Source organism: Medicago sativa, chromosome 1 (genome assembly GCF_051527215.1).
Source record: "Medicago sativa cultivar Bolivia chromosome 1, Bolivia_mono, whole genome shotgun sequence".
In the NCBI taxonomy this organism is placed as follows: Eukaryota; Viridiplantae; Streptophyta; class Magnoliopsida; order Fabales; family Fabaceae; genus Medicago; species Medicago sativa.
This window is the reverse complement of record NC_140749.1, coordinates 85,011,005-85,071,952: the sequence shown is the minus strand read 5'-3', so window position 1 is coordinate 85,071,952 and position 60,948 is coordinate 85,011,005. Positions and strand designations below refer to the sequence as shown.

The 60,948-nt window shown below is 32.5% G+C and overlaps 7 protein-coding genes and 1 pseudogene across 15 annotated transcripts; 3 read left to right on the top strand and 5 right to left on the bottom strand.

The window, feature by feature from the left end:
• Positions 1–1,745: 1,745 nt before the first annotated feature.
• LOC146958449 (F-box/LRR-repeat protein At3g48880 pseudogene) lies at positions 1,746–6,719 on the bottom strand (annotated as a pseudogene).
• Positions 6,720–10,923: 4,204 nt separating this feature from the next.
• LOC146958448 (F-box/LRR-repeat protein At3g48880-like) lies at positions 10,924–13,876 on the bottom strand. Of its 7 annotated transcripts, none has more exons than XR_015024639.1 (5): positions 13,805–13,876; positions 12,689–13,097; positions 11,711–12,290; positions 11,334–11,490; positions 10,924–11,240 (listed from the first exon to the last, which is right to left on the bottom strand). XR_015024639.1 is itself a non-coding variant. In XM_085739978.1 (4 exons), exons 2-3 carry the CDS (start codon positions 13,045–13,047, stop codon positions 11,732–11,734), a joined length of 918 nt encoding a protein of 305 aa, XP_085596104.1. In that variant the 5' UTR covers positions 13,048–13,097; positions 13,805–13,876; the 3' UTR covers positions 11,146–11,240; positions 11,711–11,731. The 7 variants fall into 7 exon arrangements, 5 of the variants coding, with proteins under 5 accessions (XP_085596104.1, XP_085596100.1, XP_085596101.1 ...); XR_015024640.1 differs by having other exon boundaries at positions 11,334–11,484; XM_085739978.1 differs by lacking the exon at positions 11,334–11,490 and having other exon boundaries at positions 11,146–11,240.
• A 5,365-nt stretch (positions 13,877–19,241) lies between these two features.
• On the bottom strand, positions 19,242–29,584 carry MSH3 (homolog of DNA mismatch repair protein MSH3). Of its 3 annotated transcripts, none has more exons than XM_085739971.1 (13): positions 28,524–29,584; positions 26,666–26,851; positions 24,632–24,793; positions 23,718–23,816; positions 23,354–23,602; positions 22,830–23,075; positions 22,581–22,712; positions 21,748–22,008; positions 21,605–21,676; positions 21,344–21,493; positions 20,638–21,105; positions 19,807–20,096; positions 19,242–19,566 (listed from the first exon to the last, which is right to left on the bottom strand). In XM_085739971.1, exons 1-13 carry the CDS (start codon positions 29,442–29,444, stop codon positions 19,563–19,565), a joined length of 3,240 nt encoding a protein of 1,079 aa, XP_085596097.1. In that variant the 5' UTR covers positions 29,445–29,584; the 3' UTR covers positions 19,242–19,562. The 3 variants fall into 3 exon arrangements, with proteins under 3 accessions (XP_085596097.1, XP_085596095.1, XP_085596096.1); XM_085739969.1 differs by having other exon boundaries at positions 19,242–19,472; XM_085739970.1 differs by having other exon boundaries at positions 19,242–19,361.
• Positions 29,585–31,353: 1,769 nt separating this feature from the next.
• On the top strand, positions 31,354–35,845 carry LOC146958446 (Cleavage/polyadenylation specificity factor, 25kDa subunit). The gene is made up of 7 exons (XM_085739972.1): positions 31,354–31,608; positions 32,688–32,733; positions 34,544–34,637; positions 34,727–34,800; positions 34,891–34,977; positions 35,071–35,181; positions 35,567–35,845. Exons 1-7 carry the CDS (start codon positions 31,490–31,492, stop codon positions 35,636–35,638), a joined length of 603 nt encoding a protein of 200 aa, XP_085596098.1. The 5' UTR covers positions 31,354–31,489; the 3' UTR covers positions 35,639–35,845.
• A 5,882-nt stretch (positions 35,846–41,727) lies between these two features.
• LOC146958445 (transcription factor LAF1-like) lies at positions 41,728–44,127 on the top strand. Its single transcript, XM_085739968.1, has 3 exons — positions 41,728–41,972; positions 42,347–42,476; positions 43,455–44,127. The coding sequence occupies exons 1-3, from the start codon at positions 41,837–41,839 to the stop codon at positions 43,999–44,001; spliced, it is 813 nt and encodes a 270-aa protein (XP_085596094.1). The 5' UTR covers positions 41,728–41,836; the 3' UTR covers positions 44,002–44,127.
• Positions 44,128–45,669: 1,542 nt separating this feature from the next.
• Positions 45,670–47,808, bottom strand: LOC146958444 (SNARE-like superfamily protein). The gene is made up of 5 exons (XM_085739967.1): positions 47,535–47,808; positions 47,060–47,220; positions 46,413–46,556; positions 46,171–46,241; positions 45,670–46,083 (listed from the first exon to the last, which is right to left on the bottom strand). Exons 1-5 carry the CDS (start codon positions 47,723–47,725, stop codon positions 45,979–45,981), a joined length of 672 nt encoding a protein of 223 aa, XP_085596093.1. The 5' UTR covers positions 47,726–47,808; the 3' UTR covers positions 45,670–45,978.
• Positions 47,809–54,545: 6,737 nt separating this feature from the next.
• Positions 54,546–57,366, top strand: LOC146958443 (transcription factor MYB17-like). Its single transcript, XM_085739965.1, has 3 exons — positions 54,546–54,907; positions 56,004–56,133; positions 56,283–57,366. The coding sequence occupies exons 1-3, from the start codon at positions 54,775–54,777 to the stop codon at positions 56,935–56,937; spliced, it is 918 nt and encodes a 305-aa protein (XP_085596091.1). The 5' UTR covers positions 54,546–54,774; the 3' UTR covers positions 56,938–57,366.
• Positions 57,367–57,445: 79 nt separating this feature from the next.
• On the bottom strand, positions 57,446–59,886 carry LOC146958442 (remorin-like). Its single transcript, XM_085739966.1, has 5 exons — positions 59,535–59,886; positions 58,336–58,389; positions 58,160–58,247; positions 57,939–58,020; positions 57,446–57,852 (listed from the first exon to the last, which is right to left on the bottom strand). Exons 1-5 carry the CDS (start codon positions 59,758–59,760, stop codon positions 57,658–57,660), a joined length of 645 nt encoding a protein of 214 aa, XP_085596092.1. The 5' UTR covers positions 59,761–59,886; the 3' UTR covers positions 57,446–57,657.
• Between the last annotated feature and the right edge of the window lie 1,062 nt (positions 59,887–60,948).

Below are 60,948 nucleotides of genomic sequence, written 5' to 3'. Positions count from 1 at the left end.
GTTGAACTCAACAATATTTCCAACAAGAGCTATGCTAGCGACAGTCGTTTGGACAGACTCTTTTAGACACTTGAGCAGTCATTGGTCCACGTGGCTCTTATTAAAAAATTTGTAGCAGGCAACCGGTTTCCTTTTTTTCCAATTTGAGTAAAATAAAAAGTCTCTTTTTCTTCTGTAAAATAAAACAAAAAATGAATGATGCTTTTTTCTTGTGTGGCAACAATAGCTGCCTTGCACAGGCTGTATGCATCATCAAATTCAAGAAGTGAAGAACTAATGGCATCCTGAGAAGTGAAGAACCGATGGCAGAGGCGATTGGAGCACACAAATTTTGTCCAAAAAAAAAACGGTTACAGTATTGGGATTTGAAAATATGGAGACTGGATTGAAGAAATTAGATTCAACCATATTTTGTTTGGTTGAGTATCTTGTTGCTGCAAATGAGATAACTATGGAGAGAGATCTAGACAGAGACAAAACATTTAAACAGAACAAATTTTTAGAGGAAAATCAAACAACCCAGATTTTTCTTTGTGAAGATGCAACAGTTAATTATAAAAGTAACAAAATAAAAGGGTTTCCCATGAGATTGTGTTTGATTCTAGGTGGTGAGGGAGGACGAAGGGCATGTATGTGTCTTTTTTTTGTTTGTTTTAAAGTAAAAGAAAGAAAGAAAGGGAAAAAAAAAAAAAAAAAAGGTATCCCATAGAAAAACCAGTATAGCCGGTTCCTAGGTAATAGGTTTTTAAAACATGATGACATGGACCAATTATTGAGAGAGTACATATGAGAGAGTGTTAGAGAAGTTGTTCTTAGCCTTTCTCTTCCAACAATTACATTGTAGGGATGTGTTGACGAAACCCCGTCTTCTATGAGAGAGAGAGAGAGAGAGAGAGAGAGAGAGAGAGAGAGAGAGAGAGAGAGAGAGAGAGAGAGAGAGAGCTGTCTGAGAGTCAGATTCACAACTTGTAACAAAGACAACCAATCATGGAACACTAGACCAACAAACAAGCCTTAGAATCGATGGGAAGACACACTAGAAAAGACTTTTTTTAGTAGTATGTAGCCGACCTTATTTAGTACGATAAAGTTTGATGGTTGTTGTTGTTTTTGTATTCCTTAACCAATTCCATTAAGACACTCATTAACATTGTTACAAAACCTGAAAAGTGTGCACAACTATGATTTAAGGAGTGTGTGTCCAATAAATACACCCATCAAACAACTTAAAACTTGTTTTACATATTTATACTGTTTTGTCTATTTCTGTATTATTGTTTTACTTCTAGCTTTGATTATGTTAATCATCAAATTGTATCTCTTTCAAAAAAATTATAAATGATAATTGTTCATGTATTATTTTATCTATATTTATATTTCCTGTAAGTCATACATTTTTTGCATTAGCAATGTCTACATATCAGTGTTTTTAATAAGTCCAGTGACTCTGTCTGTGTCTAAATCTTGTGCTTAGTAGTTCAAAAACGAAAAATCTTTGGCAACAATTGCACAATTTTGAGCCCCTATACAATATAGTGGCAAGAACAACTCATAGAAGCAATGCACAAAATGTAGCAAACTTAATCATATTGTGAATACTTGTTTTATTCATGATAAACAAACCACAAAGATTATTGTAAATGCTAAAACTCAAGAAGGATTGTATGTGAGGTTGCACCTCAAATCAATCAAACTTAAGAACAGTACCGCTAATACAAAGATTATTCTTAAGCACAGTAACAAGATTTAACAAACTCCTTCTAAAGGGCACAACAACAGCAATTTGTAATCATTCAAATTTGTTATTTGAATCTAAAATATTAACAAAAAAAAAATGTTTAACAACCAGATCATACCAAACCACCATTATCGTCTGCTTAAAGTGCAAGAGACTTCACCTCATCTACTTTCCAAAATCCTTCCTCGTACTTACACCACCTTACTATCCCTTCATCAGTTCTTGTACGTTGGCACATGATGCACGAGTCATCCATGCATGTGATAAATTCGCGCAATCGAGAAGCCTTTTGGCGAATAGTAGAATCAATTTCATTGATAATTTTTTTATACCGAGGACGAGGAAGGGGGAGACTTTCTGTTGCGAATTCGATGAAAAACTCACACCAATAACAACTTGATGTGTGGAGCAAGGGATAATTAAGCAACCAAAATCAAAGTGTATGGAACAGTTATAATCACAAGCCAAAAGTAGAAAACAACAGCGAGGGAAAAGGAAGAGAGAACACAAAGAATTTGTTGACCCAGTTCAGTCCAAATTGACCTAGTCTGGGGGAGAGAGCAGCCCTCCGTTCCACTATATGATGAGTAAGGTTACAAAAGAGATTTCAATGGGTTACAAGAATAAGTCTCCCGCCTAATTCTACCCAATCTCAGCCTCTTCCCGTAACCAAGAGACTCAATCCTAATAGTGTTTCCAAGGTGAATCAACCCTCAAAACCTAGTGTTTGTTCCAAAGAGACAAACTCTATACAAACCCTAGTTTTGTTGTTGTCTTTCTAAACCCTTGTTTCAGCCCCCTCTATCTCAAGGTTTACACTGATACAATGCATATATCTATATATAAAAGTTAACCCATGCCAATTTTAAAGCCCTAATTTTTCCTAAACCCTAATGACTAAAATTCCTGTTTTACCCTAACCTATTTAATTAAGAGATAAATTTGAAAATCGTATTACTCCTATTACTACTATTTGTCTCTTCTCGCAATTCCTCACTCTTTCTCTCTCTGCTATTTCCAAAACCCTAATTTTCTCTCCGCCGTAGGGTTTTGAATAGCTTCCGCCGCATCCCCCAATTTCTCATTCTTCCTTTCTGTTCATTATGCCTAAATCAAGCAAGAAATCCGCTAGAAAGCATGCTTTTTTCATCAATCTATTGTTAATTTAAGGTTTTGTTGTTGTTTGTGCTAATTTGTTGATTTTTTGTTTGTTTTTGATTTGTTTGTAGGTTGATGCTGCTCCTGTTGTTGTTTCTCCAGTGAAGTCTGGAAAGAAAGGTACCAGTACCACCTTTACTTTTCTGATATTCCTGCGGTTGATTCCATGAAAGACGACTTCGACTTCGCCGGTGCCGGCGATAATCCAATTCTCAAGGTCGGTGAAAAAAAGGAAATCGGAAAGCAAGGTTTGAAGAAGAAGCTTCTCAAAGAAGGTGAAGGTTGGGATACTCATGATGTTGGCGATACCTGTGTTTTGATTTTTGTTATTTTAATTGGATCCGTTAATTTCTATGTTTGATTTAGGTTATGTTTGGATGTGCAATTGTAATTTAGTTAAGCACTTACTGAAAAGTGCTTATCATATCAGGTTACTATTAGTCCTTATCACCATCCATCTGCCTATCTATTATTATTCTTGAAGAGGTAAATTTTTAAAAGTCAGGCAACATTTGTTTGTCATCAATAACGTATTGTTTGTTCTATTTCTGATCGATTTCAAACAATAAAAAGCAAGAATTGTCTATATGACGAAACTGAAAAAATTGATTCCTTTTGTAGTTATCAGCAAATGAGATAGGATCCCTATTATGAGGAAATTAAAGGTGAGTTATTCTTTACTATTTGAGCATGTAGAAGTGATTTCTAAGCCATTTGTGAAGAAAATAAAAGATTATTTGCTGCTTACTTTTGATATTGAGGATTGATGTAACTGAAAACTTTTGATGATTTGCAGCTAGATTTTGAGAGTCAAATGAAATTAAAAGCATGGCAGGCACAAAACATCCCACTTAAATGTAAAACTAATTTTATAGTGTTTTTTGGTGAAATGGATATCAATTTGTTTGAATTGCATATTGTTGACATAAAGATATTGTGGTAGCATATTTCAGTCATTGGCCATAGCAGGTTCAGCTGGTTGTGTTGCTATCGTTGTAATGTAAATTCTAGAATATGACGTAGGAGTGTGAAGCAACATTTCTCATCTTTGTTGATTTAAGCATGGTCTGTTTGTAAGGCTTGGGAATTGGTTTTGCTAACAGTGGCAATAGCAGGTTTCGCCGGTAGTGTTTTAATTTTTGGATTCATGTAAATATTATAATATATGTATTGATGTGAAACAACTTTTCTCATTTGATTTAAGCATGGTTTCTTTTGATTCATGTCTGCAGCTTGCATTGATTATGTGGAGGGAGGTGGCCTTAGTGTGTCTTCTTGCATAAGAAGGTTGATTTGCTTTAGTATCTTTATGTTTTTTGGTGTCTAAAGTTAGATGGAGAGGTGTGTTGAAGTTGATTTGAAAAGTAATTAAAAGTCATCTTTTATTAAAAGAAATGTGAACATGATGTGAGCTCAACGTAATTGTTTAGAGTTGTAACCAAAAAAAAAAAAAATTGTTTAGAGTAATTAAAAGTCATATACTATTAAGAAGAGAAAATCTGAACATGATGTGTGCTAAATATAATTGTTTAGTGATATGCTAAATACAGGAGGATTGATTGTTGACCACAAATTTTTTTGATGAATGATAATGTTTACCTTTGTAACAAAATTCTTAATTGATCGATCATTTTGATAGAAAACAAAAATCTTAAATCCATGTACAAAAAGCATAATAACGATATATATGGAAATTTATGCTATAATAAACCCCAAGGTTATCCCACAAAGATTGTATACATATATTATTTTTGACACCATATGATATAAGATGATTTTTAGCCGGTGTCTTATGATGAAACAAAACTACAATGTTTGAAACTTCTTGCATAGAGGCTTTGTGTAGCAATTTCAGAGCATTTTTGTTTTTGATTTGAAAACTGAATTAATTGAGTTGGTGACATGAGTTTTTAAAACAAATGATGGTGCTGTGCCATGTTGGCCGATGCTTTTATCCTACTACCTTGGTGTAGCGCAACGAAATGCTTGATATAACAAAAAGATAATGTGCAGTCAAGACTAAAAAAAGGTATATACTTGATCTGAATTTATCATTGCTAATTTTAATGCATCACTACTTTTTATTCCTCTACGACGTTTCAATTCTTCAGAACTCCTATACCTTCTGTTGTCTATAAAACCCATTATTCACTCTTTTGTCCGCTGCCTTCATAAAATCTCACAATGAAAGATACTACTCCACACAACTTAAAAGAACCTTCATTCTATTAGTTTAAAAAAATGACATCTATTGTTGATGTTTGGTTCGTACCAGACAAGCATAAGCCATCGAAAAATTATGCATGAATATGATTATGGTTGATGAGAAGGTACATGGTTATACTGTTTTTTTTTTAAGGATGCTTAAACAGTTGATTACTTTCAATTTTATCATGTTATTTGAATGATCAGTTAAACTGTTGAATCTTATAATATGGACATTTGTTTAATGCTTTAATTTTATAATGAATCCCTTCTTATGTATACTAAATCATAAATCATAACTTTACCCCTCCACATTCGTATCTTTATACACATATATAATATATAATATATTTCACTACTATTTATGCCTAAATCGTTGATCGGTTATTGTCTGTTATACATGTTGTTGATTTTTTAGGGTGGGAAAATTCATGCATACGTTTGAAAGGCTCTGGTACCTCCTAAAATATTTGAAGAAGGCTCAGCTTATGTGGTGTAGGAATTCAAAGTTGCTTTCAATGATGTCAACTACAGGCTCAATTTATGAGGTGTAGGAATCCAATGATGTTGATTTACTTGAGTCAACTAATGAGTTGCGGATGAAACAATTACTTGAATCACATAAGCCAAAAAGAAGCTCAAATTGAGATGACTACAAATGAACACGGATATATTTCTCTGATAGTTCTTTTATGTTTGAGTAACACATATATATTTGGCCTTCTATTCTTCCTCACTATGTCAGCTTCTATCGTAACAAATTTTGTAGCAATGGATTTAAATTGTTAACTATTTTCTTATTAATACAATGCAATTTAAGTTGTTCATGCTTTTTCTTATCATGGTATCAATCTTTTTTCAAGAAAATTTCTTTCTATCACCGTGCTTATGTTTTGTTTGCTATTGGACTCCAATAAAAAGTTGTCAAATAAGAATTAATGATTTGTAATTTAAATGAAAAATTTTAACGGGATATACTAACTAAGTCATGTCGATGAAGGTTGACTAATTTGATAAAAATTTGACATAAGGTTTATGTCAAGATGATAAGACTAATCGAATACTTTTTTATCATATGATCCCTAAAATACGTTGACGGTTTTTTTTAAAAAAGAAAAAAAGAAAAATGCAGTTACACAATTATTTGCTATGTCCGTGGGTTCTAATTTGTTTGTAAGTGTAAAACACTTTTCCACCGACAGTGCATATCCATTAATCTCTATATATACGAATTTTGAAGTTGAAATTTTTCAAATTACCTTTCAGCAGTGTATGTCAACTGATCATCACTTACATACAAGTTGAAATGGAAGATTAACGTCACTATACTCTGCCTGCTGAGATTCAAGGAAATCTTCAATAATCGGGTTAATTTCTTATCAGATTGTTCAGCAACGTAAACAAAAGGCTCCATTGGAATCTTGATGAAGTTACTTCTCAACATTGATAAATCAAGTGTCTTCCAAAGAAATTGATCACAGCAAGCCATGCGCCACGCGCTACAAACATGAGCAATGCCAGACATTAACTCGAATATTGCAAGCAACTGAAAAATCTTCACCAAAATATCTCTGTCCAGATCCTCCCATCTCCTTGTGTTCGAAACAACGCCTTCCATTTTGGCGATTTTCTGAAATTTTTAAGAAGCTCGTCAACCCAAATTTAAAACATAAATAAGTTTAAAGTATGCATATTCGAGTAGTTGATAAAATAAATACAACGGTATAGTGAACATAGATTGGTCTAGTATTTAAGAAATCAACTTAAATTTCATTAGGAGTTGCGTTAGAATCATTCGGTGAAACTTTGTTTTGAAGAATTTCAAAAATGATGTTTTGGTCACACGGTCACGTCATTCTTAACATTTTCTATGCTTATATTGCACAAAATGACTTGCAAATAAAATTAATTTTCTGCTCATTGACATAACTAATGAGTCCAAATAAGTATACACCTTTTCTTTTTTTTTTTTAACTTGTAAATAGCTATACACTTCAATTTATCTTATTTTTACTTCTTAAAAACATGGCAATTTGATTTCCTATGCTTGTATCGATAAACAATGATCTTATTGCTTCAAAATTATACTAATTGAATTAATTCTTAAAAATGTATGCATTGATTTTGTTTGACCATTTTAAACTGCAAACTTACACGAGATTTAACTAAAATAAAATAGTTTTATGGGTTAAATAAGTTTCTGGTCCTTATAAAGATATCGAGTTTTGTTTTTAGTCCCTCTAAAGTTTTGTTTTAAGTCAACTTATGTGTATCTTTTAAAATTTTGAATTTCTTTTTGAAGTATGTATGTGTGTGTGGGGTATTGATACATGTGATATGGTTTGGTTTTGGAAAAAGAATATAAAAGTTGATATGATTTGAGTAGTTTTCAAAAAAAAAAAAATTATATATAAAGCTATCCAATTCAATTTTGTACGATTTTTACTTTTTTGGGTTAATTTACGGTGTTGATCTAGATCATTTTGAATTTGAATCCAAAATTTCAATTTAAATCTCACATGAACAATTGTGGGACAACTGAAACACAAATGTTCCTTATAATTAATTCATAAAAGATGAAATATTAAGACTTTTGTAACACTCAGTCAAGGCCGGAAAGAAAAGAAAAAAAATTTAGAGAGGGACATTCTTTACCGTATAGCAGCGAATGAGTTTAAAGCAATGACCAAATATAAATGTATGAAATCACTAACGAAACTACAAAATAATAGACATAAACATAAATTACTTTAAAAAAATCAAATCAAATTGATCATTCAATGTATCGATATGACAAATCAAAGAGAGAGAGATTTATACCTCAAAAATGTGAATGAGATATCAAGTGAAAATGCTTACTTTGTAGTGAAGAAATAAGGGTCTGGAGTAATGGTTAAATACCAAATCCTTAGAGACTCTATAAGAACGTCAAACTTTTGTTAATATCCTTATAAGCGATATGAATAAATGCGGTCAATAGAAGTAGTTAAAATCCATTATAATAACTTTGACCGAAAAAATGTATTACCATAATTGATTCATATGCACTCTTGACAATGAAAAGCGTAAATAGAATTCCGAAATTAAATATTTTATACACTATATAGTGATTTTTAGTGTGCATATACCTCCGTTCGACCAAACAAGAAATGACGCGTATTATTTTCTTTATTAAAAACGTAAAATGTAATAATAAATCAAAATTACCAAAAAGGGGTGTGTATGAGAAGGGGAGAAGCATCCTAATGCTCCTTAGCAGTGAAGTCTACAATTTTAAAGAGACGAATACATGACACAAGCCTAAGGAATGTCCATGCATCCAGTTTGGCTAACCAGTTTGCACTAGAGTTGCCTTTACGCGGAGTATGAGAATAAGAAAGCTTCCGAGAAAAGGGGTTTGAACTCAACAATATTTTCAACAATTGCAGCATATGGACGTGTTGACGAAACTCCATCTTCAATAAGAGATACAGTAGTCTAAGAGTAAAATTCACACATGATATCTCTATAGCCAAGATCCCAAGCCATTTGTAAACCACACAAGATGGCTTGAAGTTCAGCATTGACATTTCTAGTAATTCCATAGCTTCTAGCAAAGTCAACCAATTCCAACCATATCATGAACGTCCAAGGGTGTCAAGAGAATTACCATCCACGTTCAGTTTTGACAGAGTGACCAGTATAAGGGCACCAAGAAACAAGTCTTGGAATGCGATGGGGTACACAGGAAGCATTAGTATATGTTAACCAATAGTAGGTGCTTTTAGTTGAATCAGGGCCGTCTTAACAAATTTGTTGGCCCTGTTTAAATTTTTAAGGATTCACAAAAAAGTTAAATTGTGGGCCCCAAAAAACCTAAATAAGACACTAAAAAGAAAATTATTAACAAAAATCACCTTAGTGGGAGTTGAACCCACAACCACAAACACAACCCCAAAAGCAAGCGCACCACTAAAGCTCCGTGTCTTGTTTGAAATCTTATTCGCATTAACTATATATAAATACTAATTAAGTGCCTAACATATAAAAAAAATATGTTTCGGGCCCCAAAAAAATCGAGGCCCGGTGGCATAGCCCAGCCTCGACGGGCTATGGGCCGGCCCTGAGTTGAATAATCTCATGTAGCAGAAGGTTCCCAAATGAGAACATCCTACAGTCCAAGACATATTAAAACCTGGTTGAAGAATTGAAGATGTGTTGGTCATAGACTTTCGAGGTATAAGAAACACTTTTGTAGTCAAACCTCATCAAAAGTATGAGAATTAGACAAATACTTACTGGTCAATAGTTTCACCCATAATTTATCGAAGTATTACGGGTATTATTTTTTTAAATTAAACTCTGATATTTATAATTATATTTTAATGAAGAATAAGTGATCCATATTTCTTTCGTTGTACATGCATATAAATTTTATTGTATTTTTTTAAACGTATCTTAGTCATCGTATCGTATCATTAATTTAAAAAATTCTATATATTAGCTTATCCGTATCATATTACACCTCCACTATGTATCCCAACTTCATAGTTTCTCAATGAAAGAAGCTTCTAATTTTTGAAGGATCCAATATCCTCTAATTTTAGGCATGTGTTTCAACACATGCTCCCCTCAAACAACTTAAAACTCGTTCTAGATATTTATAACGTTTTATCTATATCAACCATCAAGTTATATCTCTTAGAAATCGTATAAACGATGTTCATATATTATTTACCATAAAAAAATGGACAAATATTATTTTATCTATTATTTAGGGTTAAATATGTTTTTTGTCTCTATAAGTTTATCAAATTTTTCGTTTTAGTCCCTCTAAAATTTTCTTTCGACTTTTAGTCCCTATAAAATTTTCAATCACCAATTTTGGTCCCTATTTTTAAGTCAACTCATGTATTGTTTAATGAAATTGAGGTTAAATATGTTTTTAGTCCCTATAAAATTGAAAATAAGTTTAGTCCTTACTTAATTTCAATAGTTTTTTTAGTCCATACAAAAAATATTTACATGTAATTATAGTCCCTGCTAAAACAAAGTTTGTATAATTATCCTTAAACTCTTGAATTTTTGAACGATTTTTCTGAGACAAATTTAGAACATTACAAAATGTCATTTACTAAAATTTAGAATTGTTTAACATGAAATGAATTAAATATGAATTTTTTTAAACGACAAAAGTTCAAGATAAAAGCAACGAAAAATTAGATATTTTTAAACGATAAAATGTTCATATACTAAAATTTTGAGATATTTTTTGCGGAGGAACTTTTAGTAATGTTTTTAACATGTATGCAAAAAATTGTTCAAAAACTTAAAAGTTTGAGCATAATTAAACAAATTTGAATTTACTATGCACTGAAACTGAATGCATAAATTTTATATGGGGACTAAAAAAACTATTAAAATTAGGGTCATGTTAACCAGTGCCCCGGGGCACTAGTTAAGAAAACCATAAAGAGAAAGTTTTAAATTAAAAAGGACACTTTATTGACTTTTAAGGGATTGACAACACAAATTTCAATGCAATACATACTATATTTGCTTCTTAACTAGTGTCTCGGGGCACTGGTTAACAATACCCTTAAAATTAAGTAAGGACTGAACTTAAAAAGTTCCAATTTTATAGGAACCAAAAACATATTTAACCCATGAAATTGTTCATAAATGTGTAGAATATTGTAAAAATCTCTCCAAAAAAATTCTAATTTTTTTTTTGGAGAGATTCTTATAATATTATAAACTTTTTTGCAAAATTTTATTAAAAAAATCTGAATTCTACATGAGTTTACTTAAAAGGAGAGTCAAAAAGTGAAAATAGAAAACTATTGAAGAACTAAAAGTCGCAGAAATTTTTTATAATGACTAAAATTAAAAGTTCGTATATTTATAGGACAAAAAACATATTTAACCCTGTTATCATTAGAAGTGTAACATTTGTGTTCATATTATGTCCAATGCCTAGGATCCATGTCCAGTGTTTGTGTCTCTACACGTGCTCCATAGTTCAGAAATGAAAATCTTTGGGATGAATTGTGCAACTTTTGGCCCCTGTTCAAGGCATTCTCCATGCTTGTTTACAAAGAAAAGCATTTCAACGTGTCCACCCCTTCCACCATTTTGGTGACAAACTCCAATTATGCTCCTAAAACACAACCCCCTTCAATAACAATTCTATACAAGACAGTGGCAAACTTAATCATATTGTGAATACTTGTTTTATACATGATCTACTTACCACAGATTATTGTAAATGCTAAAACTCAAGAAGGATTGTATGTGAAGGATGCCCCTCAAATCAATCAAACTTGAGAGCAGTGCCACTAATACAAGTTTCAAGCACAAATATTCGGTCCTCACCTTGCATGTTATGCCTTTGATTTTCAAAACTGTTCCTATAAAGTTTCGGTGAAAGAAAACAAACAGTCTTACAAAATGAAGCCAACTAAATTTAGAGCACAAAATAGAACTTATTCTTATGCACAGTTACAAGATTTAACAAACTCCTTTTAAAGGGCACAACAACACCAATTTGTAATCATTCAAATTTGTTATTTGAATCTACAATTAAAAGAAAAACTTAACAACCGAAAATGTTCAACAACCAGACCATACCAGATCGCCGTTATTCTCTGTTTAAAGTGCAAGGGACTTCACCTCATCTTCTTTCCAAAATCCTTCCTCATACTTGTACCACCTAACTATCCCTTCATCAGTTCTTGTACGTTGGCACATGATACACGAGTCATCCATGCATGTGATAAATTCGCGCAATCGAGAAGCCTTCTGGCGAATAGTAGAATCAATTTCATTGATAATTTTTTTATGTTGAGGAGGGGGGAGACATTCCATTAGAATGCAATGTGATATATTGAGCACTTCTAAATGTTCTAAGCTGTCTAGGATGAGAATGAGAACATCCCTATATAGCGTTGAACACCGAAGGCTCAAGACTCTCAATTTTGGAACAAATGCAGCAAGAGTTGAAGCAAAGAAGATGTCACATGGCCCCATAATCTTGAGTTCACTGAAGTTCTTGCAGTTTGTTGCAATTTCCTCTAGAAAATATGGCGGGTTTGCTATACTAGGCATTGTAAGAGACTCCAGCTCTTTCCAGCAACGGATTGCCTTGCACATTCCTGTTCTTTTAATTCTGTTCCAAGCCGGAAGAACCAGTCGTTTGAGCTGTGGGCACCTGCAACAAGGGGTGAGATTAGTTATTTAGGCAATTCACATTGTACTATCCATTTTGAAGGAGTGCTAATAACTAGCAAGGAGTGCCGCATTATCTTTTCAAAAATAAAAATACAAGCAACTTATCCTACGAAACATCGTACGAAAAGGTGGTTCGATTCAAGTTATGAGATTGACGGAATATGTATTGTAAGTGTAAAGTTATTTTACACTGACATCCGATGAACCGATCACAATTCTTCAATCTAGCGAATCATGTTTGACGGTTTTTAAATAAAAGGCGGTTATGCAGTTATTTGTTATGTTGGTGAGTTCTAATTGGTTGTCAGTGTAAAACAACTTTCCACTGGCAGTGCATATCCATTAATCTCTCTAAATATATTTTAAAGTTGGAATTACCTTTCAGCAGTGTATGTCAACTGATCATCACTCACGTACAAGTTGAAATGGAAGATTAATGTCACTATACTCATTCTGCTCAGATTCAAGGAAATCTTCAATAATCGGGTTAATTTCTTATCAGATCGTTCATCAACGTAAACAAAAGGCTCTAATGGAATCTTGATGAAGTTACTTCTCAACATTGACAAATCAAGCGTCTTCCAAAGAAGTGGATCACAGCAAGCCATGCGCCATGCGCTACAAACATGAGCAATGCCAGAAGTTAACTCGAATATGTCAAGCAACTGAAAAATCTTCACCAATATATCTGTGTCCAGATCCTCCCATCTCCTCGTGTTCGAAACAACGTCTTCCATTACGCCTGTTTTCTGAAATTCTTAAGAAGAATTTCAGCACCAAGGAACGCCTACAAAAACCAAATTTAAGACAAAAAGTAAGTTTAAACATAAACCTAAAAACTGGAGTAGAAGCATAACATAAAAAGAAGAAAACGTTTTCCGAATTTAACAAAGGGTAAAACAATTAAAAAGATCACCAAAGTTAAGAGATTAACAAATGATCAATTTAAACTAAGAAATTATTACATCTAATCTAATATCACTGACGCAACATCTCTACAAAGCAATTCAAGATATCCATAAACTCTCCAAAAAAAACACTGTTAAAGTTCAGATCGATCTTTGATTAGACAATTTCATCATGAGTGAAAAATGAAAATTAACTTCACTATGTAACTTGTGCCAAATTCCATTATCCTTCCTAATACAAAAAATTCTAATTTTCTCGCATCAGATCTTGAAAGTGTCATATCCAAAAAAAAAACAATAAGTGGTTTGTTCAATTACCACCAACTTCCTCTGATCAACCAAATTCAAGAGACCAAGATATGAAAAATCAAACAAAACAACTCTTGGGGACTAAAGAAATCATGGGTTGGTCAATTCAAACGAAGATCTAATACATGTGACATAAATTTACTATCTTTAAGAAATTAGAAATGAAACAAGATATGAAAGTACATGCATGATTGTGTCTTGTGATTGTTCATGTGTGTACAGTACAGAAGAGAGAGAGAGAGAGAGAGAGAGAGAGAGAGAGAGAGAGAGACAACACGAGAAGAGTGCGGGGTGGAGGATGATGGGGTTGTCCTTGTTCAGGAACAGAGTTGTTGGTGAATGAATGAATGAATGAAACACAAAATGCAGAGGTTTTGATTTGTTCGGTACTTTCGTTCATTTCTTATTCAATTAATTAATTAATTTAATATTTCTTCCATCCTAAATTATAAATTGTTTGAGTCATTTTACACAAATTAAAAAAGATAATTAATTTTATATTGAAAAATAAATTATAAATTATTTTACAAAATTATCTTTTTATTAATGATGTGGAAAGGAGAAATTAATAAATTGAAAAAAATTAAATAAATAATTGAAAGTATAATAAGAAAAATAACATTTAATTTTAATTTTTTATAATATAATTGAAAGTATAACATTTAATGTTTTGTTGATACTATAAAACGATTTATATTTTGAAATATATTTTTTCTAAACATTTATAATTTGGTGCAAAGGAAATAGTAGTTAACATTTTTTTTTTGCCGTTGGTGTTTGAACTTCATACCTTATATATATTATTATGCATTGTTCCTAAAATAGTAGTTAACATTTTATCGGTACTTTCTCATAGAAATATCTAACAAAAATCATAAATATTGATAAAAAACATTTTAAAATATTAAATTTGTTTGAAATGTTCTCCATTACTAAATTATTTTTTATTTGTAATGTATTTAATATCAACTATTTTCATTTTAAAGTATGTGTCAAATTTAAAGAGATAATCTGTTTGATTAATTAAAGAAGCAATGTATCTAGTTTATATTATAGGATAGATACGTTAATTTTTCAGTGAATCTAAAAATAAAATACTCCCTCTGTCCCGCAATAGATGATCCATTTGAAAATGTGTAATTTTGACCTAACTTACTTTGACCATATTTTGTACTAATATACAAAGATAAATAATATCATATAAGATGTCGTTAGATTTGTCTCGATGAGTATTTTCAAAATATCAAATTTTCATAATTTTTTCTAATATATTATTCAAGATATTTAAGCTCAAAATTATGCATTGACATGCGTAATAAGATCAACTGTGTCAAATATTATAGGACGGAGGGACTAGTTTTTTATAATAAAAAACAGAAAGAATATATTTGTGGAAAAACAAACTTTTTAAAAGGATTCTATAATTAGAAAAGGATATCTAATAATTAATTATTTGTTATGATTTCATTGATGGAAGTCAAATGAGGTGTGTGGAAAAATGACAAAGACAAAGATGCGCATAACAAGGGGCGTTTCGGATTTTCAAAAGGAGGCTTGGAATTATTTAAGGCTGCAAAGCGACGCCGTTTCGTTTAGGATCCGTTCGTTACGAAACTGTGTTACCGCCTTACCGGTTTGGTTTAGATAGATTTTTTGACAAAAGCGGTTTTTATGTTGGCTGCTCATTTTAAGGGAACGCCAGCCTTGCAAATTCTTAACTTCTTTCACTTCTTTGCTTTGCTTTCCAACTAAAATATTCACATGTAGTACTTTACTTCTTCTTTTTTTTTTTTTTTTAAGGGGAATATACTTTGCTTCTATTTTTAGGGGAATACACTTCTTTTTTTTAGTACTAATATTCACATACTGACCATTACTGCTATTACGTTTATTTTTTTAACGGTTTGCTATACTAATATTCACATACTGACCATTACTGCTATTACGTTTATTTTTTTAACGGTTTGCTATACTAATATTCACATACTGACCATTACTACTATTACGTTTATAATTTTAAATTCTAAAACAAAAGTCTTTTCAAGTTTAAAGTGTATTTACTTTTTTTTTTAATGAAAAGACGGCAAAGCCAAAAAAGAAGGAAAAAATCCACAAAATTAAACCAACATTTCGAAACATGTAAGCATCAGAAATATCATCAAAAAAAAGTCTTTGAAGTTCTCTTGCGAAAATCTCATTTTATGTAAATCAAAAGAGTTCTTTGTTGATTTAAATTAACTAATCAATTAGTTGATCTATTTTCTTCACGCAAGGATGATTGATCTAGACTTGTCAATTCATGGTGTTGAGGTCACAAATAAATCCAATAAAGGTAAGAATATTTCCATTAATATTGTAGTTCTCTGTCTGTTACCATATCGACCAAAATCTTTGAGTCGTATCCACAACGATATACATGTCTCATATATTCAACATAGGGTGTGTCACAAGAATCAATTTTATGAGCATGATTGTTTAAACAAGTATCATTGTTATCTCTGACAATGTTACCACACTCCAAAATATTAGTCAGGCTTTTATATGCATGTCACAGTTGAAAGTATGCTTTTATGATTGTCATTGTTCGTCCTTTTTGGAGGCACTTTCACCCCCATGAAAGTATCAAATCACGAGGGCATTCAATCACATGTATTCACTCACACCTATCAATCTATATTGCCATCTTAAGAATCACTTGAGTTGGATTAAATGGGTGATGGAAGCCCTCTTCAAATATAATTTTCTTCTTCCATGTCCACAAGTGGCAACATGCTACCATAATAGTGGTTTCACACTCATTCTTGTGGGCTCTCATCATCTTTTTGTCTATATTGTCGAAGATCCAATCGTGCAATTCAAAGAAAAATGGTAATGTACTTAGAAGCCATTAACTTGATCCAAATATGGGTTGCTTGCATTCAATCCTTAGAGTATGCATGATTGTTTCTTCTTCATTTCCACAAGTTGGGCAATGAGGGAAATTCCATTATACCATATATGTGCTCTTGTGATAGTTCGTTAGGAGAAGTTCATGAGCTGCAATCCACATGGAAGTTTGCATTCTATGAGACTCATTCCCACTCCACAAACTCTTCCAATCCCCCTCAATATGTTGATTTATCTCCCGTTGAAGATTATAAGTGATGTGAACTGTAAAGTGACGAGTGTTGGTGCCACCCCAACCAATGGAATCAGGGTCACCAGTTTCCTGGGAGCTGGGAACTAATTCACAATGGTATGGGGCAAATGAGTGTTGAGAAAGTTGATGTCTCAATTGTCTGACTTTGTTCGAGCATCCTTCACAATCAGATTCGTGTCAACAAACTATCGAGTAGCAAAATTTATGAGAGAGTGATTGTCATATATCCACTTATCACCAGGTTTATTGATTATGTTCTACAACATTTTCCTCGGAAAGGCTTCATTCATTTTTATATTACTATTATTATAAAATTAAAATGAAATGTGCATTGTTAGTGTATATTACTTTTATACTGACATTCACAGTGTGTTTGGAAGAGGAGAAATAGAAGCGAGAGAGAAGGGAACGAGAGAAATAGCGAAGAAACACGGAACTTCTTTCGTTTGGTTCAGCGCAGAAAATGAAGAGAGTGATTAAAAACGCGTGGGACCTACTCAAATTTGAGTCTCCCCATTTATGCGAAGAAAGTGGAAGAGAAAGCACTACTTTTTTGCTATTCCAACTTTGTCCCTGTCTTCAACAAGTGTATTGCTCTGTTTGAGAACTTTGCTCTACCAAAACACAGATCTCAGTAAGAAATAATAGAGAAGGAAGTGACCCTGGTGAATGATCATGCGGTGGTGGCGATTACTTTGTGAAAAAACAATCGACTCCCAATATTTTTTGAGTGAAATTTATATGATTAAAAACAATACAAATTAAAAACCATGCGGTGGTGTTGGATAAATGAAGGGAAGGTCTTCGTGGTAGGGAGGGTGGAATGAGATGTAGTGGGTGGGTTGGGTGTCTTGATGATGGAGGCTTTTGATTTTTTTTTTCTTCTTCCTTTTTTCTTAACTAATAAGTTGTTGCGTTGGTCTAATAAATTAAATGTTTGATTTATCAAATTAATTAATTAATAAATGAAATAATTAAATTAACGATTAATTAATCTAATATTAGTTAAATTAATCTAATTATTTAAACTGCTCAATAATTAAATCAAGTATTCTTCGAAAAAAATAAAAATCAAATCAAGTAATTAAATTAATTAAATCATGTTTATGTAAAAGATTTCTTAGCTCAAGGGTATTTTTGTACTTTTCAATATAATCAACATTTCTCTCTTTTCTATTTCTCTTCTCTTTCTCTTATACCAAACAATCCATCAAATCTACTCTATTTCTCACATATTTCTCTCTTTTCATACTCTCTCTCACCAATTTCTCTCTTTCCAATTTCTCTTCTCAACCAAACACATCCTCAATAAGAATGCAACATTTGACATAGTATAATTTATAATAAAATAAATTTCATATGTAAACTTTAGCCACTGTTAGTGCAGGAATACAATCCAACCATATGTGCCAACCAACTTTTCTTACTTACACTCACTTCTATTTGAACAAGAAAGATATTGTCAGCATGTTTTAGTCACCCAAGCACTTCGATTTATCATGTAAGTGTTAAATAATTGTAGTTGCTCCCTAATCAACTATGTAAAGGTTGACAAGTTCTTATATAGCATACAAAGTGACGCGAAAAGGAATTAAACGTGAAAAACCCGCTTGTAGAAATATTTTCCTTATCATGGAATTTTTTTTTGCAAAGGAATGTTTTTTGGTGGTGGCCCGAACCTTGCATATATTATGTATTATCCACCAACTGAGTTAATCTTACGAGGACAAAAAAGGAATGTAACTAGTCATGACATTTGGGAAAGAATTACACAAAACTTTTCACTTCAAACCAAATGATTGATGCATAGTGTAAAAATTGTATGCCGAAAACACATAAATTAAATACTCCCTCCGATCACATTTATAAGCAAAATACCACTTTTTAGGTTCATTGAATATCTAGTGTATTTGGTCTACAATATATATCAAATACATTAGGTATTCAATGAATCTAAAAAATAGTTTTTTTTGCTTATAAACATGACCGGAGGGAGTGAATAATTAGACAATTAAACCAAATGATTAATTAATTGATAATGTAAATTATTTTACACCAAGACATATCTCACTTTCTAGTCATCTTCTTTCCTCTTACTTTCTTTCCCCCTCACTTTCGTTTCCAACCCAAATAAAGCATTATCTTTTTCACATTTAAAAGGAAATATAAAGCAAAAAATAAAAAAGATTGATTGATAATTTGATAGTGTAACTTCAGGTCACCTTGTTTATTACCAACCGTAAGGATCACCATACTGCCATACTTGGGAAACTTTTACCCTCGTTGCCTCAAATTAGGACATCCATTTATATTGTGTAAAATATAATCAGTTTCAAAGCATGGTGCTAAATATCACGACAAAAGTTTTCGCGAAGGACTAGCAAATTTCAGCTAACCGATTAAGTAAAATCTGTTGGCCGTAAAACACGATGGGTGAATGACACGAATGAGGTGCCACATTATCAATTATTCCATTGCAATGCTTTCGTGAGCTTAGTTTTTCGTGACTAATTTCATTTCCGTTGGAAGAAAAAAAAACATAAACAAGGCAGAAGGGAGGTAAAGAGGCAAAAACTGGAAGGCTTAACTATAGCAATATATAAGTATATTGATCAAAATATTATCTGCAATATACAACACTAGAGGAGACCTTATGAACCCTGCATCTCACCTTACTTATACAAACCGAATTGACCTGTTAAAGCACATGAAAAATCAACAAGAGTTTGTGATGAGTGCCAATTTCGGTGTGGGCTAGTTTGACTTCTTCAAAAATACAAGTGTTGTGACAAATTTTTTGAAGCAACTGCTATCAGCATCAACATCAACAAACAAACCAGCTTGTCAATCGCGCAGAACATAATTAAAAAAAATAAAAAGCTACTTCGTTATACCCTCATCTGCAGCTAGGACAATAATTTTGTTGGTAAATATATTATGCGGATAATAGTATCTCAAGTAAAAAATGAGTTGATGGTTTCAATTGCGTATTCTATCACCATAATAGGAAAATAACTGATATATTAGCAATGATGAAGGGAGACAGGAAGTAATTACTAGTAAGATAGGAACTTAGAGAAGAATGTTGGTTCTTTAAAGAACAAGGAAAGAAAAGAAAAAAGGGGAAAGAGGTGCTTCACCTGCTAACTAATGTCTTTGCGATGCTTCTTGCATTCTCTAAAAGTTGAAAGCTTTTTGCATAGTCGTCGTCGTCATCATCATCATCTAATATTGTAGCTTTTAAGTTTGAATAGAATTCTTTATATGCTCTACCAAATTCTTGATGCGGACAGTGGTGTAATTCTTGCTCTTGATCAATAACAGGTTCATCCAACAACTTTTTTCCTGATCTACCATGTATTCTGCTGTTTACTAGTGCTTCTAATTTGGAAGCCATGACAATAGCTCGGCTAATGCAATGTGATGGTAACTGAAATCATGATGTTTACAATAAATCTTAAATGAGATTCAATATATTAGAAAATTCAACAGTTATATCATTAGTGAGTTGAGACATCAGTTGTAAAACCCAGATATCGAGACAATCACGAAACTTCTTTGCCATAATGTTTGTTTGTGATGAATGAAGTAGCTCTAAGAGAGAAATCAACTCCGACAAAATCAACCAATTGCTTTAGGAGCAATGCAAAGTACTACCTCCGTCCCATAATAATTGTCTTTTTCACAGAGAAATTTGTCTCAAATGTAATATTTTTTGGAAGAAGAGCGTCAGTATTAATTATTTTAATTCAATTTCACTCGAAAATTGGTATCGTGTGCGTCACTTCCAAATCATTAGACTTCACTATGCATTTATGACAATAGTTAATAACCAATAGGAAACAAGGTTAATTTTGTAAGATTGTTATACTAATCTATTCATTTATCAATTTTCTCAAGCAATATGAAAAAACTTTAAAACGACTCTTATTATGAATCAGAGGAAGTAATATATAATGATGTGAATTTACCTGTGCAAGCTGGGCAACCTTAAAACCAAAACTTCTCTCAGAAACACCAGGTACGAGTTTATATAGATAAGTGACATCTTCATGATCATTGGAGTTTTTACTCGCATCATCGTGTGAGGTCAGATGTGACATGTGATATGCTGCTACAGAGCCTGGAAATTCAGTTTCCAGGCTAGCAATCTTTGGATAATGAGTGACAAATAGGACCAAGCTTTTCTTCTGCTTCAGAAGATAATGTAATGTCGCATAAGCAATTGCCATGCCATCATGCGTACTTGTACCTCTCCCAAGCTCATCAAGTATAACCAGTGAACGTTCTGTACATCTATGAAGTATGTGTGAAGTCTCGCTCAATTCTTCTAGGAAGGTGCTTCTCCCTTGCTGAATACTGTCAGAAGCGCCCATCCGGGTGTAAATCCCGTCCAGGACATGCAGTTTTGCTGATGATGCTGGTACAAAGGAACCAACCTAGAAAGATCGGGGAATGTTTCAATAAAGCGACAGCCGTAAGGGACACGGTTGTCGAATAAAACCAGTCAGTTAAATATTATGGAGGTGGAAATAGTTCGTTAATTTAGTTTGGGAAATAATTTGGAAGAAAAAACTAACTCAATTTCAAGACATTCGAAGCATAAGAAACCTTTCCCAGAAAAAATAATTCCCTTCAGACTAAGCATAAATGTAGCAGACAGTGCATTGATCCTACCTGAGCCATGAGAGCGATCAGAGATACTTGGCGAACATAGCAACTTTTACCCCCCATATTGGGTCCAGTGACAATCTGACAGTACTCTCTATCGGCGTGCATGCTTGTATCATTTGGAACAAAATTATTCTGTAAGGTAGTCTCCAAAACCTGGTGAGAAATGACTTACGATAGTGAGCCTTTTGTTACCAATCAGTGAGAAAATTGAATCAACTCAGTCGGAGTCAATACATACAAAATTTCAAACCATTAAATACATACTGGATGTCTACCAGAACAAATTTGCATCTGAACAGGCTCATGATCATCTACAAAAACAGGGCGGACATAACCCTGTCACAGAAAACTATGTTACAAAATGGGACAAATATTTGGAGGCACTTAAAAATCCTTCAAGAACAAACCTTATTTCTTGAAAGAATGGCAAGCGAATGCAGGCAATCTAAAGCAGCTAGTGCTTGAACAGAAGCTTGGAACTCAGCATAGTGTTTACTGAAGTCCCTCAGAAAGTTATCCCATGCAGCTCGGCAGGCAACAGTAAGCTTCTCTTTCGCTAATGATAACTCATCCAATGCTGTCACTACTTCAGGAGGGTGATACCGAATTGTTTTCTTTGTGCTATTTACTTTAACCCAATTTAAAGGCACTTTTACATCAGTTGATAACTGCAGCCAAAATGAATAACAATTATAACTTATTCACAACCAATCATTAATTCAATGTAAGCATGGGTTTGAACTCAATTGTTAAATTAGAGTTCCTGACTGGTGAACAAGAAACAAATAATTGGAATTAAGTTTTAAGTTCACTGTAAAAAGGAAAACAAAATTGAGACACTTGGTAGTAACTTAATATTTAGAAGCAGTCAAACAATCAAGAAACAAACGGATATTGACAACAGACAATAAACATTTACCATTCATCCTTATTCCCCTTTTTGAGGGGTAAAGGTGGGGCATGGGAAAGATAAGTATGACCATACTTTCCCTTAAAACCAATCCTTACAATTTATAATTTGCAATCATTTGGAGCATTAAAAAATATCATACAGCAATACAGCATGCATGCAATCTGAGCAGATGTTTCAGATCAAATAGAAAAGTAAATGCCAATAAGGCGACAACTAAAATATGAGCAGCAATGCAAAAAGAACTGGAATAGTAGAAGGCGCTTTGTAACCATCTTTCTAGCATCTATAATGTCGTACTGAAAAACTTAGGTGCCTCGGTCAAACTACCTCTATCAAGTGAGTTACACCAGAAACACACATATATTCCAATTTCCGCATTCCGAGCCGTTTGCGGTACAAGTCAATCAAAGAATCTAAATGTTCCACTGCCATCTGAAAAGCCTTTCGAGCTGTATTTACCTATTCATAGTAATATTATTTTCAACATAGATCAGAAATAAAACGAAGAATAAAATGAAGCCCAAAAAGAAGCCAATTATAAGATGTAATTTTTTCACACAGGATACACAGACAAACCTCTGGAAATTGCTCCTCAGTTGCAATGATCATATTTGTCCAATCTCCTTGGCAAGCAGAGTCTTCATTTAGAGATGGCAACATTTTTGCAGCATTACCAATAACACTTGTAGAGGATGCAGTTGAAATTAACTTCTTTAACAAATCAGAGCGCAATTTATTATTGTTATTATTATCACCCTCTCCTATGTTAAGTTGCTGAAGCCGTTTTCCAGCAGATAAAATAGCTTGAACAATGGCAATAAACTGTGAAAAGACAGCATGATTGAAGCAATCAATAGCTAGAAGCTTTAAGGTCAATTAAAAAATATCTAAGTGGAATTATACCAATCAAATATGATATATCAAGAATCTGAATGACTATAACTGTTCAGAAATAGCAATACTCTTAACCATTGCTTCACACTGCATTGAAACTCTAGCGAAATGTGAACAGATATCACTAGATAGGACCGTTGATTAAATAATTTAAGTTACATAATATAGTGAAATACATTAACATCCAACAAAAAACTATTTCTCACCTCAGATGGGGTAGCAGTGCGATGGAAAATTCTTGTAATCCCACGCTGTATATCAGGTGCCCGGCCCAGGGATGTCAAAACCAATGAAAGTATGTGCGCTAACTCGGGCAGCACAATTGCTACATCAAAATCTTCCTCAAAGCGTCCAAGATTCTTCATACCATTACAAGTTCCCATGGACTCTGCGATTTCAGATACAGCATTAAGACGAGCAGCAATCAAGGTTTGATCACACAATGGGTGTGATACCTGTATCATGCACATGAATAACAATTAAACAGAGAACTTTTTCGGCTGGTTTAGGGAAGATAATCAAGAATTTAACACTCAGTGATGGTATATCAGGAATGGAAGCATCCCGTACCCAATGTTTAAGAAGCCTGGAACCAAATATAGTAAGAGTGTGATTCATAACTTGCAGCAAGGAACCACTCGCAGATCCATCACTGTTATTTTGTAAAACCTGAAAACATAGGAAATATCCGTTAGCTGCAAGAATATGCAAGACAATTTGGTATGAGGAAAAGCAGATTAATACTAGTGTATACAAACAAGACCACGGATCAATTATAATAGGTTTTAAAAAAATAAAATAGCATATAATGATCTTATGACCCATATAAAAGAATAGAGGTATGCATGTTGTTGCCACGGGTCAGCAAGAAGCCAACATTACTGTATTTATAAACTACAATTACTTTCGTATTCTATAAGACCTGATACCTGAACCCAAGGAAAAAAAAGGGGAGATTTATACATGCTGTAGTCACCAGCCAACAAGAACTCGCGATATTTAATTACTATACTTTAATTGTTCTATATGAATCTACAAGAACTAATACCCAAACCAGAAAAGAAAAGGGTAGTTTAAATGTATGATTAGATTGATCAATAGTGAAATTTATCCATGTTCCACGTCAATGTCAAAATGAATACGTTGGTCCAAGTCATGTTAACAGGTTTAGTAATTAGTGGAGACTCTTGTCATACTGAGTAAATTCACAGGATATTTACGCTTATCTTAGTTATGACCACCTTTCTGATGATCTTTAGATAAAACTCTTTGCGGTTTATTTCATCACAAAATGATCGTGTGAACCATTTCCATCCACTACACATGTGATAGTTACAATTTTCACACTTTCAAACAAAACAAAAAAATGAAACATCCAGCATGGAGGTGTATAGTATGATTCTCTTTAATTTTTTTTTTTTTTTTTAAGTATGCTTTGCCTTTACTAACCACTCTCAAGAAACAAAAGTGCAGCTTATAATTACCTCCAGTTGTTGAAGTGTATTAGCTGAGAGAGTCATTTCTGTATTGCTTACGAAGGGCCTCAAAGCACCTGAGCACAGAATTCTTTCAAAACCGAATCCCTTCAAATGGCGAATAGTTAAGGCCAAAGCTTCGACAGCCAACTCAGGCAGGTTCATCACCTCCTTTATAAAACAGTAGAGATAGAACAAAGTATGTTATTAATAGAAATTGCGACAAAAATAAATGTATATCTATAATCTGTAAAGCAAAAGAAAATTGTAGTCGTATGATTTCTTGGGAACAAAAATTTACCTAGTAAAGCTTAACTAGAAAGGAGAAGAATTTCAAAATTTAGCATTTGATTACATTATCATAAACTAAAATCCACTACAACAATAACAGCATCCAATCCTTTTTGGAGTTGATACATGGATCAACTGACTTGTCAATTAACAGCATCCAATCCTTTTTGGAGTTGATACATGGATCAAGAGACTTGTCAATTAAGTTTGAGATAGATCATTTACCTCTAAATCTCTCAATGGTTTGGCATAATATTCTTTGGTCTGTCTCTACCTCTGACTAATGGAATATCATACTATCATCCATCTAGTCAACCATCCATGCCGATTACATACCAAGGTTTTTACAGGTTTTCGTAACACATGCTCAAATCACTTGAGATGAGACTCACCATCTCCTCTACAATGGGAGCTACCCTTGCTTTTTCTCTAATGATTTAATTTCTAATCATGTCTTATGTAACCACTTATCCATTTTAACATTGTCATCTTTGCAGGCATGTTTTTACCACCTAACATTAAGTCTCATACAGAATTGTGTGTTTAATAGTAGCGTTGTAAAAAAATTCTTTAAGCTTGAGTGATGATTGAATAGTACAAGCATGGTTGCCAAGATCACGCGATAACTTGAGATAGCACGTGATGACGTGATCTCATGCGTCTATCTTCCTACGACGTGGCGGCACAGTAGAGAACTCGCCGGATATGGCGGCACAGCCGGTACAACGAAGAAGACCGTGAAAGCACAGCAACAACACTCTTCTCTTGTGCCGGTGGCGAAGGTTTTTAGACCCAATTTGTGGTGCAATTTTCATGACCCCGGGATATTGACCCGAATGCAAGCAGATATGCAGCACAAAAGAGGGAAACGCTGAACGGTAACCTTTTTTTGTGGGACTCGTGCATTTTAATAGAGTAATAGTAAGTAATAACTTCCCAACTTGGGAACTTCTCCTATCATTTTCTAGCAATAAATCCTTTACGGGTTCAATGCTTCTGGATTCCAATTTCTTCTGTAAACCCTTTACGACTCTGCACCACTACTCATCTCAAGCACTTCTTTCTAATCTCAATTTCTTTCTGCCTTTCACATTCTTCTTGATAGACTTATTGCTTTTCGATTTTGATCATGTCTTTAAGCATATTCCTATCTCTATATTATTGCTATATTGTTTTCAGATGCTGGTGATTACTCTATTAAAGTGAATTGGATGATTTGATGGGATCATACGATCCGTGTTATGATCCCACAATTTACGACTTTCCTATACCCAAACAATCTTAGGTGGGATCTCGAGTTCGACAACCATGAGTACAATTCGCATCTGAAACATTCCTCCATTTTATCCATCTAGCTTGGATCATATTCTTATGGGTCACGTCTCCCTTTGTATCATTTTCACTTTGTATGATAGACCCAGGTTATTTAAACACAAGATTATGGTATTATAGGTTATCTGATGTTCACCTCTAAGTTATAATTTCTGTGTCTGTTGCTAAATGTGTATTCCATATTCTGTTTTCCTCCGACTTTGGCGGAAGTAAAACAGATTTTGACTCATATATAAACTATAAGGCACTGTAATAACAAATTCCAATTACCTGCTTTATAAGCATAAGACAGATTTTCCTTCAAAAAAAAAAAAAAAGCACAAGACAGATTTTGACAGGTAGAAAAATGCATATTCAAAATAGAAAAATAATAATGATTTTAAGACTTTTTAAAGCTTGCTAAATATCGGTAGATGGTACCTTCACTACCATCTGCTGACTTCCAAGCTCAGTCAATTCATTGTTTTGCATTGAATCTGGACTGTCAGCATGCATGTTCTCATACAATGTCATAACTTCAGCAAAAGCGCCTCCGTTGGTGAAGCAATCTCGTGAGGCACGCTCCACACGAGCATTTGAGGAGGGTCCAGCAAAAGCCAGTAATAACTAATAATAGATCAAATCACACAATTGGATCTTAGGGTTAGAAAATCAGCTTGAGCTTTTGATCACTGTAAGTAAACCATCAAGTGTTTACGAGAACATGCCCGCAGGTAGGGATTATTACATGATTTGACATGAGCATAAATTTTGTCTTCTAATATTAATTAAAATGAACAGAATATCTTACGGATTAAGACATGAGCTTTCCAAGCATTAAATAATTTCAACAGTATTTAAATAGATATGTATTGAATTATAAGAATTTAAATAGACATGTATTGAATTACAAGAAAAATGAGATGGAAAAATCATGTTGTGAGGACAAATATGCAGTGCATAAATGGTAAGAATAGATACTGAAATTGGTAATCTAAAATACATGGGATATCGTGTTGGTTCTTCAATGATTTCAGACAACAAGTTGATTAGTTTAATATTTAAAATCTAAATGGATCTTAATACATCAGCTTAGTCCTAAGCTTATGCTTATTTATACTATGAAGGATTAAAATTGATGTTCACAATTATTGGAGGACCAATTTAAGTATTAGATCAAAGTTTGGATTAATTCGTACCTACTATAATGAAAACACCCCTGCATTAAATTGTGTTCATAAGCTGTTCCAATCAAAGCATCCATTTCAATTTTCTAGCAATTTTGTCCTCTTTTCATATAGTTCGAAATTCCATCTATTGTATTCAAATGTGAATCTAAATCAGAATGTTACACCAACTATTTGAAAGATAAAATTTTACATTGTATCAGCATTTACCAATCTAATGTAGAATTTCACACCAACTATCAGGGATTTGTATGTATCACCATCTTCCAATTTTAACATTTGATAATCATAATGTTTTATTATACACTCCTTTTATAAGAAATCTTACAATTTGGGATTTAAGCTTTAACTCAACCCCAAAAGTTAGCTGACTTAGCTCGAGAGGTGAGGAAAGATTGGTCAAGCCTTATAAGGACTAAAATGATCATATGCCCATATCTTGTCAATATGGGATCTTAACACGTCTCACACTCAGGACTGAACATCTGAATTGTGGAAAATTGTCAGTGGCCCAACAACAAAGATTATTATCAATGAACATCCTTGTCTGTGAATATTTTTTCTTTTCCATCAATCGGAAAGGAAAAAAAAAGAAATACTTTCTCAAAAAAAAAAAAAAATACAGTTATCTGAATGAGTACATTTTTAAAGATCATTCGCCAAGAAGTAATGTTAACATACAGTATATTTGACCACAGTCCTCTAAATTGTCTCCTCTTACAATAAGCAAACCCTAAATTAAGGCCTTAAAATAACCTGGACTGTAAATCCAATCTTACATGGCCTACGTATATCGTATGATAGATACATCATCGTCTCCTCTTACAATAAGCAAACCCTAAATTAAGGCCGTAAAATAACCTGGACTGTAAATCCAATCTTACATGGCCTACGTATATCGTATGATAGATACACCATCAATTGCAGAATCAAGCATCAACATTCCAACCATCACAATTGTTACAACTATATTCTAGCAAGTAGCAACTATGGTCTTAAGTTCTATTAATAACACAATGAAACAACTATACAATTCTTGAATGTGTGGACGAAAATAAAAATGTTTGATCACTTGTTAGATAAGTAACACCTTGGCAGATAAAAAAAACTACCTTCTCAGTTTGTTTTGAAAGAGGGTCTCCAAGAAGCAACTCAGCAGGAGACAAGCTAACAGCAACAGCCTCAAGTTCACTCCTCAAAAAATTATCATCAAACTCTCCATAAACAACATCTCCCGTCGATATCTCCACACCAACAATCCCAATCCTCACATCAAAACCACCTTCCACACCATAATTCAATTTTTTCTCTCCCAAAATACTCTTCTCCACAACACACAACAAATAATTATTCACGGTCCCACACTCATCTTCCCCTCCCCCCATATCATGCGCCGCCTCAAGCGTGGCCTTCGTATACAACCCTGACAAACCTCGACAAAATGGACCGGCCCGATTCAAACCATGGGACTTAATAGCAGCAGTCTCAGTCTGCTTAACAACACCAACTTTATACCCTGCACTGACAAGCCTCCTCACATGGACATTTAATCGAAAAGTTGGTATGCTAGCAGTTAAAAAGTTATGATCCATGTGAGCATAAATACCCAGAACCCTAGCAGCATTCTCAGCATCTTCGCCGAAAAATCGATACTTGTAACCAACTTCAATCATTAAAAGAACATCAGGGTATTTAGCTTTGAGTTCCACTACCTGATGCTCTAAAGGAGTGAACTTTACAGGTTTGGAAGATGAAGGAGGTTGTGGGGTTGGATTAGAAGGTTCTAGAAGCTTCTGGAGGAAGCGTTGGTGGAGAGAGGGAGTGGGTGAAGAGAGTTTGGGTTGTTTGTTAGGGGATGCTGTGAGTTGAGAGATTAAGCGACGTTTGGCTGGTGAGAAATGGACGGTGGTGGTGATTTTGGGAGAGGAAGATGGTGGCGGTGGCGGTGCTGGTGGTGGGTCGGTGGTTGATGAAGGGGTTTTGAGTTTTGGGGCGAAGAAACGGGAAATTACTTGTTGCTTTTGCTTACCCATGTTGGTGGCGGGGGCGGTGGTTGTGGTGGTGGTCGGGGTTACTCCGGTCGTGGTGGGTTTGTGAAGTTACGAAGTTTTGGCGCGCTTCGATTTTTGTCGGAAACGTGTTCGAAGAAATGCGTGGGTAAAGCTGATGGAGTACTTTTTTGAGGAAGGGTAAAGCACTTTTGTATAGTTCCCACTTTTTCGAGTATAATTGATTTTCCTCACCAATTGATTCTCCTTTGAAATTAAAATTCGTAACTTTTTATTTTAGACCTCAAAAAAAAAATCATTTTAAACTTGATTTTTATGAATTAATGGATACTAATAAGGTTAAATTCATATACAAAATGATATATTAGTCACTACAAAAAAAAAAGAGATATATTAGTAATAAATAATATTGTACATACTCCTTAGAAAAAATATTGTACATAATGTTTAGTTAATTAGATTGGTCTGATAAGCATAAAATACTTTTTTTATGGCATGTGGTTTAACCTTTTTAGCTAAATAATCTTAAAAAACTTAAGCATTCTCGATCTAAAAAATCGATCAAGCAAAAAGATGTTACGTGTATGTGATGAACATACAAGACCCTCCAAACATTAACTTAGACCCGGTCCATAGTTTGTTCAACTATGGGTTTTGAGCGGATCCTCCCTCGCAAGGATGATATGATGGTGATAACAGTACAATGTCAAACTTCAACATGCAATGGGTTATGGTTGACCTAGGGAGCCCAAGATAGGAAGCATTTGAATGTGAAGTTCCCCCCCTAAGCAATTACAACCATTTTGAGAATATGTAATCGTCTTTTATTTAGGAACAAGTACATGTTATGGCTCGTATAACTCTCAAAACCACCTTTAGTGAAGGCTACAATGCAAAAAATTTAAGTGTTTGTTGTCTAATGATTGAAACTTCATCATAAAATAACATCACAGGTCATCCTACACTAAACTGTCTTAAAGCGTCACTCTCCAAAATGTAGTTAACTAATAAATACCAATGGGATAACGGGAAGGTCGAAGACCTGAAAGGGATCAAGAAGCGACTAAACATTGTTATAAAGATGAAGAATAAGAAAGCAATATGCAAGGAAAGCTCCACCCTACGTCGAAGATTCTTCTAAATTTAAAGAATGGGCGAGCAGCAACAACGTCTCTAACTTGAACAATAAATCTGAAGATGTCTAAATGGACGGAGTCACACGAGACAAATATTTGTCATCAATACATAAAAAAAAACAAGACAAATATTTAATTTAAACCAGAAAATAAAATCCCTTTAAAATCGCATAAGTTAATATCGACAATATGAATAACCCATACTCAAATTTTTTTAGTGTCATTAAAAAAAATATTTTAGTAACATAACAAGCTAGAGTCACTTGAGCGGGCTCGGGGCCTGTATTAAGGTGTTTTGTTTGTAACATGAAAATTGCTTTTCTCCCAACAAAAAACACTCACTCCTATACTAACCGACCAAAATACCATCCATGTGAGTTAACTCACGTTCGGTATAACGCGTTAACTCACATTGAGTTATAACATGCATGAGAACAAACGTGAGTTAACTATGCTGGTTTATAATCGACATGAGTTAACTCATGTTGGGTTATAACCTACACCCTCCGGTCACTAATATAAGCAAAAATCCACTTTTTAGATACATTCAATTAATGATGTATGTGATCTTTATTCACATACATCATTAATTGAATGTATCTAAAAAGTGGATTTTTGCTTATATTAGTGACCGGAGGGTGTACATGATTTAACTCACGTGGGATCCGTGTGACTTAAATCATGTGGGGGGTATTTTCGTCAGTTTATATGGAAGGGAGCAATTTTGGATGGTAGAAGAGCAATTTCCTTAGCAGACAACAGGCATATATGTAAGTTAAAAGACTCAACAAAAAATCGAAGTTGACAGACACACAGACATTGATTTGTTTTCATTCACTTCAACTCAAATCAACCTCTCTCCCTCCTCTTTCTTCTTCTCTTCTTCGTTCACTTCCCTAAAAAACAACACAAGAGAATAGAAGAGCGAGAAAGATGATACCCTCTCAGGTAGTAAACACATACCCATTATCGAGCTACACCTTCGGCACTAAGGAGCCTAAGATGGAGAAAGATACCTCCGTCGCTGATCGTCTTGCTCGTATGAAAGTCAAGTCAGTATCTTTCTTCCCTCTTTTACTTCTCTTATTGTTTTTCATTATTACCCTTTTGATTAATTTTATTCGATCGCTTCTGGGTTATATCAACCCTAAAACCCTAGAAAACCCCAATTCCCAATTTTACTAATACTCTACTGTTTTAAGTTAAAGCAAAGATTTTTCATTTGATTTTGCCCTATAATATATTGTTTATGTAAAAATTAATAGAAAAATTGATTTTATTCACTGTATGAGCTGATCAAGAACTGCAAGAATGAAAGCTTCTACCTTTGTACTTGATTTGATATGGGTAGCATACATATTAAAAACTGCATTTTTTAAGTCTCCGATACTCTTTTTTAGTGCCTTCATTTAACCGATCCAAATGCTGCTCATATGTGTTGTTGCTGTTAGGCAAATTTTTTTTTTTTTTTTTGAAGAAATGTGTTACACAAAACAAGGTGTTACTATGAACTCACAATGTCCCTAAAACCTGTTTCGATGATATCGTCCTCCTTCAAGTTTAGAAAAAACTGTGGCTCCCTCTTACTCTTTCATCAATCATAGGTATTCAGAAATTTTCTGGTTTCAATGAAGCAGCTGGTTTAGGCGTTTAGCCATGGCTGGTTTTGCTATCACTGTCGCCCAGTTGCCGTTCCTCAAACTTCCATCAAGAGATTTAGTTTCTTGAAATTAACTATGATCTCCCCCAGATAGCCAGCCAACCATCCCACTTCTAACACAACTTCTGTTCTTACTAGCTCAAAATTAGTAGATTTCATGTTCAAAAGTACCCCAAAAGTTATATGGCTTTATTTTTTGTACACCATATACACATTGAGTTTGTCTTTTATACTCAAACAGCCAATATAAACATTTTATATGACAATACAACCAAAACACATGAAAATCGTTAGTTTGAATTTGATTGATAATTTGTCTTGTAGACATGGTTTTGAATTTCAAGTACTCTTTTGATTGAATTTCCTCTCATATAATCTTTTTACTTGTTCCTTGTCCTGTGTGATGCTCAAATTCATTATATACTCAAATGGTTCTGGAATATAACAATTTCTTTTGTTTCCAAACTTCAGTTATATGAAAGAAGGAATGAGGACCAGCGTGGAAGGAATTTTACTGGTATGTTTACTGATTGCTCTTTTTCACTCCCCTCCCCCCAAACTTCAAATGTAATTTTATCACAAATAATTATATTCATTTTTTAATTTCATTCCTGATACACAACCATCTATGTCTTTTCACATTTTGCGGAATCAGGTACATACAATAATGTCGTATTATCTTGTCACGAGTCATATCTAAAAATAGATCATTTAACTCCAGTTCTTTCTTGATGGTTTAAACTTCTAGCTTTCCTCTACTTCTAATTAAAGGGATATCATCCATATGAGCTACACATGCTTCTACGAGCTTTCCCCACATATGCTCAAGCCTCCCAATACAAAATTTTATCATATTTTCTACAGTACGAGTACGAGTTGCCTCTACCTTTTTTAATGATGTAATCTTAATCCTATTTTGTCTAGTGTGACCACTCATCCATTGTAGCATTATTATCTCTGCAATGTTGATCTTACTTTCTTGTTGGCTTTTTACTGCTCAACGTTCAATTTCATACATGACAAATCTTATCGCTTTGCCCCAAAGTTTATCTATAGGTTTGTACGGTAATTTTAATCACAAATTACATCCGAAATATTCCTCTATTTCACCCACAAGTTTGAATCCTATGGCTGACATCTCCCTCTATCTATCCATTTGTACAATTTGACCCATGGTTCTTAAACCATAATACTGTGGTATAGTATACTCTCCAACCTTCACCTCTAAACTAACATTTTTCTTCCTCTTGCAAAACTTGCATTCTGTATACTGTATTTGGTTTCTTCATTTATCTGAATTGAAGGGCTGGTGTTATATGCTCAATTTTATCATAACATATGTTGCATAGTTGTCCAGTCCTCTCCTAGCATGCAACTTTAATATATACGTTCTCTGTCTTATTGCAAGCATCTCATTTAAGTTGGGCACAATTCTTAAGAAAATGACTACTTGTGTTGATTTCAATGAGAAAATAAGTTTCATTTACTAAAATACCCGTATTAATAGTAGTTAGTGGAGTAGTTAGCTGGGTTGCAATGCAATAAAGGTATATTAGTGGAAAAAAGTGATTAATGTTTCATTTGTAATATAAAGAGACAAATAATATGAGACAAATAAGTATTGCAAATGAGACACATAATATGAGACAGAGGGAGTAGTACTTAGTTAACTAGATCTTTAAAATTTGCATTCCAGCACATCTAGTAATCCATTTCCTAAGGTAACCTTCACAATAAGGTAAATTGATAAATTTAGTATAGATTTATATTTTAGTTTGTTGAAGGGAGCTGTGCGGAATTTATGGAGCAAATATAGCTTGCAGTAAAATTATTAGTTGTTTTGGTTAGTAATGAAGAGTTTGACGGTATGGGCATCTATAATTCTATTTTAGATTGGATAGTGGTAGACTGTACCTTTAATCCTCCCCAAACCTCAGTAGCGAGAGCCTTATGTATTGTGCCGCACTGCCGCCCATTTTGAGAGGGAGAGTCTTGGTGCAGCAATAAGATCTTCCCCCAGCCCAAAACAATGGGAGCCTTAGTACTTGACTACCCTCCCACGCCCTTTTTTAAGGATATGCCTACAGAATCCAGTTGCACGGAGACCAGAACAGCCCCACCTGTTGGGAGTGGGTCCGCCATAATGGAAAACTCCCCTTTAAACAAACCCAACCAGTTTCATGCTAAACTTGTCCTGGCCATTTAGTTTTTACACTTTTTATTTTCTTGTTCCCATAATGTCCTGTCCTATTATTTCTGTAGAGAACATACCTTCCCTCAAGATTCTGTGTATTGCCATGTCTCAGCTTTATGCTTTATTTTTGTAGGTACAAGAACACAATCATCCTCATATTCTTCTTCTGCAAATCGGGAACACATTTTGCAAACTCCCAGGCGGCCGTCTCAAGCCAGGGGAGAATGGTAAGATCTTACTTCATTGCTCCGAATATGATAGTCTGCAAATAGCAACTAGTGACTATGCCAAATGTACTTTTTTTGTATGTTTACAGAAATTGAGGGCTTGAAGAGAAAATTGACTAGCAAGCTTGGTGCTAATTCACCCGGCCTTGTACCTGACTGGCAGGTATGATTACATGACTTTTAGATGTATGAACTCTCGAAAGTTTACTAGCAAGCTTATTGTTTGCATGCACTTATCCTTGGCATCTTGCAGATAGGTGAATGTGTTGCAATCTGGTGGAGGCCAAATTTTGAAACTATAATGTATCCATACTGTCCTCCTCATATAACAAAACCCAAGGTAATTTGTGATGGGAATATCATTGACTGAAACTCTTGTATTGCCAGTTCTATTGGTGTATGCTTACAACATCCATTAATATCTTCTATGCAGGAGTGCAAGAAGCTTTTCCTTGTTCACTTATCTGAAAGGGAATACTTTGCTGTACCCAAAAACTTGAAACTGCTTGCTGTTCCATTGTTTGAACTCTATGACAATGTTCAGGTACGGTTACGGTAATAATTATTATGATTTTTGTCTTATGTTACTCAGTTATAAACAAAATTCTTTATAATGAAGAGATTTAAAACGGCTATCATTAATTAATGAAAAAACCTGACCAACAACAGAAACTTTTTTTTTTTTTTTTTTCAAGGGAATCGTATAAAGTTTGATTTGAGAGATTATTGGGCTCATCTAAAATGTCCTTTTTTTTTTATGGAAAAAAAAATGTTCTTTTGGCGCTTATTAGAACTTTTCATCTTATGATTGGTCATAGATTTCAGTTTTGGAACTTAATCACATTATTATGCTTGCCAGTCAAAATATGATAGTAATTTAATGCTGTCCTATGATTTTTTTTTTTTTTTTTTGTATCAATTAATTGCAGAGATATGGACCAGTCATATCCACTATTCCTCAGCAACTTTCCAGATTCCAGTTTAAAATGATCACTAACTGACCTGACCGTAATTGGAAGCGTAGATGCTGATGGAATACTGCTACTTCCATTTGTTATTTTAAGAATTAGGACTGGTTTGATACATTATTCTAAACCCTATTATCATTGCATAGACTGGTTAGAGAACTGAATTTTGAAGTGTGTTCCTAAAAAGATTTGTAATTTGTGACACTGTTTGTATTAATTCATTGGATTATGGGTTTGATTTGTTGCGGTTATCAACCCAAGATGGGAAACAACTCGTAGGCTAGACCTGAAAAAGCTGAAGTTGAAACCAACACGATGGATGACTATCGCGATCCCATGGTCTGTTTCTCTGTTTTGCTCAAGTTGCCAAATATCGGAATTGTAAGATGAGGAGATGGACATGGATTGATCATGACAAATTGTAGAAAGCTAATGTAAGACACAATTTTGCGTATCCAATACTTAGGAAGCTGTTGCTAGTCCAAAGACATTGTATAATCCCTTATCAACAATTTAAAGGGGTAATGGCACATACACATATACAATTAGGAAGCTGTTGCTAGTCCAAAGACATTGTATAATCCCTTATCAACAATTTAAAGGGGTAATGGCACATACACATATACAATTAGGAAGCTGTTGCTAGTCCAAAGACATTGTATAATCCCTTATCAACAATTTAAAGGGGTAATGGCACATACACATATACAATTCACTTTTAACTTTTCTATAACATGTCTTTTTAAATTTGCCTAAATATCAAAATTACCTTTCCTTGTACCCATCAAACACACCCCTTCACACAATCACTGGCACACCCATCAGCCCCCCTCCTTCCTGTGATATTTTAGGTGACCACTATTCTCAGTATCCAAAAAAATGAAAACTAACACATTGTAAATGTAGATGGTGAAATTTAATCTGTGAATGTTTGGAACCTTGTCCAAAGCACTCCGATGTGGAAGCCAAGGCTCAGCTTCAGCTTCTACATGGCCGTGCGTTTGGTACATTCATGATGTGATAACAAATTAGTATACTAGTTTGATATGCGCTGCGATTAGCAAAATTGTGGCACAAAAACTGTGTTGGTGTGGAAGCCTCGTTCTATCACTTCTTTGTTTTAACGTCAAAAACACCTCGGGATAGGACCCCTCGGGGATGCAAAAATGAAGCTCCAGACGAATTTCTAAACACACAATGCACTTGTTCCAGGCTTCACCTTGAAAATGGGAAGACTTTTTAGAAAAGCGCATAACATTAGATTGGCGCAATACGTATATCTACTAGATACAAATTGTTGTTGCAAAAGATAAATCATGATAGACAAACACAACGGTATTTGTTGCTATCTTTTTATTTAGAAAAATATTTCTGTTCAGTTCAAGTCCTCAAAACTTTTATTCGGAGCGTGTATGTCTGATTTCACTTTAGAATGAGGCAAAATTGATTTTATAGGTGTAAAATTGATTTTTTTTTTTAAGGGTCTACAATGTAACATTAATTTTTGACATGTTTGAATGTTCAAAAATGGAATTAATTTTTTCTCTAAAATTGATTTCAACTTGAAGCTACAATTTATAGTTATTTTTTTTACAACAAATGTGAATTTTACACTTAAATTTATTATTTAATTCACCTCTACCTGCATGTATCTAAAAATAAAACACTTCATATTCAACACACATTTAATTAAAACCAATTTTGTATCAAAAACAAAATCCTAAGTGTCACGGTAAGTAACTAGTAACAAGTAACACTCCAGATAAAAATGCAAAAAGACAACAACCGTAAGATTCCATTTTTTTTTTCTATATAAAATAAGGGTAGTGTTAACTTGTGTCCTTAGAGTACATTTTAAGAAACCTAAAAGAAGAAATTTTCTTTAAGATTTTGTGCATTTAAATGATTAAAAAGTTAAATATTAAATGCAATGCACACATTCTAATAAGTTTTTTCTATATTTGAATCATTAACTTGTGCCTTGAGGGCACAAGTTAACATTTCCCATAAAATAATAGTCGGCAAATAATGATTCTTCATTCTTCCCATGAGTTTAGAGTTTAGAGTTTAGGCAGAAATTTAAATATTTTTTAAAAAATTATACGTGCACAGCGTGCTTCAAGTTTTTGTGTATACGTCCTTTTGTGATTCTGGCACGCCTACAATTTTGTTGGGTAATTAGGTTACAAGTCTCTCAAATTAATTTTGTGTATACGTCCTTTTGTGATTCTGGCACGCCTACAATTTTGTTGGGTAATTAGGTTACAAGTCTCTCAAATTAATTACAGCCTTAGACTTTTCTTTCATATTAAAATTACAGGCTTAAATATTAAAATTACAGGCTTAAACTTTATACTATTTGAAGCCAAATTCTGAATATTTGTCTTGTTTTTCTATTTAAAAGACAATTTTCTACCTAACAATATTGTCTACTGAAATAACAACGGTTATTGTTTATTGAAAACTTACACACACAAATAAATGAGTTGAAATTTGAATTTTGGTTACGATGTTCGACCTAAATCACTTAACAATATTGTCATTTCTCATCGGTTGAACTAAAACTTATGAAGTATTACTATTAGATTTTATTTGGCTAACTATTTTTTATCCTCTTATTAAAAAAAGATTAAATACATATCCCTATTTTTTTAAAATGAAATTTTAATGCACATTTAAAAAATTGGTTTCTGATCCCAATATTTCATTTTTTCTGAGTTTTTCACCTCCATCCTATTTTGAAATATTTTTATTGATGTAACACATTCATTAGCGACATGATATCACTTATTAGTTTTTTCTTTCTTTCTTTTTCTGACATGATTATTCATTGTGATCATATAAATATTGCCACATCATTAATTAATATGCCACATGAACAAAAATGACTTCAAATAAAATGATGGTTGAAAATTCATAAAAAGGTGAAATTGGGATCATAAAGTTATAAAAATGGGGGTTTGAACTTTTTTTTTTTTAAAAAAAAAGGGGGACAGAAAATGTGTGAAAACCTAAAAAAATTGTTCCTTAGAGGAGGCCAATTCATGTCAACCATGTGTGACAATATTATTTTATACTCTTTGTGGGTGTGTTGTTCAACAATTTCTTTTAATATAAAAGTAAACTACATAAAGAGACTTTACAAATTCTTCAGTAGACGAATTTTAATGAGAAGGAATACAATGTTTGTATTTTTTTTCCATTTAAAAATAGTAAAACATGATAAGATAGTTTTTCCGTAAAAAAAAAAAAAAAAAAACTAGTCTTGTTTCACTATGTACAAATGAAATCAAGAAAAACATATTTTCTCTAAAAAAATTATCAAATATACTTTTTTTCCGCTGAAGTAGTGACTAAACTCACACACACAAAAGAAAATTTCAGGTTCAAATTTAAGTAATCATGAAAAATATCCAGTTTAAAAATAATCTTTTATCTAACAATTTAATTTTATCACATACTACTACATGGTATTTTTCATTTTTGTCTTAACCCTTATGTTTTCCTGAGGAAAAACGTTGTATGGAGTATTATAATAAAACATTTCTTGGTTTATTTATCCAACAACCACGTTATCCAATTCTCAACAACATAATTGTGATTCCTTTTTATTATAAGTAAGTCATTATTTGATTCAATAATATGATATTGAGAATAATGCAGTACTAGTACAAACATACTACCCCTTAGGATTCGTATGTTCCTTGACAAACTAATTGGGGATCATTTTCTTGGTCAATGGCTTGTTGTGCTTTGTATATGCCATTATTTGAAGGAACATTACCAACCCTAAAGATATACACGCGGACATTTGAGATTCCATTTACAACTTTAGTATCAAATTTGATCATCCTACCTAACTTGTGTGATTCTCTCCAATAAGTTAACCATACATCATACATGTGCATTTGCCATTATTTACATGGTCATTCCTACACCTCTACAAAGTCATAGTTGAAAATATTTGGGTGAATGTTCGGTATAATGATGAGTTTGATAAAATCACAATGATATTATAGTTTTGTTGAAATTATAAAATGTAGTTTTTGTAAAAGTCACCACGATACCTATCAAGCACTTTATTGATGCTTCATTTTTGTTCTAGCAAATTCACTCTAGAGATTTGAAGACATACATTGTGTGACCATGTTTTATTTTTCCCGAACATGGCTTCTGTAATCCTGAAAAGTGGTAGATTAGTCAATGGAAATATATAACCCCCTAAATTAAAAAGGGGATTTTCTTTTCTTTTCTTTTCTTTTTTCATTTCAGAATTTTAAGATTAAGTATATTTGTTAAAATCAACCAAAATATCCAATATTTACGGTGTCAATTATTATAATCCAGCCGACGCAAACTAATATTCCACCCTCATATAATTGTCATGTTAGCTTGTATTATCTTTGAGTTAGGAACTAAGTTGGTCCTCTATCCATCGTGTTTAGCCATTGGAAATAATTCAAAATAATTTACTGCAGGCTGCCTCATATTTGAATAAGTGTGTGCTTGACCTTACATTTAATAAACAAGATTTTGAATAAATTTGATTCTATAAACATAAATCATTTTAATAAACAAAATGGTCTCTCTTGAATATTATCATTTTCTTGGGTAAAATTTTGTTCACATTATATGACCAAAATGAAATTAGAAGTGTAACAAATGGTCCCTCTTGAATAGCCTTTAAGCTGATCATTTTTGGTAAATACTGTTGCACCCAGTTCACCCATAATGATTAGAAATGGATCAAATCAAAGTTGAATAGCCCACATTTAATGAACTCATGTTCTTTCTGCCAACTTGTACAAATGTTCCTTTCACCAAGCAATAATGCAAGTGCAATGGCTCTAGTAAGGACGATTTTTCTCCTATAGCAACTTCAGAAACACATGCTTGAAGATTCTTCAAGCTTTCCAAATTTGCTATTGTTGATCTTTATTTCATCAACTGCAGCATACATCAGCCACTGACACATGACAAAAACTTGCTTCATAACTTCATTAAATTTGTAATAAAAATTGATCTCCATGTCATTAAAAAGTAGAGATTTCAAAAGTTTTTATTGTGTATTGAGTCTTTGTTTTTTGTTAGCTATTTTTGACATTCCTTCAAATTGATGTGTGATTTGTTCTTTGTTTTAACTTACTATTTCCTCCAAAATAGGTACGGTTCTAAATTACGATCCACAACGCTACAATATAAAAGTTTTAGAGGTCTTCGCAACAATACCACACATCAATTGTGTCTCCATTTGCCTAAATTTTGCCATAATATAAAATTCGCAGTGTAATCGCAATCACAATTTAAAACTAAGATTTAAGGTTTATAAGTAGTAAATGCATGTATTATATGGGGTGTGGTAAATTGAACAGTTTTACATCTTCTCCTACGTTTTAATATGTTTTTAGTTCATAGCTAGTTACACCAAAATAAAATTGTGAAGATTAAATTGTAAACTATACAATAAAAATGTTCGATAATTGCTCTTGGGCGGCAGAGAATGTGTTGCCACCAGACAAAGGTTGACTTGAATATGCTCATTTCCATGATTACCTCATTAACATTTTAGTCTTCTTGGCTAGAGAATAACATGAAGTTTCATCAACTATACATTAATTTATGTTGTGTGTGAGTACTCAAGTCTCTTTTCATATCTTTTAAACAAAGAAATAAAATTAAGACTCAACAAATAAAGACACCAATATTCCCATCTAATGTTTAGTCGCATGATTTATGTTTTTTGGTTGTATAGTTATAAAAAAAAAAAATGTTTATATTGGCCGTTTAAGTATAAAAGACAATACAAAAAATAAAGTCATATAACTTTTGGGGTACTTTGAACATGAAATCTACTAATTTTGAAAAAGATTGGAGTATGTTAAACAATGATACATTAGGGTCCAACATTTTTCATGTTGGCACCCTTTGAGTCTGCAAGGGTGAATTTGAGTAAGGGGAACACGTTTTCAAATTATGAGGCAGGAATACATAATTAATATTATTATTTTTAGCAAAAGATTATTTGTTTATAAATTTATTTAGTAAATTATTTCAACTTATGTTGGAAAAATGAACCATTTCTTCCTTTATATATATAAGTCTGCTTATGCATTATTTCCTTACCAAAATATTTTTCCATTCCTCTCTCTCATCTGAGTCTGCTCTATATTATTCACTTGTAGAGAATATCAAAACTTAACATTAAAGTGAAGTTTTATTAGGCAAAACAAAATGGGGTTCCAGCCACTAGAAAAGACAAAACCAAAACATAGAAAAGGTTTATGGTCACCTGAAGAAGATCACAAACTCAGAAACTACATCCTTAAACATGGTCATGGTTGTTGGAGCTCTGTCCCAATTAAGGCAGGTTGGTTTCTTTCTTCTTCAAAGGTGTATTATTCCCTAATCATATTTATAAGTAGGTCATTGTAATTTAAAGTTTTTGCCCGTGAGGTGTCAGCTTTGTAGTAAGAGTTTGAATCCTAAAATGGTCATCAATGTCACGTTAATTTTTTTTTTTTTTTTTTTTTGAAAGAGTCACGTTAATTAATAGTAATGATTTCTCTCTTTTTTATATTTACTTTCAAAAAGTTCTTGTGCTACTGAAGTTTTTAATTAAGTCCTTAGCTATTAAGAACTGTTGATTTTTGCTAAAATGTATGGATTGATTTGAAGAATCATAGTGTATAAGATCATATTCAATTGTTCTATCTAATGGAGTACAATGTCATACATGTATAGACTTGCAAAGGAATGGAAAAAGCTGCAGACTAAGGTGGATTAACTATCTAAGGCCAGGATTAAAGAGAGGAAAGTTCAGCAAACAGGAGGAGGAAACAATCCTCACCCTTCATCACATGTTAGGCAACAAGTATGTTAGTAGAGTAAATCTACTTTTACTTTTTGTCATTTATTTTTCTAAGTTCAATTTTATCCAAAAGTTCAAAGTAGTGAATTTTATGTGAAAGTCTTAAGTTAGAGAATATAATTGGATTGGAGGGTAGTTTCATATATAATTTTATTTATTTTATAGAAGCAACTAGGCTCTATTTTATGGAGAGAAAAAAAAAAAAGCATGGCTTGATTGGTAAGTCAAACCAGGAATTGGCTTGGTTAGCATGCTCTTCTTTTTAATAATGGATGAACATTGAACAAAATATATTGATTATCCTATTCCTCAATTCTGTATATTCAAACTAAGCCTATTTCAAGGTTATGTGTTCCTTCTATAGAGTTTTCCTTCACAAACTTCAATCAGTAGTATTATCAAACTTTTTTTAATTCAAATACAGTACAACTATTTCACACCAAAAAAAATTGCTACACACACATGCACAATGCATACTCGATGAGATTAATTCATTTATTTCCAATTACCAAGGAGAGATGAAATAAACCTGTGTGGTGAGATTTGGGGTGGACCATTTGATAGATAATTTAATATGAACCACTATTTAGAATTATCTAAAATTTAATGATGATGAACGGCGTTCTTTAGAAGTAGAAGTTTACGGTACTCCTCATGTTTACTATGATTGGTGTCGGTTTGACAAAAACAAAGAAAAACAAATATGAATTGAGTTTGAAGAATGCATATTTGTTTTCCTTTGTTTTTATGGAACTAACACCTATCACGTCACAGTCTCAACCGCAAGAACAAAGAGAATCGTAAACTTCTACTTTCAAAAGACGATGTCTATGATCATTGAAGTTTCTAATAATTTTCAATTACTGGTCCAGGTAGAATTTTCCAAACTATGCAATATACAAATTTTCATGTACTCTTTTAATCTTTTTTCCCTTTAAATGAAGAGTGCTAAGAGAAATGGCCTTAAATTATATTGGTCAGGTGGTCACAGATAGCACAACATTTGCCAGGAAGGACAGACAATGAGATAAAAAACTATTGGCATTCATATTTGAAAAAGAGAGTGGCCAAAGCTATGGAAATGGAATCACACAAACAATTTCAATATGCTAGCTCAAGCTCAGATACAATGAACTCTTCACCCTCTCTTCAAAAACTTGCAACACAAGATCCACACAATTATAACAACATCACCAAAGAGACACATCAAAGCACCTTACCAAAACTATTGTTTGCTGAATGGCTTTCATTGGATCATGTTAATAGTAGGAACTCTACAAATTCAGTTGAATCTTTGGTCATGAGAAATGGATTTGATCAAAATTCAGCTTTTCAAGAAGCTACAATGCAAGAGGGACCATTCAATGGAGAGTTTCATAATAGTGTGACCAACATTTCAGCCACTGAGATGTTCAATTCACAGCTTAAATTTGCAAATCAAATTGTGGGAAATGGGTTTGTCCATTGCATGCCTGGAGTTGATTTAAGTAACAATTTCAATCTAAGCAATGATGCAATGTACGTTTGAGGTCTTTGAATTATACATACTGAATTATGCAATGTATTGTATTTACTATATTCCTCCAACCAAATTCAAATGATTTCAATTTCAACAGGATACCATAAACACATGAAATTATTTGTTATTTTGCTATTGAGTTGTTTTTGTGCACACACATGCAATTTCATTTTTAGATTAAGAACTAATTGCTATGGTACTCTTCATATGTTTTTGTTGTAAACAAACATTTGTGTGATAAATTGAAACTAGGAATATCTTTTCACTTCTTATTACTATGGTCCATTTCCAAAGTCAAGATAATACAATAAAAATAATAGGGTTAAATATGTTTTTGGTCCCTATAAATATGTCAACTTTTCGTTTTAGTCCCTCTAAAATTTTCCTTCAACTTTTAGTCCCTATAAAATTTTCAATCTTCATTTTTGGTCCCTGTTTTAAAGTAAATTCATATTTTTTAATAAAATTTTCCAGAAAAATTCAAAATATTATAAGAATCACTCCCAAAAAAATTTAGAATTTTTTAACAAAACATGAATTTAATATGAATTTTTATATGTTTTACGGTTAAAAATTCATATTTAATTTGTGTTTTGTTAAAAAATTCTAATTTTTTTTAGAATATTCTACACATTTCTGCACAATTTCATTAAAAAATACAAAAATTAAATTAAAAATAGGGACCAAAAGTAGTGATAGAAAATTTTATAGGGACTAAAAGTTGAAGGAAAATTTTAGAGGGACTAAAACGAAAAGTTGACATATTTATAGGGACCAAAAACATATTTAACCCAAAATAATATTGTGAAGATATTTATACATATCCGCATGCTCATTTCATTTCAAATGAAAGATGTCATTTTCAAGCCAGGTAAAAGAAACTCTGTCAATACACTCTCATCCTATGAAGCACGAACACCTTTAGGATTGGGCGTGTCGCGGTGTCCGACATGCGTTGGTGTTCGATACTCCTATGATACCCGTATGACACGTGTCGAACCGGTGTCTTAAATAATTGATTTTTTCCTTACTTCGACACTCCTACGATCGGTGTCCGACACCTATATAACACTCATACGAGCCGTGTCGGACAACTTACACAAATATCTAAAAAGGGCAACCCGGTGCACTAAAGCTCCCGCATACGCAGGGTCCGGGAAGGGATCCCACCATTTGGTGTATTGTACGCAACCTTACCCTGTTTTTACACAAGAGGCTGTTTCCAGGACTTGAACCCGTGACCTTTCAGTCACATGACAACAACTTTACTAGTTGCGCCAAGGTTACCCCTCAACTTATATCTAAAACAATTTTTTTTTTCTATCTTGCTTCCACACACCATAGATACAAGAGTTACATATGTTTTGAGAAATGTTGATTAATTAGGGGTTATAGACATTATAGTTGATTATATCATTTTTAGCTTTTTCGATAATAGATGAATAAATGAAGGTCAAATACTATGATATCTTGTTGTAGAACTTTTTCTAATGAAATAATTTGTTCAAGTTAGATGTTTATATATGTATTTGAATTTTCATTTTAGACAAACTTTAAATAAATTAACATATATGTAGCGGTGTCGATGTCCTATATTTTTTACATTAGCGGTGTCGACGTGCCCGTGTCAGTGTCGTGTCAGGTGTCCGTGTCGGAGTCCATGTTACTTAGCTTTCATCCGAATTCGAATCTAAAATCTCATAATTGTGCGTGTAAATTTCACGGTGTTTGTCATTTCCTTTCTAGAAAGAAAAAAAAATCTCCATAACACATCTTAATTTTTCTCAAACAATTATTTTTCTTCTTTTCCTTTCTGTGTTATTCCTGGGATATTATTGATGTGCTGGCCTGCATGGGAAGGGAATTCAGTGGGCCACTACATATATTTTATACTTCTTTCCAAAATCAAAGTTGTAAATAGTGGGGCTTGAAATCCTTCTATTATTGAAGCTTCATCATATGAATCATTTACTAATCTTGGACTCATCAGCCTGAAATAATATAGTCATCTGTGAGGACTAAGCCAGCCCATAGAAGAGCAATAGAAGTAATGACCATGATCAAAATTGGTGTCCATTTCATAGCAATCACCTGTGCTCCAAAACAATAATGCATAATTAATTAGTAAGAGTACTAAAGTTTATCTTTTTTATTGTTTCTAATTTCTGTATACAATACCTCAAGGCGTGGGGAACACCATATTGAGGAGGATGGATTTTGAGGACTAACTGGTAACATTCTCATTGTTTCTGTAAATAAAAGATATTCATATTAACATGTGACCGAAAAATTGTCATAAACTTATTATTTTCCTTTAATCATGTAAATTCTCAGTACAATTTTTTTTTTTCAAAGAACTTAGGACAAATAATTTTTTTTTACAGAAACTTAGTAAATGTCATTGTTAACATTATAGTTACCTGAAATTCTCCTTCTTTCTAAAATGATGGATATTTCTTCTGTAATAATGTTTAACTCTTGTTTCTTGTTGATATTAAGTTTTGATAAGTTGGCTTGAGTTCTTGTATCAATGTATTGTCTGCTAAAGTTTGCAATTATACCATCTGAAAATGAAATTGTGATTTTTTTGGCAAGGAAATATGGTAAAACAGAAAGTTTAACAAAGGGTGGACCTCTAATATTTCATAACTAGTTACCAATTTGTAGTAACACCACGTGCTAGACTTAAGTTATTTCACACACCTTCAGGAAAATTAATAAATGAAGTAATTTTTTTTCTTCTCAAATTAACATTTTTTACAAAATCCAAATTAACCTTATTTTTTTTAATAACCAAATTAACCATTGATAGATTATCTTTTTGAATAACCATTGATAGATTATCATTATCATAAATGTAAAATAGAAAATAATAATTTGAGAATGACACACATAATATAGATTAGATGGTACAATTGTAAAAATAATAATAATTTAAATTACATTTAAAATTTGAAAAACTAAGAGTGACACTTTATTAGGTTTTTTATTTATTTAAAATGTCACAGATATTATGGGATGGGGAAAACATATCATTGTAGCATATTAATGTTTTCCAAGGAATTACCGAATTTGACAAAGCTGTATGGCCTTGTGATTTTGCCTATGAGGGTTTTATCAAACTTCTCAAACTCTTTTTGTATGTCTTGTAAGTAATGAAATGCTAGTTTTCTTGGGTATGTGGATTCGCACAAAACAATGTAAACAACTCCATTCTCTACCATGAAGCTTAACAACAAAATAGCATAATCATAATTAAACAAATTTTGTTGAATTGCAACTTAAGAAATTAGAGAGAAAAAAAAAAGTTTTACTAATTTTTCTTTGACCAAAAAAATTCCATTAAATTAATCTCCATAGTTTATGTAAAATGTTACTTTTCAAATTTCTCAACAACTAGCTAGATTGCCATAAATGACGGTTAATTGAAGAATACGAATTATTAAAAAAAATTGCAAGTATGGCAACAATTTTAGCAACAATAATAATTAAAGAGATTAAAAGAACATAAAGAAAAACTTGGAAAAAAGAAATAAGGATACTTGAAGCAGTAATGGTCAATGAGAATGGTCATCATGGAAGGTGTCAATGCTCCTTTTGAAATTTCCTGGAGTATAAATTCTGCTTGTTGCCTGTATCGTGAAAGATAACCATTTTCTTCATTTACATATCTTAGTCCTTGTGCTAGAGGTAATCCATCGTTTGCCCTTCCAACTATAGTTAGCTTAACCATTATCTATGAATTAAAACTACTCTTTTTATTATCTCAAATGGAATGATTTGTTCTCCTTTCTAAATTTGACTTCAATTAAATATACGTATTTATTTGTGATTGTGAGGCCTTTTTATAGAATATGTCAGGGGAAGGAATGACTAATGAGAGAGGGGACTTGGAAAAGAAGTTATTCCTGGTGTGTGCAAAGGGAACCATTATGATTTATGACAATATTAAAGACAATGGGGTTGCCATTTGCAAAAGTTATGAACCAAATGGTAAAAGCCAGTATCTTCCATCTCAATTGTAAACTAAAATACACCACACCGTTCAATAGGAGTTAGTATTATTTAATGTAATAAAGAAATATAATTTTTTTTTTGAGGGATAAAGAAATATAATTATATCTTCAAACTAAACTTTTTTGAATTAGTTTTTATAAGAATTAAAGTTACTAAAATCTAAAGAAAAAAAAAATCATTCAAATAGTCCAGTGACTAGAAATTCACCTCATAAATTGAATTAATGAAAAATCTAAGGTTCAAAATCCGACCCCTGCATATTACATATAATGTCCTTATTAATTAAGCTATGATATCGGAAATCTAAAATCTCAATTCTAAATCAATTGATACATATGCTCTCTCTCTAGCCTTATCGTAGTCTGATTTCTCTCTAGCCAAACACAAACCTTCTCCACCGCCTTAGCCAATCATCCAAATCTCACCCTTTCGAGATGTATTCTCTCCTGTCCTTCGGTGCTGAGTCGACAGCTTCTCCTTGATTCACATTGTATTCTCAAGATGTGGGGTTCATAGCTCGCTATGCGAGTTAGGTAGTAGTTGACTCTTTGATTTCATCACTTCTTACTCCATCTTTCATCACTAAAACGTCTATAACAACTATGTCCTAAGCTTAATAAATGATAAACTTGTAAAAATCATAGCACATTAAAGAGTTGTCAGTTTCAGGTGTATTTCCATGGTTTCAAGGCTTCTTTCTGTCTTTGGATCTTTTAAGACTTTTTGAATGAATTCTTTTACAAAACTAGACCAAAACTAAAATAAACTTCCTATTTTACTGCCAAAGTGACACTAATTGATGACTCAAAACCTATATTATTTCTAGTCATCATATTTACATTAATTTTGCATAAAATATTTATTTGATAAATTTTACTATTAAATATGATATACTTGTTTGCTGGAATGTCAATATTACATATTTCCTCCATCCAAATTTTTAAGTCATTTTGTATTTTTTTTTAAAAATACAATTCGTTTACAATATCAATAAAACATTAATGAAAAAAATAACAGATGTATAACAAGAAATGGCACACCGCTAAAGGTAACCCAAAAACCCTTCTACCAAAATCTAAAAAAGAAGAATATCTACGATACCACAATAGACAACACAAAGACCAACCCAAACCCAAAAATTTACCACCCACGCAATGACCAAAACCAAAAGCTGAGAGGACCAACCTAACTCCACTAAGAAGAAAAGACATAAACTAGAAAACAACCAATAACCCTCGCTCAAAGGCACCCAAACAAACCCTACACATAAAAAACTATCGACTTAGAATTAACTCTGCCACCCTCTCATAGTGAGAACAGGGAGAACTTGGGCGAGACCCAAACAACCAATATTATGAAGAGAACTAGGTCTTATAAACCAATTCCTCCACATCTAAATTCCCGACTAAAAACATGAGATCACTACAGGTTATTTATATGGTCAAACAACTGTATGCCAAATAAATAAATAAAATAATGCCTATTTTTAACTCTACGAGTTAACCCAAGAAACCTCTCAAAAACTAACCAAATTTTTAAGCAAAATCGAAGACCAAGTCAACCATCTAAAATTCAAATAACAAATCTAAGAAGTCACACCACGTAAGAAGGAAATGATCCACTCAATCAATAAAATATAATAATAAAATGATATATAACGAAATATAATCATTAAAAAAATATAATAAAATGGAAATGGAGTATATATTTTTTTTAAAGCTTATGGTAATTTCTTTTCTTTTTTATGTAAACTCAACTCGATTTGACTAGTGAGCAGTTCAGTTGGGTCATTAACCCTATAAAATGAACCAAAAATAGTAGATACGAACTTCTATCTACTATTGGAAGACAGCATGGAATGGATCATCGAATTGTTTTTTAATCTAGTTTATCTACAGCAGATCAATGTCACACATTTCCGATTTCTCCACCTTACTGCCCAAAAAACAAAGAGAAATTACGAAAATGAACTGTAGAAGCCCACGTTGAGAAATGTACTTTGACACGTTACACAGTTCTAAATTCAGTTGATAAATGAAATGAAACTTGTCAACACTCTACACCTTAACCAATAAACATTCATTGTGCTTGATGGTATTGTCTTGTCTTTTCTCATCTCTTTCTCTCTCCAACTCCAATCCACCGCTTCAAAAAGTTTTCACACAACTTCGCCTGACCCCCTGAACTCTCTCTGCTTCAATCCATTGAACTCTTTCTTCTTCTGTCTTCCAAATAAATTGACCCTCAAGCAACCATGATGTCATGCACATGCACTCAACACATTTCATATTTATTATTTCTAATTCCAAAATATGTCATTAATTTTTTTACACATGTTAATAAGTTATTTTGATCTTTAATTCTATAATCGTTTGTTAGCAAAAAAAATATAAAAAAAATGGGTCTTGTTAACCAGTGTCTGGGACACTAGTTAAGGAAACAAAAAAAGAAATATTTACATTGAAAACATAATTTTTTTACACCTTTTAACTTTGATTACATAAATTTCAAGGTCTTTATACTATATTTGGTTTTCTTAACCAGTGTCCCGGGGCACTAGTTAACATTTTCAAAAAAAAATTAATATTTTAAAAATTTTTATCAAGTCGAACCTAATAACACCAAATGAAATAAGTTTTTATTGAAAAGTAATGTAATTATTACTTAATAAAAAGTGACAGTTTATATTTCCAAGACAGAAAATTCTATTTATAAATTTCTTAACCGGTGTCCCGAGCACCGGTTAACAAGACCGCACTCCCTCCGTCCCATAATACATGACACAATTGACCATATTACGCATACCAATGCATAATTTTGAGCTTAAATATCTTGAATAATATGTTAAAAAAAATTATGAAAATTTGATATTTTGAAAATACTCATCGAGACGAATCTAACGACATCTTATACTCCCTCCGTTTCACAATACTTGTCCATTTTGAAGAAATTACACATACCAAGGAATCAAATAAATGTTGTCATTTTTGATGAAATTCTTTGTGTTTTTTCTATAATACCCTTACTCATTTATTATTTCATTCTATTATTTCTCTCTCTACAATAAATAAGTAAGGGTATTATTGATAAACCAATAATTAATGTTGCATTGAAACTTGAAAGGGACAAGTAAAATGAAACAAAATAATTCTCCAAAATGGACAAGTATTGTGAAACGGAGGGAGTATGATATTATTTATCTTTGTATATTAGTAGAAAAATATGGTCAAAATAAGTTAGATCAAAATTCTAAATTTTCAAATGGATCATCTATTGCGGGAGAGAGGAGTAACATTTTACATGTTATAATTTGACTTTATATATTCGTAGAGTATTTAATCAAAGTATTTGATCAAAGTATTTAATCAAAAACATCTGGTCAAACAATATCAATCTAGTAATTTAAGATGTATAAAAACGAAAAATGGAAAAATATTGCATTTAGTTTTGTAACCTCGTTTTCTGTATCTGAAACTAAAACAGTATTGACTCTTTTCAGTGTAATGTGTGCTCTCTTTATGTGACTTCTCAGTGGGGCTTCTCTGCAACACTTCACTTTCCCCTTCCTTCTCTAAATTATTCTTTCATTTTCAACTTTCTTACCATTATTAAATTGGTGAGAACTACGTTACCCTCTCTTGTTTAAGGGGTAATTTACCCTCTCATGATATCAACCAATCAAAATGTAATATGCATAGACAACATTAAATGTCAAATAAATAAATCAATTTTTTCTAAAAATAAAAAAGTTAATCTTAATCATAAGGTAACTTTTAATACTTTTAATTTTTATTTAGAGTAAATTACACTCCCCTCTACTCTTATGTTAAAATATACACTTCCCTCCCTTTAAAAATAAAATCTACACTCCTCTCCCTATAAGATGCTTGAATTACAACCATCTCCCTTAATAATTAAATATGTACTACACTTTAATCTATTTTAACATAAATAAATATTTTTATGATATATACTAATTTTGAACCACCATTTAAGAAAAATAAATTCATTTCTTTATAATTTAAATATCAATGGTAATTAAACTTAAATATTTTGCTATTAAGTTTATAATTTATAGTATAAAACTAATTTTTAAATAACCATATTTTACTGTATTTAGTAATTATTGTAATTTTATTTTTTGGTTGTTTCATATTTTATAATAGGGTTTAAAACTATATGTTAATGTAATTGTGAATAAAAAATAGCAAAAAATATGTATTCAAATTTTGATTATGTTAAAATAGACCCCCAGTACTTTTTTATTTTATTTAAGTGTGTTAGATTATTATTTTTTTTTGCTAGATTATTAAAAAAATATATTGAGGAAGTAAAGTGTAGATTTTAACATAAGAAGAGAGAGAAATGTAATTCAAGCTTCTCTTAAGGGAGGGGAATGAAATGTTTTCTAATATGTTTGGAATAAGGGGAGAGAGGAATGTATATTTTAACATAAGAGGGGAGGGGAGTGTAATTCAAGAATCTTTGAGGGGAGAAGAGTGTAATTTACTCTTTTATTAATTATATTAAGGTGTTCAATCTTAATTAATTTACACTACAAGACTTATAACAAATAAAATTTTTACATCAAATTTCTTTCATCTGGATGTCCTTAAATTCATCACTTACATTCATAAAATTTCTTCCATTCCACAACCCCGAACGTGAGAACAAAAACATCTCCTTCATTCAAATTTCTTCTTTATTCTTCCCCTATTGATCAATTCTTGTTTCTTTTCCATTATCTTCCCATTTTGATTGTTCAATTTTGTCATTCCAAACTGCTGCAGTTTCAAATTATAGTGAGAATTGTCGTTGTTTCTAGAACCGTGTCAGGTATCGTGACTTTTTTATTTAAGCAGCCAACCTAATAAAATCTGCTAACACGCATAGACCTGCCTATCAGCCAAAGCCTTTAAGTCCAAACAAAAGAACAAAAGCCTCATGACATAACCATTTCAGCAGCAACCGAAAAAGATGCTAGCAAACTCCCAAAACATCACAGCGGCAACACCTGCTAGCAATCCTTAAAGTATAACAGATGACTTACTCAATTGTTATAATTAACTACCTCACAACCAAGAAAAATCAAATCAAAAAGAAAAATCAACTCACCATACCTGACATGGTTCTGGAAATAACGGTAATTCTCACGATATTTGGAATCAAACGAACGACGACGATTCTCACGAAAATTGAAAAATGCGGCAGTTTAGAACAAAATTGAACAATCAAAATGGGAAGAAGAAATTTTATGAATGTAATCGATAAATTTAAGGAAATTCAGATGAAAGAAATTTGATGTGAAATTTTAATTGTTCTAAGCCAGTCTTGTAGTGTAAATTAATTAAGATTGAACACCTAAATATAATTAAGGCAAGATTACATTAGGGGTCCTTTATCTTATTTTTTTGTAACAATTTGGTCATTTATCTTTATTTTTCCCGTTTAGGTCCTTTATCTCTCTTAAAAGCACATATACATCTTTTTTCTCATTTTTTATTAAAAAATACATAATTTTATTTTTAAAAATATATTCATTAAAAATGAAAAAAAAAACCAGAAATATGATGAAGATGTTCGTCATCTTCATCTTCTTCCTTTGAATCTTCATCATCTTCTTTAAATAAAAAAAATTCTACTAAAATATATCTCCAAATATCGTGAATTAATGTTATATTCACCTCAAATCTTCTTTTAAACACAAAAATCAAAACCTTAATTTCACAAATGTTGCAAGGAGGATAGTGGAGGCTTAGTCACTGACGGAAGGGTTAGGCTTTACAAAAGTTAAGATTGTTCTGGAAACAACAAAATTGATGTGCAAAGCTGCTCTCAATTTTGAGGTTATTTTTATGCCGGGTTTGAATATTGAGTTAGAAAATAATAATAATATACGGTGTGACAATTTATATAACTAATTTTTTTTTTGTGATGAAACTAAATCTCTTTTCTATAGGGTTTTGATTTTTGTGTTTAAAAGAAGATTTGAGGTGAACATAACATTAATTCATGATATTTGGAGATATATTTGTTTATAATTTTTTCTGATTCAATGAAGATGATGAAGATTCAAAGAAAGAAGATGGAGATGATGTACATCTTCATCATATTTCTGGATTTTTTTTTCATTTTTCATAAAAATATATTTTAAAAAATAAAATTATGTATTTTTTTTAATAAAAAAATGAGAAAAAGGATGTATATGTGCTTTTATGAGAGATAAAAGACCTAAACGGAAAAAAATAAAGATAAAAGACCAAAGTGTTACAAATAAATAAGATAAAGGACCTATAATGTAATCTTGTCTATAATTAAATAAAAATTAAAAGTATTAAAAGTTGCCTAAAATTGATTTTTTTTATAGAAAAAAAAAATTACTCATTTATTGACATTTAATGTTGCCAATGTATATTACATTTTGATTGGTTGATATCATGAGAGAGTAAATACCCTCTAAACAAGAGAGGGTAATCTAGAAAAAACCTATTAAATTCCATTGCATATTTATGTGCTTTTCAAAGTCAATAATTATCCTCATGCATTTATGACACTTATATTTATGTCGGTTTGCTTCCACAACACTCTTTCTTATCTTCTCTCTTACCCTTATGATGAATAATGGACTCTGAATTTGTTTTCAGCTATCAGCTTCAATAAGGGTATTAAAAACACTAAGAAAAAGACAAAGTTGTGTGTCATTATTGTTATTTATTGTTGTGAATTTATTACTATGGTTTGGTAATGAGTTGGTGAAAGTGAAAAATGGGTAAAGCCCCTTGTTGTGAGAAACATGGTGTGAAAAGAGGAGCTTGGACTCCTGAAGAAGATGAAGCTTTAGTTGACTACATCAACAAACATGGCCATGGGAGTTGGCGTACGCTTCCTAAACATGCAGGTACTGTCAAACTTTTCTTCTTACACCCTTTTTCTTTGCTTTTGTGCTTTTTGTTTGTATTTGTATGCTTTTTCCTTTCTTTCTGTGAACTTTTGGAATATTTTGAAGCTAAGGAAGAATATTTAGTATGGATTTTATGATTGAAGCAACTTTCTGTTATGTTGTTTTCTCACAACTTAGTTTTCATACTCTTCAAGGGTTTTGAATATTAACGGCATGATTAAATAAATTCTTTTTGTTTTTGCTTTTAGTTTTTCTTAAACCGTGTATTAAGAATCTAAAATTTGTTATAGCCAATATTTTTCTGCTAAACAAGTTGTCTGTGACTGTGAATGAAATTTTTCACTCTATAAGCTTACTACTTTGAAGGAATTTCAATTTCAAATTCACAATGTAACTCTGTTTTCATCATGAATAAAACCTTATGGTTGCTCCAGTTGTGTTTTCCTAGCAGCAATTTCAGCATGTTTCCCTTGAGGTAGGTGCGAGCATGAACCCGAAGACCCGTATCAGCATGTCTGGGTTTGTTCGGGTCTAGCAATGAGTTAGGGTCTTAGAATTGACCTAGCCAAAATTTAGGGACATGTTAGGGTGAAGTATTACCTCTCTCAATAGGTTATTATTATAAACAAAAAAATCATTGTGAAATGTATAACAGTTGAGGTGGAAATTAAGTCCTATTGTAAAAGTTTTGTTTTGAGTTTGAATGCGTGGTAGAATATAAAAAACAAATCTAACTTTTAGTTATAATTGTGTGATTACCTTAAATTTGTTGCAATTGTCCTTTAAACCAACTCAATCTCAATCTTGTCTTAAATAGACCCGGTCGTAGAGCATCGGGTTTGTTCGTGTCTAGGGACGACGAGTTTGGGTCTAAAGAATGACCGAGATAAGGAAAAGTATAACTCGTCCCTTGTTCGCTCCTACCTTGAGATTACTAGGTCAAACTTTTATATTGATCTGACACTTATGGCATTGCCTACAGTAACTAAATGTGTTGCCATGTATGCAAAGAGTTAACATAAGACAGTGTATCAGAGAAAGATGGATTCTTACAACTTATTAATATAATTTTATGTATGTTTACTACAAGTAGGTCTCCTAAGATGCGGCAAAAGTTGCCGGCTTCGGTGGATAAACTATCTCCGTCCTGGCATCAAGCGTGGCTCATTTACTAATGAAGAAGAAACTACTATTATTCAACTTCATGCCATGCTTGGCAACAGGTACCTCACTGCTCTATTATCAACTCATCTTAGTCCTAAAGGTTCATTCCACTCATAACCTGCTTAGTAAATGCATTGCAGTGTCAAGAAAAATTTGTTGGATCTAACATTCACTTTGCATGTAACTGATAACTATGCTATCTTTCTAGGTGGGCTGCTATAGCAGCTCAACTACCAGGAAGAACAGACAATGAGATTAAGAACTATTGGAACACCCATTTAAAGAAACGTGTCCGGCAGTCACTAAGGGAAAAACATCCATGTCTCCTTCCTGATAGGAATGCCCAGTCTAATTCTCCTTCTACACGCCACATGGCCCAGTGGGAAAGTGCAAGGGTTGAAGCAGAGACGAGGCTGTCGTTGGAGTCCACTTTGCTTAATTCAGGCTCTACGACTAAAACATATCCTGATTACTTTCTTCAACTTTGGCATTCTGATGTTGGAGAGAAATTTCGAGCAGGAGTAGTGTGTCAAAGCATTGTCTCACAAGCATCATCATCATCACTATCATCATCGAAATTGGAGTCATGTTCAGATGTCTCATTGCAGGTGAAAAACAACGAAACACAAAGCCTGAAAGTGTCGACACCAAAGCTTGAAGATGTTGACGTGATTCAGGAACAAAAAGCCAGTAACTACAAACTGAAGCTTGAAGATGATAGATCTGGTTCAGATTCAGGAAATTATGAGTTTCTTGATACTTCTGATTCTGCACTGAAGCACCTACTGCGTATGCCTGATGAAATAGGATTCCTGGGACATACTGACAATTTCTTGAATCTCCTTGATGGTAGATGTGACTAAGTACATGTTTGGTATCACAAAATCACGGTGAGCCATCATGATTTTGCAAAAGCTACAAAGTGTTGCTTTGTAGGCTTTTTAGCATTTGCAAACCGTGATACCAAACATGCACTATGTTAGTTAGTCTCTTCAAGAGAGAAAGGCAAATACTCTGATATATGATAGAATAGTTAGTTTTCTCAGCCTTTTTGTGATATCTTCATTTTTGAAAAATGCATCCACCATATAGCTGACTTCCAAAGGTAAGGTGAGGTCCATGTTTAGAGGGGAAAAGGGTGGACAGAGAAATGGCTAGAGTTTTAAGTTTACCTACCAGTTTATAGGATGTAGAGTATAGTTAGATCAATGGATTAACAACTAATGATTTTGTTCATGTCCTTCAACAACTATTGATTATGTGTAATTATAATGTCTCAGGTTTCATGATGATCTGTGTTTGTTATTCACAAAGTGTTTTCATTGGTGTTTCTATATTTGCCAACATCTAAGAATGAGTGAGTCAGTGGTCTAATACAAAGGACTTTATATTGCACAAATTGAATGAGAATTAAATTGTTTTTATTCCCAAAGTAATGGATATATACAACAAGCAAATATATATCACTATGCACACAGAATAAATTAACATAAACTAAAAAGACACCAAATCACACATGAAGAAAACACATAGTAATAATAACACATCATATTTTGTTGACCACAATCTTGAACATTGTAGCATTAGAAAAGACCAAAGAGTTTCTTTGGAGCTGTTCCAGTTGCCCTGTATTTTGCAGCTACCTCTTCTGCTTTGAGTAATTCTTCACCTTTCTTTGCCTCAATCATAGCCTTCTTTTCTTCAGCTGCCTTGTGAAGTGCTGCTATTTTGTTTTTCATTTTCTCAGCATATTCTCCCTTTTTCTTCTCTAGTTGTTCCTACACAGTGAAAAGTAATTAAAGTTAATTGTTCCCCCATATTTTGTCACATTCAATGTTATAATTAAATATACAGAAGTTCTTACCTCAAGTTTTCTCAATTCAGCTTCTTTAGCAGCTTTCTTACTGTTCTCCCATGCTGTTATGGATGAAAGTTTTCTCTGAGCTCTGCTCATCAAATTCATTTCAATTTAATACAAACTTGTTACTAATCTCCTTAGAATTATGGTGACTCAACGTAATAAGGTTCTAAAAATTTGAAGAAACCAAAAATACACATTAAGCATTAGATGGTGCAAGCTCTTACTTGTTCTCTGCTTTTGACTTTTCACTTTCTTCCCATGCTTTGATTAGTGACAGCCTCTTTTCTGTTGCAACTCTTGTAAGCACAGCATCTGAACAAGAATGAAATGTCATAACCTGTAATGTTAGCATATGAAGTGCATAAAGGGAAACTGAGTGTCACAATGACAAGATATATACCACGGTCGATAGAGCCGCCCTCTTTTGGTTTCTCTTCAGCAACTTCATCAGTCTCTGATAGTAAACCAAATTAACAACAGAATTATATCAATGTGATTATACGCGGTCGATGTGAAGGTGACTTAAAAACAAATATTACGGATGAATGGTTCCTAAAACATGAAAACGGTAAAGGTTATTTTGGGCCGAACTCAAACTGATAAAACCGGTTTGTAAGGTGAGGATTCGTCTCACTTATAAACTCGTGTTCAGGCCAATGCACTGATTACAAGACCAAGCTAATGTGTTTCTTTTCTTTAAATTTGTGCATATTTTTGGCTTCAATATGCAAAAATTCTATCTTCCCTAGAATCTTAATGCATGTTTGGATGCACGGTATTGGGTAGGTTTAAAGAAATCAAGGTGACACATCGTAATTATATTAAATTCACTTGTCAATTTAACCATACACTTAATTGATTAGATTGTAGTTGGATGGTAATTGGTAAACATAGCAACTTGAAAATATAAATCTTCCTAAGAGAACAATCATCAGAAAAATTCCAGGAAATGGAAACTGAGAAAAATACAAGGGAACACAACATAAAATAATCAAGTATGTCAAAACTAGCATAAAACTTGATTAGTAAATAATGAGTTTTGACTTTTCTTTGTTACCCCCTTCAGGAAACTCAATAGGACAAGTATTAACTTTTTCTGTAAAGAAGAAAGAAAGAAAGATAAAAACATCCCTTCTATTAAAAGTAATAATTTACACACAAAAATTGTTTAAATTATTAAGAAAACAGAGACTATAAGACAAAGAAAAACAAATTTTAGACCTTCAATTCAATTTTGCTATTAAAACTGCAGATTTTTTTTTTTAAACAAGTGTCACCTCTCAACTATTTCGCTTATATGTATAGAAACTAGAACTACACCAGATAAAAAATATGTATTGATATTTTTTTTTTTTACTCATGTAAACTAGTCTTTGAAAAAAATCAATTATAGGGAAAATTTGAAGATGGAAAATTACACAGTAATAAAATTTAAAGTCGTCACCTTATACCAGTCCAATAAAACAAACCAAAATAGATAGATAAAACATAGAACATAAGAACTGACACCTTTTTTCTATAATAAAATTGTTTCCTTGGCAACCAATAAAATTTAAACACATAAATTTAGAAGAATATGTTTATATTTTAGTGTCATACTCTGAGCTATGACAAGAGCTTTGGAGTCATCAACAACAGGAGGAGGAGGAGGAGGATTATTATCTTGTGGAATTACAGCTTTCTCCTCAGCTACATCTTTCTTTGGAGCCTCAGGGAGAGAAGGAGGAGGGGTAGTATTAGTAGTAGTTTCAGTTGAAGCAGGTGGTGGTGGAGGATTCGATGTTGATTCAGATTCTATCTTTTTTGGTTGCTCTTGATCTGTCATTTTTTGTTTTCTTTCTCTTTCTAAGAAAGAAGAATTGGAACAACTTTTTTGGTGTTTGTTGTAACAGAACACACGAATATAATTCAACAAAGTAAGTAAAATTGAGATAAGAAAGATATTACAAGTGTTGGAGAGTTAGGGTTGGTTGAGATATTATAGTTGTAGAATGAAAGGGTAACTGTTACTACAATAATAATAATAACTTCAAAATTCTACTAAAAGTCTTAGCTGGGTGGGTTTATTGGTAGGTACTCTTGTGAGTTGGCACAGCGCACCAATAGGGACAGACAACTTATTATACATCTATGAAATATCTTCTACATTAGGAAGTAAATAAATTCAATAATCATGGAGTACTATTCGAGTAATTAATTGCTTATACGATATAGGAGTATTAAATTATTATGTGTTAAATATAAGTTTATGTAGACAAAATATGGTGAATATGTTATTATTATTTATTGATACACAAATGTTTCATAAACAAGAAACAAGATACTTGAAAAGGAAAGTCATATCATCCAAGATTGTTTTAGTTCGTAAAAAGTTGTGGTATCTTACGTAAAAACGTGCGTTTAACTTTTACTATTGCTGTAAAGATTTTTTTTTAGTGGGTGATTGATAAAAACCTTCATAAACTCTCTTTGAATTTTGAGTTTGCTCTAATCTTGACGGGCTTCCGAGATCAACAAATCAAAACATTTTGTTAATTTGAAAGCCATGTATACTTCTTATAATCAAATCAAATGAAGCACTCATGAAAATAGTAATGGGTGTCGTTTAAGGTACATAGTTTTTTGTGATTAATCATATATATTTGTATCCCTACAAGATATTTATCATTTAACTCGAGTAATTATGAAAATTTTATTCTATGTTTAGTCTCCCACTTACTTCAAGTAAGTTACTTGTTTGAGTAAATTATACTTCTCACGTCTAAGAGATGCTTACATTGCATTATGATCGGTTAAAAATTAAATATATATTATATACTTTAATTCTTATTTAACATAAATAAAGATTTTCATTAAAAAAAATTAACTTTAAGTCAACATTTTATGTAAAAAATCGGTAAGCCAACATTTAAGAAACAATTTTTCTTTCTTTGAAAAGTTTATTAATTAATTTTATGAGTTTATAATATGAAAGTCAATTTTAAACAATTTTTTATCAGTTTAGGTAGTTTTT

What these genes read in the sequence shown, in the direction of transcription:
- LOC146958448 (XM_085739978.1), bottom strand. Translation starts at nt 13,047, where the DNA reads ATGGAAGACGTTGTTTCGAACACGAGGAGATGGGAGGATCTGGACACA. An exon ending in TTGACATACACTGCTGAAAG is followed by an intron (nt 12,291 to 12,688) that starts GTAATTCCAACT and finishes CCCTTGTTGCAG; the next exon opens with GTGCCCACAGCTCAAACGAC.
- MSH3 (XM_085739969.1), bottom strand. Translation starts at nt 29,444, where the DNA reads ATGGGTAAGCAAAAGCAACAAGTAATTTCCCGTTTCTTCGCCCCAAAA. An exon ending in TTTCAAAACAAACTGAGAAG is followed by an intron (nt 26,852 to 28,523) that starts GTAGTTTTTTTT and finishes ATCTATTATTAG; the next exon opens with TTATTACTGGCTTTTGCTGG. An exon ending in GTGTAACTCACTTGATAGAG is followed by an intron (nt 22,009 to 22,580) that starts GTAGTTTGACCG and finishes TTTTGGCTGCAG; the next exon opens with TTATCAACTGATGTAAAAGT.
- LOC146958446 (XM_085739972.1), top strand. Translation starts at nt 31,490, where the DNA reads ATGATACCCTCTCAGGTAGTAAACACATACCCATTATCGAGCTACACC. An exon ending in CTTGCTCGTATGAAAGTCAA is followed by an intron (nt 31,609 to 32,687) that starts GTCAGTATCTTT and finishes TCCAAACTTCAG; the next exon opens with TTATATGAAAGAAGGAATGA. An exon ending in TCTCAAGCCAGGGGAGAATG is followed by an intron (nt 34,638 to 34,726) that starts GTAAGATCTTAC and finishes GTATGTTTACAG; the next exon opens with AAATTGAGGGCTTGAAGAGA.
- LOC146958445 (XM_085739968.1), top strand. Translation starts at nt 41,837, where the DNA reads ATGGGGTTCCAGCCACTAGAAAAGACAAAACCAAAACATAGAAAAGGT. An exon ending in CTCTGTCCCAATTAAGGCAG is followed by an intron (nt 41,973 to 42,346) that starts GTTGGTTTCTTT and finishes ATACATGTATAG; the next exon opens with ACTTGCAAAGGAATGGAAAA. An exon ending in CATCACATGTTAGGCAACAA is followed by an intron (nt 42,477 to 43,454) that starts GTATGTTAGTAG and finishes TATATTGGTCAG; the next exon opens with GTGGTCACAGATAGCACAAC.
- LOC146958444 (XM_085739967.1), bottom strand. Translation starts at nt 47,725, where the DNA reads ATGGTTAAGCTAACTATAGTTGGAAGGGCAAACGATGGATTACCTCTA. An exon ending in AGAAAGAAGGAGAATTTCAG is followed by an intron (nt 46,242 to 46,412) that starts GTAACTATAATG and finishes TTTTATTTACAG; the next exon opens with AAACAATGAGAATGTTACCA. An exon ending in GGTGTTCCCCACGCCTTGAG is followed by an intron (nt 46,084 to 46,170) that starts GTATTGTATACA and finishes TTTGGAGCACAG; the next exon opens with GTGATTGCTATGAAATGGAC.
- LOC146958443 (XM_085739965.1), top strand. Translation starts at nt 54,775, where the DNA reads ATGGGTAAAGCCCCTTGTTGTGAGAAACATGGTGTGAAAAGAGGAGCT. An exon ending in TACGCTTCCTAAACATGCAG is followed by an intron (nt 54,908 to 56,003) that starts GTACTGTCAAAC and finishes TACTACAAGTAG; the next exon opens with GTCTCCTAAGATGCGGCAAA. An exon ending in CATGCCATGCTTGGCAACAG is followed by an intron (nt 56,134 to 56,282) that starts GTACCTCACTGC and finishes CTATCTTTCTAG; the next exon opens with GTGGGCTGCTATAGCAGCTC.
- LOC146958442 (XM_085739966.1), bottom strand. Translation starts at nt 59,760, where the DNA reads ATGACAGATCAAGAGCAACCAAAAAAGATAGAATCTGAATCAACATCG. An exon ending in AGCTCTTGTCATAGCTCAGA is followed by an intron (nt 58,390 to 59,534) that starts GTATGACACTAA and finishes GTTTACTATCAG; the next exon opens with AGACTGATGAAGTTGCTGAA. An exon ending in GGGCGGCTCTATCGACCGTG is followed by an intron (nt 58,248 to 58,335) that starts GTATATATCTTG and finishes ATTCTTGTTCAG; the next exon opens with ATGCTGTGCTTACAAGAGTT.